The 72,089-nt window shown below is 38.6% G+C and overlaps 1 protein-coding gene and 1 long non-coding RNA gene across 2 annotated transcripts; one reads left to right on the forward strand and one right to left on the reverse strand.

The window, feature by feature from the left end:
• Positions 1–11,648: 11,648 nt before the first annotated feature.
• SYT10 (synaptotagmin 10) lies at positions 11,649–47,914 on the reverse strand. The gene is made up of 7 exons (XM_057428023.1): positions 47,627–47,914; positions 33,419–33,776; positions 27,248–27,809; positions 15,098–15,218; positions 14,629–14,800; positions 13,013–13,142; positions 11,649–11,940 (listed from the first exon to the last, which is right to left on the reverse strand). The coding sequence occupies exons 1-7, from the start codon at positions 47,775–47,777 to the stop codon at positions 11,869–11,871; spliced, it is 1,566 nt and encodes a 521-aa protein (XP_057284006.1). The 5' UTR covers positions 47,778–47,914; the 3' UTR covers positions 11,649–11,868.
• Positions 11,872–27,337, forward strand: LOC130609250 (uncharacterized). The gene is made up of 3 exons (XR_008974742.1): positions 11,872–11,951; positions 13,762–13,912; positions 27,161–27,337. It is a non-coding gene; the product is annotated as an uncharacterized LOC130609250 (long non-coding RNA).
• Positions 47,915–72,089: the final 24,175 nt, after the last annotated feature.

Consider the following 72,089-nt stretch of genomic DNA (forward strand, 5'->3'; position numbering starts at 1 on the left):
GAAATATGCTGTAGGTGCACAAGGAATTCTGGCATGGGAAAGGGAGAGAATAAATAGGAAAAGATGACCTCTTCAATTGCAATCCAGTGATCTCTATTTACTTTTGAACAGTTTGTTTTTGTAAGAAAGATAAAACCTGAATAATTTTAATCACTTTATTTCTTTTTCAAAATACATATGAAACAATTAGAATAAAATTATTTCAAATGAGTTTTTACTTGTATTTTTAAATATAAAATTATCACAAACTGTACACTTCATAACATCTTTTGAGGTTTCATTGTTACATAGTTTTTCAGAACTGACAAATAGATTCACACTTTCTCAAGAATACATTGTAAAAATACTGAAATGTATTACAGCTCTCAAAGGCTAGTGCAAAAGAAACATTTACGATCAGTAGTACAGTTTTATGCTGTCAAGTTTCACAAATGGCCATTTAGCGCATACAAAAAGCCAGTAACACAGGTTCAAAAAGTTTTTGTTTTATTGTCTCTATAACGCAGAAGCCAAGGATATTGACTTGAACAATGGCTAGGTATCAATTCACAGACTTCATTTAAAAAGTCACATCATGAACACTGAATAAAGGGTACTAAAACAGTCAGGTATTTAATATTAGATCTTGGTCAGCCAACACCACATAGCAAGAAGAGACAAAATCTTAGAAGGACTCTGCAGTTCTTTGTAAGCTACATAGACTCGGCAACATTTCTGATCTAATCATAATCATTATTTTAAAGGTAGGGAGTTCTGTTAGAGTTTGGGCCAGTTAGGTCCTAATCTAGAACCCCACACTGTCATAGCAAAAATACTTCTGGCAGGCATTGTATTGGATGTTTTCTTTTAATATTTCAAAATATATTCTAAATTTTGAGTGGGCTTGTTTGCTTTTTTTTTGTCTGTCAATGTTTCCTATGGCCAGGAACTCCAATTTAACTTCCTACCTTTTGAAGCATACACTCTGGAGAATGCCTTCCCCACAGATAAGCATATATTAGGAAAACATAATATTCTGTGCTGAAGAAAAGATGTGGCTAATTTCTGTATTCTATTCCCCCTCAATTCAGTACTCATGAGTGTACTGAAGCCATCCAGTTTGAGCACAGCATGGACTACTAGCTCATGAGTAGAAAGGAGAAGCTTTCTGGGACAACACTTGCAGTGGCTAGAGGAGTCTCTGCTGGTGTGCAGAGAAGCCAGTGCTGCAGACCTGCTGCCTAAGGTGGTGAAGACCAGTCAGAGCAGGACAATGAAGAAATGCAACTTGGCTTTGCCCACTCTCATCCTGGCTAGCATAGCTATGCCATCAAGCAGGGTGCTGAGATGTGCTTTTAGTACAGGCTAGCCATGAGACTCCTCATATCACTCCATTCCTAGCCAGCGAAGTACCTGAGCAGCTGCCCTACTCAGGCTGCATGCCCAAGCCATCATGACTTTGGGGGGAACTTGATTAGCAGGTCATGTTTGAAAAATACTTCACATGGTTTGCTGAACCCCACCAGAAACAGGAGAAAGCACAAGTTAGCAGCGTGTCTCCAAATCAGGATGCCAACAGTGCCTACTTGAGAACTATCCATACCCCATCCTTAGATATGTGTGTTTAAATCCAATGTATCCTACTGAGACTATTCACCTAAATAGATAAAAATAGAAGGAATTTAGACTCACACTTGGAAGAAAAAGAAACAGGAAACAATATGAAATATATATCTATACTTCTTCCTTTTCTTCAGAAACAGTTTTTTATTTCTTTAACAAAAGTAACTTTTGTTCAATATTTTTCCATAGAAATATAGAGTGAAAAGAAGTGCTTTATATCTGATGTGCAACAGGACTCTCTAAATATTACATATTAAAGGTTTAGTCTATACAGACACCCTCTGAGCTTCAACAGCAAGATGGCATCATGTGGAAAAATGTAGACCATTATCAAAAAGAAAAAATCCAGTGAAAATACACCTGACCTCCATTCCTGACTACAGAGACCAGAGACTTTTATTTACCAAATCAGGCAGCTGAGGCCCATATTTCTTATCAGTATTAGTAAAATAATAATTTTCAATATTTCATCCCCTAGAGATGTGCTGAAGACTTTTTATATAGTCTGAGTTGTCAGCAAGCCACAAGCATCCATGGTGGATGTAAGAATATTCATTCTGCTTGCTTTGAGATTTCCTACTGGGTTCATTTCATAAAATGATACAATACATAGTCACATGTAACCTGATGCAAAGCCATCTAAAATCAATAGCAGTGCTCCTGCTCAGTTTCAGTGGTGGGTTGGTCAAATATGCAGTGCTGTGCTTTGAAATGGAGTGACATATTAAAAAGACCTACAGAGTAAGTTTGCTGGATATATTTAATGGTCTATTGCCATGATATTAAAAATAAATATTTTCTTTTTCATTAACATGAGAACAACTGTCATATAAACTAGAAAGTGACCTAAAAGAAAGCTCCTTTTGAAAACATAATTCTTCTATATCGGAAAAAGGTAATGAATAGATTTCAGTAAGCTTTTGTAGTAATGCAAAATATATGAATATGTATTGTTAAAATTACACCTGAAAAGGCTGAAATGAATCACTTTTTTGTGTTATACTGTTTCAATTAATATTAAAGTTACATTAGATATATTTACCACTTTGTGTTTCTCTTGAAATAGCGCATAAAAGGGAGATGAATTCTATTTTTAAAAAAAAGAAAAAACCTGCAGAAAAAGCAAAATTTCTTTTTATCAGCATCTTTATGTTTTGCTGCCTCAGATATTTTTGCTAAAAGTCTTTTTAATTTTTTTTGCATCAATATTATTTCCAGTGCATGAGTAGATTGGTACTTTAGTACCACTAGTAACACTTTTTGCCCTGCTAGAAATCAATTTATAAAGTTTTGTCTTAAGAAAACGTTCATTTTTAGCAACAGTATAGAAAACGAGGCAAAAAATTCTAGAGGATGCCTTGGAATAATATGAATGAAATCTCTCTTCTCAGTACAGATTGCTCATTATCAAGCCCTCTTTAGGTAGGACTGCTCTTTGACTTCATAGGCTGCCCTGTTTCTGGAGGGCATGCAGATCCAAGATTTTAGAGTTTAATCCTCAAAGCTTTTCTGAAACCTGGCTATGACCTACAATTGTCTGTCTGCTACTGGCAAGTAGCTAAAGTGCAACAGTGCCAGGCTTCCTTTCAGAATAATAAAGAAAAGGTCTAGCTGTGCAGATTCAGTTGCTGGCTAAGATAAAGCTATATTTTTTTGTTAGTGATTGTGATTCTCTGGCCCCGAGTTACCTTGGTGGACTAAGAACTGAAAGGTTGTAGGTTTAAATAAATGAATTGAATTATTGAACTATAAGGATAATTAAGATCATTAAACACACTGTATAAAGCTTGAAAGGAATAAATGTAAGAGTGTAAAGTGCTCTTTGGAGACTATGAAATCTCCTCTTTCATTTTCTGCGGTAGCCAAATCTCCATTTACATGAAGAAGAAAACCACACCCATCCACGCATACCCATTTGCAAAAAATAATTACAGATGGCAATTCTGTGTCTTGTTCAGCTATGCAGTCATTTCTCTCATAACTATTATTACACAGCTAAGGCTCAGAAAGCCGTGGTGAGGGAAGTAATGGTCCTCTATTGATCACTCTGATTTTCAGTAAAAGGCAGCCACTCCCAGGGTGAAACAATCACAGTACTCCTATTACTATGTGAGAGTTTAGGACAAAAGAATAAGAATTTATTATTCAGCTGAATCTCCATGAACAGGAACAGGAGGAGATGGGATTTGTCTGGAACATCAGTTCCAGGACTCTATTCATACACAAAGACCTGCGGGATATTAAGTGAGAAGTACCCCGTAATTATGACTTCAGTTTTCTGAGTCATTGGAGAATTAGCACCTGCAACAGCCCAATGACTCGTCCACCATTGTGTGACATTAGTTTAGGCTTCTCTTGAAAACAAAACCAGTACCTTGTGTATCACAGCAGCATTTTCAGAGGTGTTACCTACTGGTAATTCAAGTACTGATTATCAGAAGCTTTGAAAATGTGAGGAGGTGACATTATATAAAAATGATTCTTCACCTATTGGAGATTTTCCAACCTATGCCAGGTGCAAATAAACAGGAGGCTATTAGTGCATCCAGAGAGGAATACATCTGAACACATGCTGGTAATATGCCTTTTTTTTTGTCAATTATGCTGCAAGAGAAAGACCAGAGGGGGATGATGTGCCATGAGCAACTTCAGTGCTCTTTGCAGTATGAATCCTTTGGGATTAGGATCTGTGGGGTGGAGGGATGTTTTTATTTTAAGAGAAGACTCAGATTCTGCAAGGTGGCTCCCACTACCCTTGTAAGCTTGCAAATGGCTGTACAAGATATGAGGTAGGGGAATTACATTAAAAATTTCTCTTTTTTGGAAGTTTTTGCTATATATATATATTTGACTGCTGAAAATACTCTCCGTTCACCGCCTTTTTATATTTTCCACTTTTGTTTAAGCTTTTTCCTAGCAAGCTCTTTGCATACTCAGTAGGATTTTCCCCTCCTCTCTCATATGGTGGCTCAGATGTCACAAAGATTTTATACATTTTCTTGTTCTGTCCTCTTCACTTCTGATGCAATTATCAGTCCCATAGTATATTGAAAAAACACCCCCACCCTTTATCTCTTGCAGACATATTCATAGAAATTTATGTTCTTCACAAAAAAAAGCTAGCAGACCACAAGTTCTTCTCCCCTGAAATTAACCTAGAAACCATCCCAAACCCCAGATTTCTTTCTGGTGATGTTAATCTTTAGTGCTAAAATGCCTGTCTGTTATGTTGACAACACCTCTGATACTAGGAATCACATAGGGACTAGGCAAATAGGAATTCTGAACCTGCAGAAAAACATCCTTTTATCATAAGAAACATAGCCTTTCCTTTTACCCCTAAGAGGTCTTAAGATATCGTGTCTTAAATTTACACATTATTCTACACATGAAAGCAACTTTAGGTATGCTCTAGAGCTTTATTTTTACTGAAAGTTTGATTCCCTTCCCCCCCCCCCCCTTTTTTTTTTTTTCATGGGTAGATGCACCAATAGATTTACTTTACTTCAGGAGTTTATATTCCTAAGGTATGAAAAGTTCCGAAACTATTTTGAAAAGCAATCTCTCCAAACATTTTTATGCTTGTATTTTGAGGGAGAAAACTGTACACATGAAAATACGTTTCTGGCACTCTAGCTATACTTTGTGTAATACATGGGTGGCAAAGCTCTCTGTGAGCTTTGAAGTTGTCATGGAATAACTTGTACCCTCATCCTTTCCTTGGTCTGTCTTCAGCCCTCTTTTCATGTCAGGCTTCCTGACTTCACCTATCCTGCAGAGAGGCAGAATTCACAATTCTCCTGTAATTATGCTGGGTTCTGGGACACTGTTTGTGTCTGCAGTAGCTGCGTTAACCCAGACAGTCTGAATGGATTTGCAACTTCTCTTTCAGGAAGCATGTGAATATTCCACTTCCTTAACAATAGAATTCTAATTAACTGTCATATCTGTCCTGCCTCAAGCTTTCAAATGTATTAACAGTACTGTAACCCAACTTAATTTCTCTGTAAACAATAGCAACAGCTTGCATGCCAGCCTGCTCAGACATAAATCTTGTCCTGAAACATCTCTTGATCTTTCTTATACTTTTTTTTTTCCTATGCCTGCTTGGGTTTTCAACATTTGTTATGAGATGCATTTTCAGACTGGCTGTAGAATCATTAGAATCTCCTGGGCCACCAGGATGGACATTAATGTTTTGTAATCTTCCTTTCTTCTAAGAGGCACTCCCTTGTCAAACATTTTTTTCTGCCTGTTGTTTTTTCCCCTAAAGCCTACTTACTGAATTCACCTAATTCAAGACCAATAGCCAAGTCAACATATTGTATTCATAAATTATTACAGAGCAGCTCCACTTTCATCACAGCAGCTTCCTGCAGATCCAACTTTTGGAGCACGCTGTCTTGACTTATGTATCAGGGAGTTGATATGTCTTTCCCACTGGAGAGAACTCTGGTACTCTGATAATGTGTATAACCTGTATTTATATTTATCAGTTTTATTTTGACAATGTTTATTCTAAGGGTCTTCAACAGCACTAAAATGTTTCACCAACATGAGCTTAGCAATACAGAATACTGTATGAAATGTACTCCCTTGGATCAGTAGTGCACCAACACTTGCCCTTAGTATGAACAAAGTAAATAGCCCTCTTGATGGTACAGTGCAAAGCTTTAATTGATTTTTCCTGTTCTAAAAATTCAACTAGCTTTGTACCCTCCAGATGATTGAGTCTGATGTAACATAAGAGTCATGGTCTATACTTGGGTGGAAAAATTTTACATAGCAATATCAGAGCTCTTCTCTGAGCCAGTAAAGGAAAGGTTTCCCAGCAACAGCAACATTGTAGAGGTACTATCAGATAAAACATAAAATCACAGCCCTGAGCACTTCCTATTATCAAACATCCCCTAACACTCAGCACAAGATTGAAGGTTAGCTCTATTTTCCTGGCCAGATTCCCCTGCGATATTTAAATCCCACCTGCAGCTTCCCTTTCTCTTAGAGTTCCAGATCTTGGTCTCCTGTGTGCAGTTAAAAACTGCCGGTTTCCAGCTGGGGCTACAGAAAATGGGAATTGTGCAGAAGATATTTATACATTTGGGTGAGTAAAGAAAAAAACCCCCACACTTTTGAAATTAAGGCATTATTTGCCTTGGAAATGGCAAATGGCTGTGATCAGCACCTCAATTAGCTCCTCTGCCTAATGCTGACTCCTCTTCAGGAACTCCCCTTTTTCTTCCTGCTTTATAGTACAAAAAAAAAAAAAAAAAAAAGGAAAAGTGATATGAATATTTTAATGTTTATCAGTTTTGAAAGGAGGCTTTTCATTTCAGAGTGTTCGCAGTAGCATTGAATAGCTTTGTGTCTACTGCCACATTTTCCTTTGTCTTTCTTAGCTCTGCACTCTGCTCTGTGCCATGATTTAGGTGTTTTCTGACCAGAGAGCTCAGTTTAGAGCAGCAAGCCTCAGAAACTAAGTGAAAGTGAATCTTGAGCAAAGGGTTAAACTGAGTCTCAGCTGTTGTGTGAATAGGAAAGAAAATTTTCCATCCAAACGTGCATTAATAGTCATGTCATATACAATCTACTTTATTCATATTTTGGATGGTCTAACAGATACTATGTGAACTTCGTCCAAAAGTCACCTCACTGTCTAATTAACATATAAGTCATATTTTAAAAACTGCAAAATTTACAAGCATATACATTTGTAGAAATAATGGCATATGAACTTTTCAGGTCAATGAACTGTCCAGTATTTATTTATCCAGTATTTATCATAAACTGAAACATATTTCTCATTAGACATGGGTGATCTGTTGTGATAGAAGTGCTGAATAATAATAATCATACATTTTGCAAGTGCAAGTACTTGTATGTGCAAATCTAGGGTTTTGCATGCTCTAATAAGGTGATTTTCAAATTTTGAGGCACATTCATGGGTTTCTGAGAAATTTTACATTTTCAGCAGGAGAACTCTGTTATTGAGTTATAAAATAATTCCCCTTTCAAATGTTTACATACCTTAAAAATATAGTCAAAGGATTTCAGCGGTATAAAGCTTGTTAAATTAATGGAGTTGTAATAAAAAGCTAGTACCTATAAAAGTTTCTAAGATATAAGCAGTTAATTAAAAAAGTATAGCAAAATAAGTTTGGAAATAAACTATCATGTATTTGTTGTGTACCAACATCTTAAAAACTTTCAAAAAGATCACACTGAAGCCAATTAAAAAAACTAAGGAATAGGACAAATGGATGGATCAGAGAAGTCTTTTTTTTAAACTTGAAGTTTTCTTAATATTGCTCCAAAAATGCATATATAAAAGAAATTGAGAAATAATTGTTTTGCCTTTGCAAAAAGTCAACCTAATGAAAACATTTCATGTTTGTTCCAGATTTTCTTCAAAAATATTGAATGTAGTTGTGATTCTTTAAGAAAAATACATTGTTTTGTTACTTATATATAACAAATCAAAATAACTCCATAGATTGAAGAAGAAATTTGGTTGGGGACCTTTTTTCCTGATAGAATAAGTTTTGTTGTATTTTAATGGCTCTGGTCACTTTTTCTGTCCCTGACCAATATACACATCCCTGAAATATGTATATGGTTCTTTCAGTGCTTGCTAGAAGCATATAGCCAGACAGGATTACTGATTTGTGAATGTCGGATGATCATAAGATACTGAAGAGAAGGAAAGTTACTTCCTGGACATCTCTTCATAAAATGAAGATAAGCGAGGCAGCTATCCCTACACCTTTTGGCCAAGACTCCACAGTTTCATAGTTCTACTTTTTTAAGACCATGAGTCACATTTCAGCACTGTAGAAAAAGTAAGGGTCAGGTCTCTACTGATTAACATAAACCCAATATAGACAAAAGACGGTGGGAAAAAGATGGTTACTTGCTAGGAGTGAGAGGAAGAGCTATATTGGCAGGAGTATGCAATACGGTGATCTAAAGTTGAGTTCATGGAGTACAATTATGTGACTTACATCTTACTGAGCATTTGCTCACCAATGCTACTCTGCAGCGTGAAAGTATAAAAAACCTCTGCAGTGCTAAGTACGATTATTATTAAATACTGCTATTATTTCCAGCAAATAATAAAAAAGACTTAGGCTTTTAGGAGTGCAAGTTTTTCACACTGCTGTAGAAGTACTGCAATAGATTTTACACCAACCGCTTGCAGTTTTGATTTTGCTCAAATTAGGCTAATGCTTGTGATATGGCAGAAATGTGGATAAGCAACAAAAAAACCCCAACAACATTCAGGATGGGAGCAGGGAGTTTACAACTTCTCCAAATTAAAATATTTTAAATGTCTTAATAAAGAGAAACATAAAGCAACATATTCATTAACTAAAACTGTGCTAAGCTTTTACTTTGTGCTTCTGTGATTACACTCAGAGAGTAACCTTTGGACCAGGCTCTGATGACAATGGGTTAGTTATGCTAAATACACACCCTATTTTGTAAGGTAGCTAAGGAAGCAGTGGGAGAAAAAATATAATCTTTTGCATTAATTATATTAATCACTGGTAAGGGACTAAAAATAGTTAATTAGGGGATCATTTAAGTTAGATGTTCTGATAATTTTGCAGCCTGATTTTTCCTAGATGCAGAGCACCCATAAATCAAGTTTAGGTAAAGAAGTCAGTCACTACTGTTAATAACAATACCAAAAGTAACACAACAAGAGGGCACAAACTGAGCTATTATTCCTTTGGTGTTTGATAGCAATTTAAATTTAAGAAAACAAGTACTGAAATACCTTAATACTCATTATGAAACATACAGGATAGTCATAGAGAACAATGAAATAGTTAAAAAGATGTTGCTCATTGCTGAACACTTATGCTACATTTGATCATGAAGTTGTTAGCTTTTTGGATATTAGGTGCAAAAAAGTGCAAAGAATATTTTAGTTAACTGTTACAGTACCACATTACAAAAAGTATTTTCTAGGCCACAAAGGTCACTGCTGATACCATTTATATTAAGATAAATATATACACAAAATAGTTTTTCAGTCTCCACATATATAGATATATATATATCTCTTTCATGTCAATCTTGCAAAATCATGATGAAAATTATCTAGGCCACAGAATCTCAGGATGATAACAACAATGGAAGGGAAGAAGCCCACAGAGGAGAACTTGCTCTCCTATTTAAAAATTACCCAGAGCAAATGGAGGAATGAAATTCTGCAAGGCTGCTCTGTATTTATGGTGATGAAGATACAGCCTTGAGCAGGGAGGACCAGTGTTCAGAGTTACCAACCCTCTCTGGGAAAAACTGTTTCTGCCTATAGACCATGAATAGAAACCTGGAACACAATTTATTTATTTGCTTGCTGGAATTTTAAGACCAGCCTTCCTAACTTTTGTGGAGCAGTTAAGACACTTCAAGGCATATTTGACTACCTTAGAGATTAATTAATGGACTGGAGGCACTGGATCTGCATAAAAGCATTGTGTGTCAACCAGGGCAAACTAACCAAGCCAAAATGGTTCTTCCGAAGTCTGTCTAAACTGCTTTTTCCCTTTATAACTAGATTAATTTTCACAAACTCTTCTATTATCATAAACCAATCTTCCACTGGCATTTTTCTCATGTACACTTCTGTAAAAACACTGTTTTGGAAAATATTATCTATCTTCTCAGTTTTCTTTATACTTTACAAAAAAGCCACCACCTCAACTCTTTTCCAGTTGCAGTTCAGCTCTCAAAATCTGAGTCGCAGTCATGAAGTCTTTGCTATACTCTTCACAGACAAAACACCCCAACCAACCGACCACCACCAACAGAAATCCAACAACCAGAAAAAAGAAAGAAAATAACTATCCAATTGAAGTAAGCTTCAGTGTTAAAATGAGCTAAATCCACAAAATATGTAGTTCTCTTCTAGTTTTTAAAGCAGCTCACTTCAGCCAATACTTTTTTGTATTTGCTGTCACTGTGTAGTCTAGTAAATGAGTTTACTAGTTTATAAAATTGTTACAGTTCAATTATATTGACAGAAAACATATCTCAAATTCATATTTAGCATAGAATACTAGAGGCATCGAGCCGGGGACCAGAAACTATTGCATGTGAACTGTGCACTTAGTCAAAATAACTTCAAAGAAATCTAATACTGTCACACTAAATCCAGAATCAGAAAAATGTTATGAAAAATTGCAGTTTTTCATAAAAAAATGCAGTTTTATGAAAAATTGCAGTTTTTCATGATTTTTTTTAACAGCTAAAAGTCATTATATCAATTCCTTTAAAGTGTTTTCACATCTACAGTTTGACCTCCGTGAAGACCAAGTAAGGACTGCATGATGCTAGTGGCAAATGAGCTGCTTCAAAGGGGCTGGATGCACCTTCTCAGGAGACACCTATGTCTGTGGAGCTGCATCAACTTCCAGACAACTCACTGCAGACACATTAGCTTTCCAGATCAATACCTGTACATGTGCTGTTCAGTGTCATGCAGAGACATCTGAGCTAGCTCTTCATCAGCCAGTGGGTAGCTGAAGTAAAACAGCCTGGCTGTTTTGGTGAACAGGCTAACAGGTTCTTCTAGGGCAGCCGGCATCTTGATTGCTGGAAGATTGTAACTGCACAGATCCAGTTGTAAGACCTGTTCCAAAGGCTGAACTAAAACCCAGGTGAAGCCAATAGGGTCCTTCTCATTGGCTTCAGTGGGCTTTTGAGCAGCCCTTCCTCCATGCCCAAGGGATGAATTGATCTTCAAACACCCAAAATGTGACAACAGTTGTTTTTTTCATGCAATATTCAGTTTGAATTATTATTTTGAGAAATTACACAGGATGTAGTGCAATTTAGAAGAAATTTACTACATTAGCTATACATGACTATTTGCTCTCTCTCAAAAGAATTAGGCATTACAAGCTGCAATGAGTGGTTTTGAATTGCTTGAGAGATTAATTTTTTTTCTGATTTCTTTGTCTATGCAAAGATATAGGTCATATCAAAGCACTGCTTGGATATGACGCTGGACACATGTCAGCAAGAAAACAGGTGAATGAATTTGTATGAGGAAAGGTTATATTTGGCTCAATTCAACTTCATTCATACATTAAGAAATTATTATAAACTGTAATAGAATACTTAGAATAGGAAAAATGTATTTTAATAAAAAAATATGGATACAGTTCATCTGCAGAAGCCAAACCTTCTGTTTATGTAAGATGTGAGCTACAAGGGAGCTTTGGACACTAAACATGATGAATCCACTCTTGGTCCCTAGGGCGTAAGCGGTGGTTTTGGTGATGAACAAGATCCCTGGCTATCAAAACTGGTTGCTCTGCCAGGTAACTGCAAGAAAAGTGTTAAATGTTAGCATATCATGATCATTTCAGAGGATGAGAGACTCCCTCAAAGAACCCAAATCAAATCTAAACCCTTTCTTGATCAAAGTCTCCAGCAGAACTACTAATGGGAAGAAAAATCCTAAAGTGAACTAAAAATGACTCAGTCATTTCAGAGGAGTGGGTTTATTTCACTAATTGGGGGTGGTACCTCTGTTTCCCAATTTACATAATCCAGACAGAGCCACGCACCTGTAAAAATAGGTTTCTTTGCTGCATTGATTCGATTTAGTTGCACTTATACCATTCTTTAGGTGTTTTCTGCTGGGCTTTTTCTACCTGTCACTGGACATACTGTGCAGTCATGTGCAATGCAGTGGGGAAAACAAAATCGCCCATAATGCCTCAGACAGGAACTCATTTTTCTGCAGAGGTTGCTTTTGGTAAGAGCTAAGCAGTGTGTTGTCTGTGTCCCAAAACACTGCCGTCTGCTTCTTGAGTCTTCAAATGAATCTTTCCGAATCCAAAGCTGTGAGCATTTTGCATACAGAAAACCAGTAAGATATGGCTGCAGCAGGTTGAAGAGGGAGTCCAAGCCCACAGATTTGTAGGTATAATTACTCATTTATTTGAATAAGCTTCCAGCAAGTGCCTGGTCGAGTAACTCTGGAGGTATCTGCTGGTATGTTGCCTTAATTTAGCCTAATTAGCAGGCCAGCTTCAGATTAATATTTTAGCAACATATCTGATCATGTTAAAGATTTTTGAAGAGGAAATGATTACTTCTGAAATATTTGCAAATGATCTCTTCTAAGTGGATATACGTTCCTTATCATAATTTCTGGAAATTTATTATATCTTTATTTATTCTTATAATGCCATCAGTGCAGCATGGAAACTTTTGAAATGGCACACTTAAGTAACCAATAAACCCATGTAACTAAATTTAGGCTGTGCTAAGGATCATAGAGCTTCTCCGTAGAGACTTCACTGATTTTCATGATTTTTAGAAGCACAGAAGCATGAGAGAGACAGAACATTCAGTATACTGAGAAGCAGAAAATTTGACTACTTCTTACCTCTAGTAGTGGATGCCAGTGTGTTATTGGTTTACGTGGGTAAGCCAACATTTCATTCCAGTGATCTCTTCCAAGCCCTTCAGCATCAATTCCTGTCCGACATACCCCAATGACCTCATTGTGCCCTACTCTGAGAATTGAAGGAAGGCAATTTTTTAAAAAATAAAACCAGTTTTAGTAATATCTGATGTAATTCAGTGTACTGGTTTAGTGCAGCACAGAATACATGCACAAAGTTTCCACATTATCTATCACAGATATTAGTTTTAGCAGTAGCATAGTAATATTATGGTCTAAAATGGTAGTGTCAAAAAACCTCCAGCCACTACATGCTTCTAGTAGCTATAAAAATTGCAATGAAGACTTAACCCTTGCCATTAAAACGTTACAACCCAAAGAATACAAGGAGAGAAACGGAGCATAATGCACCAAATGATCTAGAAGGAATGCATGCTGAAATTTTGTCAAGAGGAAGGTGAAAGAAAATAGTGCGGAATACATTTCCTGCTTCAAATCCTTCAGGTGTTATTTCACACTCTATTTTCCAGCTGTTACTGTCGTCATCATTAGAACTTCAGTCAGAATTGTGGAAGGCAAGAGGTATTGCCATGACAGGCTATGCCTTAATACTTCATACTGCTGGCAGTGCCATACAGACTTGTTGAGGAATTCCAGAAAATAATTTCTGTACCTTTCCCATATGTACGTTAGAATGTTTCCTAACTTTCTCTTACCAAATACTTTGAAAGGAGCAGCTGAAGAGACTGAAAGTGTGCAGGCTGCTGTTCTTTTCTCTTCCCAACGGCACCATAGTGCCCTTTCACATCTGACTGAGAAAGTCTTCCTGACAGAAGTTGGAGGACAATCAGAAATCTAATGGCAAGGAAAAGCAATCTGAAGGTTTGTGTTACTAAATTTGACTTTCCTTGTTTATTTGCCCTGCAATCTCAAGAGCTCACTACTAATAGCACTTGAATGAAGCAGACTTGGCTTGGGCTTGATTCTGTCAGTCACTGTCTAGTTTAACCTAAAGTCCTTGAACATCTCTAAGTAGGAATCTCTTCCTGAAGAGTTCTCGGTGAGGACATAGAAAATTGAGGCTCAGATGTTTTATCAACCAGGGCTGAACCCAAAGGTTACAAAGATTCTCTATTGACTCAAATGAAGAATTTATTATTACTTAATTCAATGAGGCAATTAGCATCTAATTCTATTATAGTAATCCTTTTTTTTTTTTTTTTTTTTTAGTTCAAATATGTGCCATTTAAATAGAAATTAGAAGTGTGAGAGACTTTTTTAAACTGGGAGACATATGTGATTTATAAAGATTTTACATAGTCCAGCCACCAGATGGGGAAAGAAATGTATGCCAAGGCTAGTGGCCCGTAAGAAGATTAAGACATGTTTCTTCTGCATCACATTTATTTATGACACAGACAAAATGGCCTGAGCTCTAAAAGGTGTGGGAGCTTTAAACCTCTACTTCCTTTTAAAGCAAAAGACCCAAAGGCTTTATCTTTTGTGACACTAAGTTCAAGGAGATGGAATGCAGTTGCTTGCAATGATCAGGTAACTTCTCACTGAAGATTAATGGTAAGAAAGCAAACTGTGCTTACCGATCGTAATCCATCACTGCAATGGAGAGGCTGACCTGGTCCACATTCTCTGGAGGGATATCAAAGATGATGGCCTCATTATAAACGGGATTGAGCGTGTTTTTCTTTGTGGTAGTCTTCCGCTTTTTCAGTCTTCGCCCCTCACACATCAGTGACACTTTGACATATGGATCTGAGTAACAGACAATCAGTTGCGTGCATTTGGACTCAAAGTCATTTAAATGTGTAGTATAAGAGCAATATATTTTTTGTAGGAATGTCATATGAATAAAACAATGCAAAAGAAAAACACGGGCATTCTGAATAAGACATGGTGACTGCCAGACCAAAGACAGCCAGTAGATCTGAATAGTGTCTATACCCATTCTGCTGCTTCTTCCATTTCACAACAATGTTAAGCACACAAAACCCAAGGAGTTCTTATTTGTCCCCTTCTTGCCTGCCTTCTTATTAAAAAAAGTAGATTCACCTGATGCGCCAGTTATGTCCATTGCTTTGAGATTCCTACATTTGATGACAGTTAATGTCATTCTCCCGGCAGTAGGCAAATAACAAAGGGAAAACATGATCTCACCCAAATCTATGCTCTCCTGAAAAAGAAAATAAATGATTAGCAATCTGACCATACTGCCAATAATTCAGTTCAGATCTCGCAGAAACTTAGAATTTCTTTTTTAACATGAAGAGACTTGTTTTGCAGCCTCACGTGCTTCTGAGGATGTCACAACCAGTGTCCAGAAATTATTTCTATAAAATACTGAAAGGGTGCCAACAGGATAATATTTTAGTGACAGGATTTAGAATTAACAAATAGAGAAATTATTAAAAAGCAGAACCAAAACTTTCTGGATTCCTGATATGTTTGTGTTGCATTCACATAAATGAAAAGGTACGGAATGTGGAAAGTCAATTTCTGCTCTTGAAAAGACTCAAACTCCATTATTTCCAATAGAAAGAAATTTGGTGGGATATTTAGATCACATACATTTACATGACTTTTAGCCACTGGAATTTATGTAGGAGATATATTCCTGCACATATGTATGCATATCAAAAGTTTATCCTGTCTAAGTGCTTTGAAAAGATGAATGTGCTGGTAAAAGCTGCTAGTTTTATTGCTCTTACTGTGCTTTGAGGGGTGCTGCTCTGGAAGAAAAGCAAAATAACGAGTAGCACCTACAACTTCCCTGGCCCAACAGCAATTTTTTTGAAGATAACATATTTGGAAAGGTGGATAAGGTCCATGTGGATCTTGATAATCCTCAAGTTTCTATGTTGAGACAATGTGCTGTGAATTCATATAATATCATGTTGCTGTACAATACAGATGCTGCAAAGTTTGAGAAATGTAATCTAAGGAAGAGAGGTTCCATCAATTCTTATTTTTTCTTTTCTCACAGTTATATATACAAAAGTTTACTTGTTGAGTTGCTAGTTATGTCCTAAATTGTTCCTTTTAAATATAACCCCAAAGAAAAGAAAGTTGCATATTAAAAACAACTTAGGATTTTTAAATACAAGCTTACAAGGAGCGTGTAAGGAAGTCACTTCTGTATGGCAGCCACTCTCAAGCATGCTTATGTGATTGCAAAGGACTTTCTCTGACCTACTACTAAAAGGTTTATTTTTAATATCTCAGGTCCAATATTTTATCTGTTAAAACTATAGCTACCCTGAGAGTACAAATTTGTTTGAAAACTGCTCTATTTATAGTACAGCTGCTCTAACATCAGAAGGCAAGCGTGATAAATCTTTAAATGATACATAATGATTGCTGCGTAGATGATAAATGCATTACTTACAGTTATAAGACAGACTGGGACTTACTCCTCACATTTAGCTGCTTATTTGAACATTTTTATTGACTTTATTTGGCTTAATATTCTGCCTAAATTAAAATAAGCACTTCAGATCTTTCTTGATTAAAGATGGACTTCATCACATGCTTCAGGGAGGTATTGTTGTTTGTTTATTTAGGGTTTATTTTTGTCATTTGTTCTGTTTTTTTTTTCTTTTTTTTACCTGCTTTTCAGTCTTTAGATTGAAGAATGCAGTCTTAGAATAGCTTTAAATTCTTCGTTGCACTGTTAATGAAATATTGACTTTTGTGTAGCTTGGTCAACTCACATGTTCAGTCATTTTTCTAGGATTCTGTTCTGAGAATTAGTAGATTGATAAGCATGTGAACATGTACTGTGGGCAAATTTCATGCTTGTCAGGATTTCAGGATTTCAGATTGCTCAGGATTTCAAAATGATTTAGCTCATTCAGTCCACATAGGATAAATACAGCTATTTGACATCTCCTTAGCTCAAGTCCCGTACATTGCCACACACAACACAGAGTTTTGTGCCACAGAGTACATTAATAAATTCACTTTTCTATTCCAGAAAATATAAATAAAACTTGAAAAAATGAAGTGTAGTTCTTTTCACTCATTTGTTAAAGTTGCAAGTGCTCTCTATTTTGTCATATCTGAAATCTCTTTAAAGCACAGCTTCTGTTATGAGCATTACTTTCTGAATTCAGAGTCTGATTGTTGTTCCTCATATCCATATGCCAAAGAGATCTCACTTTATTGTTTGAAAAGGAAATAATGTTACCCCACATCCAGTGTTTCAAAGCTTAAGGTCTATGTTGAGAAAGGTGATGAAGATGGGCTGGATCATAAAACACAATGGCCAGCTCATGAAAGGGACTAATTCTTTGTTTTTCAGAGAAATTACTTATATAAGTGAATAGAGAAAAAATATTTTTTGCAAGATGTGAGTATGAACTTGAGTATTCTATTATTTCTTTCTCAAGAGAAATTGGGTAAACACTCAAAGGTTTGGGTTAGCTCAAATGATAAACGAGAATACAGGCAGAGCTATTTATCATCACTTTTATACTTTAAAAGAAGCATTATGCAAAAGACTTGAAAACTCCATATGGTGGTTACTTTACAGTAGTTTTTTGAAAAGCAGAGAAAAGCATCAATGCTTAACAAAATGGCAAGCATTTGATGCTTATGCTCAGTCCTTTCTTTCCTTTCTGAACACTATGTACTGAAGACATATTGGAAAAAAGCTTGGAAAATCCCCTGCAATCAAATCTAGTGTTTCTGACTGTGCAATGAATAAACAATATGCCTTAATGCAAAAAGAAATTCTTGAACAACGAATGTGTCCAAGCACAGCAGACTGTTCAAAGGGCAGATATACTGAAGTTTACCAAAGTTCTGTAACCTGTGTATTGACTACTCAGTCTGACATGGTAAGGTATGATTTTAGGATTAGGAAAAGGCTCTCTATCACACCACTGTTTATGCAGGCATTTTCTGATACTTAACACCTGGAAAAAATGTGGCTTGTGCTGCCCTGAAAGGCCTGATTTTCTTATTATAGAACGACAGTCATTTAGCTCTGTCCACCAATTCAATAGACAAATTCTGCAATACACCAGAATAGACATTATTTTAAATAAACAGTCCTACCTATATCAGAGATATTTGAGTCATTCATTGTGATTTCAATGGGCTGGAAATAAAAGTAGTAGTTACCCTGCAGTAATCTGTATATACCATTTAACTCTACTCCTGGTGGAGAGAACTGCCCATCATAGAATGCCATCAGAGACTTGGATTTCCCATGGTCCCCAGATTGAGTTAAAATAAATGTTTGTTCAGAATCCTTCAGAGAACTCTGATATTTTTATCTTTTAATTTAATTTGGTACTAGTTGTGGCATCTGATGTTTGCTGACAGTTTTGTAGACAGTATCTTTTTGCTTAGTAAGGAGTAGAAATTCCAAGTACTTAGTTTCTACTTTTAGTATCTGCTGAAGTTGGTTATGTTTGAGTGAACTGATTATATTTTATTAGGACCTCTACAAGTCATAGGGCAACTGGGGATTAAGGCATTAAAATGCATCATTAAAATAAATATTCTTTGGAAAACAATCACACAGGCTAACGCCCGAGACTTACAATCTTTCAAATGTTGTTTTGAAGGATTAAGATTAATATTCTGCATAATATGATAGCATCAGAAACTTGAACAGGGATATCACCATTTCCCCCCATGCACTTTTTTGTTAACTTGAGAACTACAGGTTCATTAATTTGGAGCCGAAAATATAGGTTCAGACCTAAATAATGAACAAAGTAAAGTTCAGCATTTAAACTTCTCATGGCAGTCTTTCTCTGTCTACCACATTGTTTATAATGAGTAGCATTTTTAAATGCCCTGGATCCTTCAGTATTATTGATTTTAATTGAGATTTAAAAATAGAATTTAATTACTTCAGAATCCCAGTGCTCCAGCAAATTCATATTTTTCTCACTTTATAATACACTAGATAACTAAGTTCACACAAATCATCTGAGAGGAACCATTGAATTCAAGCAAATCTGAAGACACCTAGGCACAAGCCACCCTCAACAATCATGTCTGCATTACAGCAATCATGTCTGCATTACAGTCCACCTAAAACAAAACACAACTCAGAAGACACAAGCCTAGACTGGGTGGTTGCCATCCATACAGATTTTTAACTATGCTTCACAGTGTCTTACATGTATCATATATTCACCTAGAACCGTGCCTTACTTAGGTAACTCACATGAAAATTTCCCTCTTTTTTAGGCCTATTATGAGTCTTTCTTTTTCTTCTTAAATTAAACTTAGATTTCAATTAACAGCTAGCTTTAAAGATGCTTGTAATGATTCCCCCCACTGACTTCCAATAACAGGTAAACCAGCATCAAGCGTAGAGGCACTAATGCAAAAGGAAGCATTTGTTGGTACTGTATGTTTCTTTCATTTATTTCCCTTTTGTGTACACAAGCTGTCATACAGTACTAAGGAACTGGAAAGGTGGCAAGTGCTATACCAGCTGCAGTTACTTTTAAGGCTCTCAGTTTACCTTACTATCCAATCCATTTTCTGGTACAGCAACGCTAGAACAAAATAAAACAAAGAAAACACTGATCTTAAATGCGTATGTCAGCTATTGAGATGACCTTGGGTTTTCTTAGCTATAGAATACAGATTCTTCAGATAGATAGCGTTAATTCTCATCCCACACAAGCAATCACACCCGGATGAATGTGCTAATAATATTTTCCATTAGGTTACCATGGATCTGTCCACATTGCCTGCTTTATGGACTCTTGGAGAATCAGGTGTTGGCAAAGTTAGATGAAAAAAAGGTCCTTATTCTATTATTTTTATTATCAGACCAAATGGACAGCAGTGCTCTCATTTTCACATTTATGCCTCTAGAAGTAGCAGCATTTCTACAGAGGCTGTGATCCCTCTTCACAATATGTATACACAGGGTAGTGATGTGAGGATTAGTATGAAGCCCTTGTAGGAAAGCACCAATTAGGCTGACTGAGTTTTAGAACTGTTGCTGCTGGAGAAAGCTTTGCTGTTTTGTTATTCTAATTAACTTTCCCATTTGTTTCCATTAAATTCAATAGAAGAGACAACTTCTAGCTAGGAACCTCTGCAAATTCAGTGAGGAAGTTAGACAGAGATCCTTCCATGTTCAGGATAGTCTCTTCACCCTTAATCCTGAACTGAACAGGAAAAATTATTTATTGTCTATACTGACAGTGTAAGAACTTTCGTAGTCTCCCTCCTATACTCCAAGATCTTAACTAGTTTCCTATGCTAGCAGGAATAAAAAGCTCATAGGGAGCTCATATTTGAAATAATATGTCATTTTTGCACCATGTTTTGATCACAAATGAGCTCTAGGCAATTTTTTTCACTGATGTTTGTGTCTGTTTCTTTTCCCATGGATTTTTAAATTTTGCAATTAAAAAAGTCTTAAAAGAGCAACTCTTTATGGATTCTTGCAATGAGCTATATAAATGTTACTGGAACTAAAGAATTTATACACTTTTATTATTACCAGTGTGTCATTAATATCCATAGTTAAAATAAATATTTGTGTAATTAATACTGCATTAGAAATTAAATTCCCTCAGAAACTTCCTTGTTGCTATTTTATGACTCAAGTTATCATAATTCACAGTAAGCATTTTAATTCCTAATCTCAATTTTAATATCCAAAACTACTTTCCTATTAATTATAATTTAAATGGTGTTTCAAAAATTGATTGCATATGACAGTAGTGTAGCAAAACTATCGAGGGTGGCATGAATTTATCTTTTACTTGATTTCTAAACAAATGATTTGCAAATTTTTTCTTTTAATTTTCCTGCTGTATTTTGAGTAAGCATCTTTACTAACTAATAATATTTTCTAGATATCAAAGAAGTTATTCAGGCATTTACATTCCTAGACTTTTAGCTGCTTCCTTTGGTCACAGAAAATTGCTTTTCTGTATAGTATGCAAATGTAAAGAAAAATGCAGTGGCAGAATCGGACCTTTGGATTACTTGGGTACTGCAGAAATATAATTTTCCTAAAGGAAAGATTTTTCTCTCTTTTTTTTCTCTTGTTCTGTTTAGAAACATACTGTACATATTCCTGCTTTCCAATAAAAACTACTGACCTCAAGTTTCAAAAATCAGGGATAAAATAAAACATCATGATAAATGTTGGGCATTGGATGGAAAGAAGAGGGAAACCTGTTCCCTCGCACAGTTAGTTAAGAATGCATTAAGATGTTCGTGTTTTGAGATATAGCTTAAGAGTTGAAAGAATAATAGTAAAAAGCCATATATAAACCTACCAATCTGCCTGTTTTCTCATCTATGCATTTAGAATTTGATGGTATTTAAGCTATCACAGGAGCTATCAAGAGTTACATGAAGAGAACTGGAGAGCTAATTTAACCACCTTTCAAAGGGATTTTACTTTGGAAACCTTGCCCCCACAGCTAATATTTATCTTCCTCTCCTGTTATTCTTTGCATATCAAATGCAGATCTTTTTGTTCCTCCCAGCACCACTTACTGATTGAGCTGCTGTCCTGGGAAATGAATCAATGAAGTTTGTGTTTGTTCTTGCCTCTGCGGAAGACAGTGGAAGCAGTGGGGCCTGTTGCTCTATAATGACTGCATCTTCTGCTTGTGGAGGCCTAATGCCTGTTTTTGCCAATCAGACATTCTGATTGCTCTGGTTCACAGTTGCTGATTGCAGTCCTGATTGCATAGAGAGGGCTCCCTGAGAAAGCATGCTGAGTCCAGCAAGCTGAATGCTCTCAGTAGCGCCTTGGGAAGCCTCCTGGATGCTTCTTTTGTTACTCCCTCTGTACATAACCATCTGTCTTGTGCACCAGGGAGGTAGTTTCATCTTGCCAGGCAGAAAGGAAGCCCATTCCTGCTTCAGAAGAGCTGAGAACAGAGGTACTTCTGTGAACTAACTGTAGCATCTACCAGCACATAAATGAACCAAAACATATTCGGCTTCCTGCATAAAGAAGCTGTTCTGAAGCAGCAATGCATTGACTGCAAAGAGACAATTTGCAGTGAGAAACTCAGAGAGCACTTAGGACATAGCACGTCAGTCAAGGGTTGCACCTTAGTATAGCTGCCATGGTACTGCCTGAATGCAGAGATATTAACTTCCCTCGAGGAAACCATTTTCCCATTTTCAAGGTAGACTGAAAGTAGCAGTTTGCCTCTAGCAAAGCAGAATATTAAAATAATTTGTCCTTTCAAACTAAAAGAAATGGTCAATAATAATACAAATCTTTCCTGCTTTCAGTAACGGGTCAGAAACCTATTCTTTCTCCATTGTCTTTTCTAGTTATCACTCTGACACAAAGTAGTCCCAAAACTAATGATAAGCCTCAATACGTTTCTGGAAAGACTGACCTAGAGTATTCGCTCATCTACTCAGGAGCAGGTAATCACGTGAAACCTTTATATTGCTGGCCTTGAGTGGAAATTACAAATGCCAGTGACTCAGCTTTAAAAATGCTATTCCCTCTATAGAGATGGTAAATGTTTGTATACTGACGAGTTTTTACTCTTCCACGCCTCTTTAACATTGGGTTAAAACTTTTATGTACACTTCCAGAAGCATCCATTCTGAAGGACTAGGCTAGCAAGTTAGGATGACTAACTGTAGGGCATAGTCCACTACATTTCTGGTGATAAAACATTTCCTGATAGTGTTGCTCTTTGAACACTAAGAAATAGGACAATCCTTACAATGCGGCCTCAACATTTGACTACCATAAGACATACCTTTTTCAGCCCTACTATTGCCTTACTCAGTGTACAGTTTAGTGTGCCAGTTTTTGTCCACTTATGAAATAGTGAACTATGGAGAAAACTAAGCAAAAGATAATGCCTGTAATTGCTCTGGGTGCACTGCAGAGGTGGGCTTCATTCTTGTTTGGTCAGGAAGTCAGAAGAATCTCCATCTATAACAGGCAGGATTACCTGTGTGACATTCTACTCTGGCAAGTTTTGAGACAAATTAACTGAGACAAATGTTACTGTCCCGCTTATTAAAAAAAGAGGTATTTAAGCACTTCTGTCCTTTCCAGCAACCCTATTCACTTGTATGCCAAGCACTTTAGAAACTGCAATCACACATCATGGGCATCACATGCAGTGTGTGTCCTTACAAAACCTCCTTTTATATCCCACTTCACAAATGAGAAAGCTGTATCAGTGAAATGTCTGGTGTCAGAAAACTAAATAATAATCAAGTTCCATCTGTCTACATGAGATAATTCAAGAGGCTACAAATACATGACAGCTCCATGACTAACACCCTCAAAAGACTACTGCGGTGGAAATGGCTTTCATTTAAATTCTGGGCCCTATTTTTTTTTTTTTTTCCAGTTGCATAGTTTCCTATAACTGGTTCCACTAACAGAGCTCACAGATTTTTTAGGCAATGATTTTCAAAGCAATCAATCATTTTTAAAAGTATAATGGGAAGTTAATAAACTTTTATACCCAGGTGTTAAGATCACTAGAGTTGTTTTTTTTTTGTCTAAACATATTTACAACACTGAATATTTGCACTAGTGCTTGTTAACTATTCCAATGCATGAGTTTTCTTTTTAAAATATTTTTAAAGTATGTGGTATATTTTGACAGTAGCAAAACATCAGAAATGTATGCAAAACTCACAAGCCCTTTACAAAAGCATAAGCTAGGTATGTTGACTAAACAATCCATTTGATGCTATTTGTCTCTGATGTTATGAATTAACTATTATTAGTGTATTAAGACTTACAGTATTCCAATGTACTGAACAACCTTCACAGGTGGTGCAAAGCTCCATCTTAAGGTTTGTTTTTTTTTTTTTCAATTAATCAAACGAACAGAAGTAAATGATGGATTATTTATTGAAAACTCACCCACATATAAGCAAAATTTGGGAGTATTAATATAATATGATAGCTAGGATACTCCTTTTCCACAACTGATTTTATACCAAATTTACCTTGATAGTTTCACATTAAGAAATTGAGATCCTTTAGCACTTACAATAGGCACATGCTACATGGTATACAATAGCTGTAGGTTTTCGAGATGTCATATAACAGAGAAACGATGATATGAATGAAAAGTTAAAAGGAAAAAAAACTCCAAACTAACAAAGATGAATCGATTCCAACAACTGAAAACCATATGGATAAAAATGAGGGTGTGTGAGGGCCAATCCTGCACTTCTACAAAATAGTTTCAAACTACTATTATGAGAAAAAACAAAACAAGTATTCAAACTGTAGATTTCAACAATCATTGATTTTATGGCCAACAGGACTCAGTGCAATCACCCAGTCTGATTTTTTCCTCAGACCAAGTATTTCCTGTAACAAATAAAAACTCCTTAAAGATGTACAAGCAAACCTTGTTAAATTATGTTAACTACTGATGAAGAATCTTTGCATAGTAGAGAATCTCCTGATCTCCTGAGGTAACTGCCTTCACTAGTAAAATGTTGTCGCTCCTTTCCTTGGTAAATCTGTCTAGTAGGTGTTCAACTCCAGGACTGCAGAAAGTTGTGTCATAAAAATGGGTTCTTTCCAACCAGGTAAAAGGAATGATTTTTTACCCTCACTCTACTTTCTGTATAGAAGATTATTGACTACGAAAGAGATGTAAAAGACTCAAAGCTGAGGAGAGGCTACTTCTGCTGTTTTATGAGTTTTGGACTAATCCTTTGATCTATTGCTACCATCTATCACAAGGAAACCACTGGGTGTAGAAATCATGACTGAACAAAGGGCTTGAGAGAACATACAACAAAACAGAGCAGAGGCAAAGAGCAAAAAAGCATAAGAGAAATAAATCTGCAGAATGGCAGCTTGGTTCCTGCACTCTACAGTGCAAGTAAGGACCTTCCCACTGAGACAGCCAGTTTGGCTTTTAAAGATTCTTAACACCAAAGTATGCCTGCCTGGAGTACAATTACTTTTCACTAACTGTAGGACCAGCTGGATCTTTTCTTTTCCAGGCTTAATCCAAGTCTGTTGACTCTGCCAAGCATTAGTTATATATTTAATTGCTAGTTAGCAACTTTGGCAAACTTTAGATCTGGTGCTTAAGACTGTAATTCCCCGTTGATTAACATTTTATGTACTGTTTATTCCTGCGCAGGATTGACTCCCTCATCTTACGACTTCTGAAATGGCAGAACTAGAAACTTTTATTACTAACCAATTTTAATCTACATGAAACAGCTAAGTAAGACACAAAGCAGCACGTTGCACATATAGTAAAAAGACATAGGACGGTTTCATTTTGTCAAGAAAAAAATATCAATTCAATCAGTTTCTCACACAGTTTTCTGGGAACAGTGTAAGGGCTGTGAAAGCTGGTGTGGTCACCCCATACTTACTAGAAGATACCTCAATGTTACGTGTTTATTGTTAATAGCTTAAGTGGAGACAACTTACTCATACACACTCAAACCTGTAAACTATACTGGCTGAAAGGCTGAAATGTAAAACCTTCATGCTTTCTCTTAAATTTCAAAACCAGCAGAGTGAGTTAAGCACTATAACTGCATATAGTAATTAAAGTACTTAAGCATTTTTAGCCTCTCTCTCTTCCTTCACAAGATTCCCAACCTACTATATTCTTCCTCAGTGAGGAAGAAACTTCAATTAGAATTCAGCACCAAGATTAGCAACCATTCCCATTCAGATGTATATTAGTATCTCTCCAGACTGTATAATTTGGTAGGGCATTTTGATCTGCTCAAAACTGGTGATGAACAGTCCAGGGATTCTAATTTGCTGAAACCATTCTATCAGTGAAAAATGTCATACACACATGTCGCACAGGACCAGTGAGCATTTAAATCATTATTAAAGTGTTAAAGATAATATAAAATCTAGAAGAATTCTAAAAAAAATGTTACCGGGCTATTATTCCAAGGCCTTAAACACAGACACAATTCTCCGCATGAGAACACAGTTCTTCAATTTACCCAAAATCAGAGCTCAATTAAACTAAGCATACACAGAAACAATTTTCTGAAGGTGTGCCAAAGGCTGTTCATACCAATTTGGTAGACCCAGAAAGTAAAATAAATAGCCATTTTTAGAAATTCACATTCAAAAACTGTCTCCACTATGCTCCGCTCCCTAATATATCTCATTTCTTCTTTCTCATGCTCAAACTGGAAAGGAAATACCAGTCTGTATCATTATAGTTATGCAGACCTAAACTTCCATGTCTAGCAGTAATGAACAGCATGAAAACTTTCAGGGAAAAAAGGCTCTGCTGAAGGGGTCGTATGAACCTTCTGTGGCTGAAGCAGTGTCTACTACTGCTCTGTCCTTTGTGTAAGTCCAGCCCATGCTCAAACCCAGAGATGACTCGGACATTTCCACAGAACATGGGATGGGAAAACTTGTATATAAATCGCATAGTAGTTAAAAAAAACCCCAATAAAATCAAAACAAAAAACAAACCAAACCAACCAAAAACCCCAAAACAAACCAAAGCAACAGCCCACACCATACCATAACTAACCCCCCCCCCCCCCCCAAATTGTAGACAAAGATGAGTTTGGATTTCAAGGTTAATAAATATAATGTTTGGAGACTGGAGGTTTTCCCGCAGGTAGCCTGTCATCCATCCTGTCATCAGTGCACTTGCCTCCTTTTCTTGCTTGCAACAATAAACAAATGATTTCTGTTTCCTAACTCTATTTACTTGTGCCTCTTGAGTTTTGCTAGTAACCGGCAGCAATGCAGATACATTTACTGAGGACCCTAACCACAGGGCAGGCAGACAGCAAAGAACATTTTAGACTTTAGACAAGCATTTTTAGCCTTTCTCTCTTCCTTCACAAGATTCCCAACTTATGAAAATTTGCTATGAAGAGCAGAATGGGCCCTGTTCCCAAATATGTAATCATTTTAAAGGACAGGGTATTTTGATAACAGGAAAACATTAATTGTTCTTGGTAAGTAGTGACTTTCATGATGTAGTATTTAATTAACAAACCTAATTTATATATGCATAGTGAGCCGTAACGGTGACGGTATGTTCCCAGAAGATTTTATTAGTAATTAAATTTTATAGCTTCCTAAGCATCTTTTTCCCTACGTTCACAGGAAATTATTGACAACTTTTTTTCTTTTTTTCGTTCCAGACTCTGTTGATAAACAGGATGCTCTGCCACAAACTACAAAAAAGACATAAAAATATTATGTTAATGCTTTTGGAACACATTACTTACGGTGGTGGCACAGTGGATGTCTTTCCATACATTGGCTTCCCTGGAGAGATCTGAGACTTCAAAAAGGTTATCAAGAATAACTTCCCCAATCATGTCATGTCTAGAAAATCTGTCAAAATCATAAACACTGAAATGCAATTTCCTGTTGCTGAGTTGATCATAGGCTACAGGAAACTGAAAGGTTTCATCAAAGACAGGATTTAATGTCTTTCTGTGAACTCGTGTCTGAAACTTCTTTTTCCTATCTGGGAGCAGATAAATCTTAACGTAGGGGTCAGATGTTCCTGTGAAGTCTTTAGCAGGCAGATCTAAGGCTTTGACAATTGTGACAGCCAGAAGTTCATTCTCATAATCATACCGGAGAGTGAAGTTAAGTTTTCCACATGTTTTCACATCTTGTTGCCCATCAGAATCCACAGACTTCTGTTTGTAGAGTTCCGGTTTTATTCTCCCAATGCTGGTTGTCGTCTCTCCCCTTTGCAAAATCGGGTCTGTCCCCATGTTAAAATCAACACTGGACACTTGCATCTGCCTTGGCAAGTGCCTCCTGAAAGAATTGTGCCTGCACACATACACACACACACAGAATGGGCCACGGTTATCTCTGGGAAAAGACTTGGCTATTACTAAGTAGAAAATACAAGAACAAAATAGTAAATGTTCCTCTCTTTAGAATAATTTAAAAATACTTTCCCTTCTCTCCCATTCCCCCCAGATACTTCTAGTGTTAAAATAGCCTTCAGAATAATCATTCAGAATAAACTTCTTAACTTCTTGGTCTGAGAGACACCCAGTGTCCTCACAATTCATATGCTTATAACCTTATTTTCAGGCTATGCAGCTGAAACTTAATTCAGGTTCTTTCACAGAACAAGCTGACAGTTCCAACATTGCTTGATCCCACTGTGCTAGGGCTTGAGTAAAGCACAGTCAGGCATAAAAAAATTACTTTCAGAATTGTATTTCCTGGTTTCTGGAGGCATTCCATGGTGGTTTTCTAATTAAATATTTACCAAGCTTCACACTGATCACTGTGAAAGGCACCTGAAAAGGCCATGCAGAACTATGTCTGGGGCTTTTCAGCACAGTTCTTTGCCATCCTACATTTTATATACACCTACACAGAGGTACAGGTTGCCTTCTCCAGTCCTACTTGGAATATTTTGTTCTGGCTGCAATACATTTCAAAGTTCTGGTCAACATTTTTCTGTGATAGCTTTTTTCCATCTGTTCTCACACTCTGCCGTGTGGTGCATTAGAAAGCTGATTCTTAGGCCCCTAGCAAGAATCAGTATGTTTAAATCCTTGTAATTCTGAATTCAGTGTTGCATATGTATTTATCGTGACTCATGAACCTCAACGGAAATGTGTGCCTTTCCTACCAAGAGTGAAATCAAACCCCTGGCATGCAATACAGCCTTACAGCAGGATGACAACACTGGTCAAAAAGCTTTGTAGAATTAATCATCAGCAGATGGATTATGACCACACTGTCCGGTTTATTTTTTGGACATTATCATACTTCTTTGGTACTTCACTACCCCAACAATCTGTACTGAAAAAGCTCACTACCTCCTCCAGTGAGCATGCTTAGTTGCCATTAAAAAACAATTTAATTGTCAGACTTTCCTGTGCTTTTTGAAATCAATTGCTTATTAATGCCAAATGCAGCCTTGCCTTATTGCTTGGTTTCCCTGTGGTGCTGTGTTCTGAAAACAAGAGGTGTCACAGCTGTGTGTTTCTTTCTTTAAATCAGAAATGCAAATTGTCCATTTGAAAACAACCAGGACTGATTTCATAGATATTATTTGTACTTTTGCTGTAAGTGAAGTGGTTGCAGAAGGCATGAAGCACAAAACTACCACAGTTCAGCTGAGCAGAGATACAAGAGGGTAATCTGCAGCCATTAAATAAGAGACAAGAATGTTTCCCCTTTCAGCTGTTAAAGTACTGCTTGGTGCAGGGAGCAGTCCTAGCATAATACAAGACTAGGGGAGGGAGAATATTATAGTATAGATTTAAAGAGGCTCAAAAAAATCCATCTGTCCTGATCTCAAACACTCCTCTTGTAACACCTAACCTTCTACCTTTCATTTACAGACAGACAAGTTGAAAGATTTTCAAATGTTAAAATTCCCTGAATTCATAGTATATGATGGAATGGAGTGAGGAGTGGAAAATTCCTTACTCAGAAAAGTACAATGCTGTCCTCAGGGAGTTACAGGTCTGTCCTAGTGCCCTTATTGTCTAAAAAGCCCAGCCTCATATGTGTGTGAAACACAGGGAAGGAACTGAACTCCACCCAGAATGTAGTAGCAATACGTATTTGGGCACGCAGCAACTTAGGCACTAGCTCTCTAGTATCTTTGACTCATAATGAATTTCAGGGGGACTGTGTTGTTGCTACTTCTATCTGTGCTAATGAAACCTGTGCAGGCAGGCCTTCCTGAGTACTCCTCACACCTGCAGCTTTCGTACTGAGATAACCAGATAACCATGTTCAAACTCTGCCATAGACAAGCAGTGGAGAAAACTGTGTATGCAGGGGAAACAGTGAAGCTGACTGTATGACATTTCCAGTTTCAGTGAAAACAGATAATTGACAAAATCTCTTTTCCTCAACGTCTCTTGAATTTATAAAGATCTGGGTTAATGCTTGTAAATGCAACCTATAAAACCCAAATCCGTGATTTGTAAGGTACAAACCTTCTTTCAAATTTTCAAACTTTATGCACGCAAGATCTTTCAGTGAATGTAGTCATTGTTTCAAGATGACACTGAGTAAAACAGTGCAGCTATATGACTGTTCCCTGTGGGAAACAGCAGCACTTTTGCTCTAGCAAGCCAAAGTCCTAATTACATAGCGCCTAGTATCTGTTCTGAGTCACAGCATTTCACCAAGATAGCTAATTGGTCTCTTAATTATTAAGATGTTTCATTGTTGTCATGGCAACATATTTATCTTCCTTTGTTCTGCAGTAACAAAAGAATTAATGACTGTGATAACAAAGTAAAAGGATGTCAGGCAACCAGGTTGTGAAAATGCTTTGAAGCTACTAACATGTGCAAAGCAGGTACTTTAAACTCTACTGGTTCTTACAGATAACACTCCTGTAATAAACATACCTTCCATAATTTAGAACAAATACATTTTGAGTGGCAGTAAATCTGTATTTACATCTCTAATATGTGGAATACTGGTAGTATGAAGCTGATTTCTAACTCAGTAAGACTGCCATATGTACAAAAAAAGAGAAGGATAAGATGATAATTTATGATATAATGTCCTGGGCTCAGCAGGAGCAGGAACCCAGCTGAACCTCAGCTGAACCCAGGACATATGACTTGAGATTTATGAGGTGTGGCTCTAATCTAGCTTTCCTAGATGACGTTAGACCAATCTTTTGGACTAAAACCAGGAATGGACAGAAGCACTTGCAGTATTTAAACAGAACAGAGGCTGCTTTCTCCTTCTTGCAGTCACTAAAGTCAACAGACGTGCTTGTTTTTCTTTAACCTTAGCATCCCCAAGAACCTCACTTTTGCTTTTGTGCCTTTGGGAACTGACTTACTTGACAAGCTCGTCTCCCACCTAATGCTAAAGAGCAAAAGGCAGGCCATTTGAAAATACATAATTTGAAGAAAGGAACATTATAGAAGCAATAAGCTATATCAGAGAATACTTTCACAAAGTACTGGGAAGAGTGCTTCTCAGTAACAGGGCAGAAATGTTTGTAAATGAATACCATTGGTGCAGGACTTCTTATATTGTAGTTTACTGGTTTATTGGTATCAAGGACTAAAGAGCTTGTTGTCTTTATTTTTAACAAGCAAGTCTTTTCATATTATCAGGAACTATGAAAATTATATAGTTATAACTAATCAGAAACACATAGTTTCCCTACATTAACATGCCTCCATGTTAAACGTGCAGTCTATAAAAAATCAACAGGCACCTTTTATTATTGCTCTGAATGGCTTCTTAAAATTGTTATGCTTCAATTACAATGAGTTAATATGATTCTATTTCTTTTACTAAAATCCAGAAAGCTGGATTAAAAGTCCATCCTTCATCTCACACATGATGTTCTTGGCATCAATAATTAATATGGGCTATCAGAAGGTTAAGACTCCCTTAAGTCAGGCAGAGGTATAAAAAAATACCTTTACAAATATAGAAAGGACCACTTCTGAGTAATTTTAAAAACGGATCTTATTCTAAATATGTTTTGGAGCAAGGGTGCAGAGTTTTTCAGTAAACTGTAAAAGAAGTTGGTGTCCAAATATACTGCTATTATTTGGGTAAGGTGGGACAATAAGTGTTATTCAAAGCAAAGGAACTGTCCCTCACAAGGACAGATTTAACCCTGATAATCTAGAGAAGGTAAAAAGAGAAAGCTCCCTTACAAAGTTACCAACATATGCAAAAAGAGTAGGATTGATGGGAGCTTTAATTTCATAAAACTGTCCTTTGCTTCACAGATATTTTATACACATTTAGGTCCCAGTCCAAATCACTCTAGAGGTCTTTGGGAATATTTTCATACCCTGAAGTAGCTCTGGATCGTGTCCCTGAAACTTCGTACTTTCCCTATAGTACCACAGGGACTATTCAAGTCCTCTTGCCAGCCAGCTATTTCTTCTGTCTGCTCAGAAAGTCAGACTGTCTGATTACCTACAGATTTACCTGTTGGTACATAATGGATAAAACTCTTCCAATTAATATCCTATTAGGTACCAGCGAGTTGTGTAATACCCTTGTCATGCCAAGCTCTATCAGTTTTGGTCTCTCTTTGTCTGGTGTAACAGTTACAATTTCAAAGTTGTCCTCCCAGTGTCTTGGAAACATTCCTCAGAATGCCTTGGATACTCTGCTCTCTCCCTTAGCAGATGGATACAGTAGCTGGAGCCAGGCATAGCCGGGCAATGTGGCTTAAAGCCACCTGTACGGTCTCATAATTCAGGAGATGGTTCAGCTGTGGAAGTCAGCTAGACCTCCCCTGACTGGAGTGCTTTTGTTTTTGGGAGCCTCCTGTGGTTGCCTGTTGGCTATTCCACATTGTTGGAATAGCTGGGAAAAGCACTTCAGCACTCACCACCACAATGAGCACAGTGAGCTGGCAAAATCATGTCTTAGGGACTCACAAAAGGCCAGCAAAATATGCGCCTGATAAATGTAAAGCACATCTTCTCTGGTCTTGCCTCCAACAATTATTGTGAATGTAAGCCTTTTGCTGTTTGTTTGCTTTCCTTTAGTAGCATATGTCCATTTATCAGATGGTTTATTGAGGGAAAGCTGCTTCCTATACAGTGCTTGTATTCTAACTTACGGCATTGTGCAATACTTCAGGTCTCTTTTAGCCTTTATCTTCCCCTTCTTTGTTTATAAAAAATCTGGGTTTCTTTTTATATGTAGAAAGTGATCTTTGCAGTTCACTGTTTGTTTTGAATGCATTAAATTTGCTGACAGTATTTGAAGAAAATACCATTTGAAGCTATAGGTCACTGCACGTCTTCAATACTTTTCAGTATAAAGCAGTACCTAAGACAAAATAAAACTTTCTGTACTCCATTTCAATACAAAAGAAATTACTTCAGGAACATTACATGCTTGTCACTTATTTAAATATCTATATAGAAACTGTACTGCTCTAAGATCAGTCCATAAGCATCTACATTCTTAGACTGGGATTTTAATTCCCTTAAAAGTGGCAAAATATGCATTAAAGAAATGTGTCATCAACAATAATCTCGTCATTTATTTAGTGGAGAAGGAAACTTTCATTTGCAAAAGCAACTGCTGCATCTATAAAAATATCTCTGAAAAGCTAGACTTGTGGTACTTTAAAAAAATCACATCAAAATAGATTTTCCTAAACACAAAACCTAAAATGGAAATGCTTAAAGCAGCAACATATGCATTTACAAAGTAGTAGAAGATGTAGATTTGATCTTCATATGTTAAAATAATGATCAACTGAAGATACACTGTATGTTTCACAATATTCTGTTCAAAGGACACTGTGGCTTTGCCTTCATGTGTCGGCTGTTTCACCCATCAGTGCTAAGAAGCCAGTAAATAATCCAGGATCCTGGAAATTTTCAGCAGAGCATTTTGGCTCTACCTGTTCCCCAGGAAATGTGCTACAAACACGAGTGCCCCTGACTCACCTTGATGATGATGTGGGCTCAGTGATCTGCCTCTGCATGCGTGCATGTCTGATCAGATGCTCTTTCAGTGCATTCTGGACCTCTGCTGGTATGTCAGGAGAAGTGTGGCTAATTTTCAATGCAGCTTCAAGTACCTTTGTTGTAGGCTTCCCATTTTCTTTAACTTCCTTTTTCTCAGTGGTCTCAAAAACCTCCGTAGGAGCACTGGAGTTGCTCTGGGGGGCATTACTGGCATTGGAAGTGAGAGGTTTGCTTCTCCAGCAGGGCCAACACAACTTCCAAAAGACAAAAAGCGAGACTACCAGCAAGGCGAGCCCACAGAAGCTGACGACTACTGCTAACAGACTGACTGAGATGTCTGCAAGGAATTAGAAACAAAGATCATCATGACAGACAAACATGGAGAGAAAAAAAAAATAATTAAAAATGACACAGGTAAGGAGATAGAGGTATTATCTTGCATAGACCTTTAAAGTCCCATTTAATATGTGGGTTTTTTTTTTCTTTTTGATATCTAAGCCTGTACCTTTAAAATGTTATCATTCTCTAATATTCTATTTCATAAATACCCCATTAATTTGTTTGTTCAGGCCAAGGGCCAGTATCTGTACCACTGGCTACACACTCAGACTTCTCAGGAAGTAAGCGACTATCCAAATGTTCTCAACAACTCCTAGCCACTTTTGTCAAAGGGTGTCTGCTCAGGAACACATCTTGTGTAAAAAAAAGTAAAACCTCAGTCGACATTTGCTATGAGTGCACATGAAGAAACAGCAGTTCTAAACTGCCAGACTGATACACAAATTTCTTCAGGACTTGACAGTTTTTTGCTCTGTGTGCTAACTGCTTCAGAGACATGTTAAAACCTAACGTTTAAGTGGCACAAATAGGGACAGGATATTGTCTGTCATAAATAATAGATTTCTAGGGTTAATTCTTAAACTCTGGACCAAGACTGTGTTAGACCGAGACAGCACATATACATGTGCATCTAAAATTCTGCTCTGAAAATGCAGCTGGCTTTAGTGTAGAGGATAAAATGCCCTGAGTTATACAGAGATCATACCGCATCCTTAGCTCGGCCCTGCTGCCCCGTATTTGACTTTTTCTGCCACAATTTGTTAGCATATCCAGTTGCATGGTCAAAGATAGGAGAACAGTTCTCATACCAATGAAATTCTGTGAACAGAATTGCATTTTAGGAGATTGTGGAACACCAGAAATGCCAGTAGAGCCCTAATTAGGAGTTTTATTCTATGTGACATGCTTCAGTTTGATTTCTCCAGTATCATTTAACATTATAAAATATAACTAAAAAAATAATCCCTTTCCTTTTGAAAGGAGCTTTTTACATGTTTTAAAAGTATTCAGTAAACCCTGTAGAAGTCCCTCAAGTAATGGCTGCGGCTTGTTACAAGTTTTGACAGTTTAACAGCTAATATTTTGTACCTATACCTCCAGGCTACTAAACTGAACCAGTGTAAAAGTGCAACAGGAGTTTGAGCATATTGAATAGTTGAGAGTCACAGGAAGAGAAACAGTCCTCTAGGTACGTATTAGCTCTACAGTATGTACTTCACAGGTCCCTTTGAGAGATGAAGATTCCAGTAGAAAATCTGGGAACATTTTCTTTATTAATGTATAACATCCAGATGCATCTCTCAGTAACCAACACTGAATTTACAGTCCATTCTACATGAAAATGAGTGAGAATAGCAAAAGCAAACAGAAAATGTTTGTAGTCTGGTGACTTGAAAGATACAGTTCTGCTCAACCTTACTTCATATATGTCCTGGATAGTGTCATGGGAGAAATGGCAGAGGATATGCTCCTTGATTTAAAGAGTCTGGCACAAGCTGCTGCCCTTCCTTGAGCATGAGTCTGCCTCTTTGACTGTTTCCAGCCAGTTTTGAGAAAGGTGTCCGCATTTTCTGTCTGTAGTTAAATGTCACAATGTAGCCTTTGGAATATGCATGTCATCTTAATGGGAAATTCATATGGCAAATTCTGATTTAAGATGTTTCCATAAAATGAATGGATGCATAATTATATCTAATAATGATGTAACACAAGAAGCAAATGATACTTTTGCATATGATCTTTCTAGATGATTTATCCCCACTAGGGATTATTAGGCTATTTGGTTTAATTTACTGTTTACCCTCATACCCTTCCTGAGCCCTGTAATTTCTGCTTGGCTTGCAGCAGACAGTCCTATCTTGACAAGAAAAGCATTAAGAGATGTTGAGTTTACAGCTTGTTTCAATGGTTAATCACTTTGTTGCAAATCTGTATTTCTGATTTGTGTTTTTGTGGTTCTAATTTACAGTCTTTGCTTCTTTTGTGTCTTTGAGAAATTAAGATATAATATGCTTCATAAGACATGCCCATACAAAATGCAAATAAAATACACTGTACCAAGAAACAAACCCAGGACCTGAAATTCAATTGCCTACACTAGTCCCTGAAAGAGTTTTAAACTGGGCCAGTTTATACAATCCCAGCCAGTTCCTGGGCATGGATCAGGAATCAGAGTAGGCCAATGATCATTCTTAAGAGGTGGTTTGGATGTGGCCCTTCTGTTTCAGCAGATGACAGACTTTAAAAGTATGGAGAGAGTTGGCCTTGCTGCCAGATAACGGCCTGTGGTGGGTTGACCCTGCTTGGACTACAGATGCCTACCAAAGCTTCCCTATCACTCCACATCCTCAGCTGGACAGGGGATAGAAAATATAACAAAAGGCTCATGCATCGAGATAAGGACAGGGAGAGATCATTCACTTACTGTCATGGGCAAAACAGACTTGACTTTGGGGAAAATTACCAAACAATCCAAGCTGGATAATGAGAAATAAAACCAAATCTTAAAAACACCTTCCCTCCACCCCTCCTTTCTTCCTGGGCTCAACTTCGTTCCCTATTTCTCTACTCCCCTCACCCTTGCAGCAGTGCAGGGGTCAGGGAATGGGGGTTGCAGTCAGCTCATCTCATGTTGTTTCAGCACTCCTTCCTCCTCAGGAGAAGACTCCTTACACTCTGCCCCTGCTCCAGCATGGGGTCACTCCTGTGTGAGACAGTTCTTCACTGACTTCTCCAATGTGAGTAATTTCCACAGGGTGCAGTTCTTCAAGACCTGCTCCAGTGTCGGTCCTTTCCACAGCATGCAGTCCTTCAGGAACAGGCTGCTCCAGCATGGGTCCCTTGAGGGGTTACAAGTCCTGCCAGCAAACCTGCTTCAGTGTGGGCTCCTCTCTCCATGGGGCCAGAAGCCTATTCCAATATGGAATCCCAAGAGGATCACAGTCTCCTTTGGGCATCCATCTGCTCCAGCATGGGGCCCTCCAAGGGCTGAAGGTGGGCATCTGCTCCACTACAGATCTCTATGGGCTCCATGTGCTGCAGGGGCACAGACTGTCTCACCACGGTCTGCACCAGGGGCTGCAGGGGAATCCCTGCTCAAGTACATGAAGCACCTCCTCCTTTCCTTCACTGACCCTGGTATCTGCAGAGCTGTGTCTCACATATTCTCACTCTTTAGTTTTTCTCCCCTTAAATACATTATCCCAGAGGCACTACTACCATCACTGACAGGCTCAGACTTGGCCAGCAGCGGGTCTGTCTTGAAGCTGACAGGCATTGCCTCTGTCTGACACAGGGGTAGCTTCTAGCATCTTCTCACAGAAACAACACTCGTAGACCACTGCTACCAAAATCTTGCCATACAAACCCAATATATGGTCATAAGTGAATTTAATATATTATACAGAGGCGTGGCCCACTGAAGGAACTTTTCTGATAAATTGAACCAGCTGAATTGTCAATCAAGCTAGACAAACTATTTTTCCATTTTCAAAGCCTGACAAGAAGCAGAACACTTAAAAACTAAGGTCTATCAGAAATAAAAAAAGGAAAACAAAACCCAAACCAACTTAATTTTGGGTCATTTGCAATATTTCCAGCTCAGTCTAGACATGGCTCCCATAATTAGTTTACGGTTTGAGAGGAGGCTTTTAGAACTGAAAATTGTATTTTTTTTTTTTTTTTATTTAGAAAATGTTGAAAGAGGATGTTTTAACAACTCTGAAATTGCTGGAAACATCTCAAAACCAGAAATACAAAAACTGATCCTTTCCAGCAGAGTTTCAATTTGACGAATAGATACTATCAGCTGAAAAACATTCCATCAAAGCATTTCTAGCCAATTCTATTTTAGGTTTTTCACTGCAAGACATTTTTCAAGCTTTCAAATAACTTGGTGTCTCCTTTCAACACCTACTCCAGTACTTCAACTTTCTCTAAGCTTTTTTCTGTATTTCCATTAAATTATTTCAAATTCTACGTCACTCCCAATGTTTACAGAAAATGTATGTTTTATAGCCCTAAAATAATCACATGAAACATATCGAATGTCAAAAGTAGAGCAAAGGAGCTAATTCTACAGTTGTACAAATTAGTCTTCCATTTTGCTATTTTCTTAATAAAGAAAATGTTGTACATCATAATACAACAAATAGGTGCCAGCAATTTGAAAAAAAAGAGTTAATTTCAAAAAAGTATTTAATTACTGCCATAATTGCTAAAAAAACAGTAAGTATGCCACATAAATAGACATAAAAAGCATATTGCTTTATTTCCTCACTTCTGACAGTCACTCAACTGAGCAATTGTGAGAGATTTGATGTTATGCAAAGACTGAAATCATCTGCAGAAGAGCAGTCAAATGGAGCTTTTCAGACCCTTTGTGTGTTAGATCAGATACGTCTCATATTATCTATCGGAAGCCTGGTTTAAGAATACAAAACACTAAGAAACAGTTCTGCAGACTAGGATTTTCTTCACATCCCTTTCAAGAAAACCTGGCTGGGAAGGAAAATGGGTACTGAAGGATGGGTGTATCATCAGACCAGGGCTGCATTTCACATACGTAAGGTTTTGTTTGTTTTGGTTGGTTGGTTGGTTTTTGAGGATGTAGAACTGGTGACAAATTCAAAGATTGCCTAAGTTTTTAAAGGCAGAAGGAGATATACTCTGAGAGGACCTTAACTAGCAACATTGTAAGCAATGTTCTCACTGGTCTCTGGTGCAAAGGAAGAGAAAAATCATCTTGAACTACCAGCAGTTGCTTGACAACTCTTTTTCCAAACTGCTAGTTGCAGCTTGTCTTCAGTGCTACACACTTGCACAGAACAGGACATGTGTCTGAATACTCATCTGGACATGCAGCATTATGCTTTTGCCATTCCTGTTCTCATGCTGGGTAAATTTAGCATGTGAAGAAAATGTGAAGAAAATCCTCCTTCTCACATACCCGCTTCTGATCAGTGGGAAATCTTCCAGCAACTTCAATGGATTTATCATTTCACACCAGGTGATCTTCCTTTACTGAATTCTGTCCTTAAGTCATCTTCATAGTCTTGGTAACATTTCCTAACTAAAAGAAAGTATCCTGTTCCTTCAAGGTTTTCTATCTAAAACTACCCTTTCAAGATATGAAATTTGGACAATCTTATATTTCTCATTTGAGAAAGGCATGTAAAAGGATGTTAGGGAATGTTTTGAGCAATGGTTTCTGTACTATGGCTTCCAACAGTTTGTTGTTTGAAACTTGCCTTATAAAAATTCTGCCCATGAATCTATTCACAAACATCCATGTTGGCAGATTTCCATTTCCAAACCAAATCAAGTTTATTTACAATTTGGTAACTGTCCTGACAGCATACACCCCTTGATGCTTAACTTTGGAAAAACACACTCCACCAACCCATAATCTTGAATGAAGAGAGAGAACAAACAGTGCTGTGATGTCTCTGCCCATGCATATAAGAGGCAGGCACGTGTCTGATGTGAACCATGTGAAAGAGAACATACTCTTGCCAGCAAAGGAAAGGAACTGGGAAAAAAGGAGGTTATATTGTCTTTCCACCCATCTCTTGGTCTGTATCTGATCTTGGTTCTCAAATATTTAAAGTACAATGTCTGTAACTTTTTTCAAACTTATTTTCCTTTAATTTTTAATTTGTTCTCTTGTTCATCAGCCATAAAGAACTTCAACTATTCCCTAGTGGCAACTCTAAATGCAACTCTTGTGTCTGGAATATCAGGAGTAAGCTCAATCAGATAAACTAATATGTCTCTGATTTTCTTTGGACGAAAGCAGGAGCTTTATCAATTATAAAAGGTCTGCATCCAATAAATCTCCCTTATCCCCATGCATGTAAACTAGTTAGTCCAACCGACCATTTCTGCTGTTCAGTTTTCCTAAGGGAAATTTGAAGAACATAAATAGTTGCTGGTGCTCATTTTTACTCAGCATTAGCAGATCTTCTGCAATTACCTGTCTCATCCAAATCCCTGCAGATGGTGATATAATACTTTAGCATGTCTCAAAGTGGCAGGTGTAGTCTTCTATTTTCTCTCATAACTTGAATGTGTCAAAACACCCAACTTAAATTTCAAATGGCAAAAATAGCCTTTCACTTGAGAGTCTATGTGTGATCTCCTTTCCCGTTCTCATGAAGAAATACACTTTGAAGATCTGACTTAAATCTTTTTACTCTAGCCCCACCATGAATGTGGTCCCTCCTAGGCTGTTAATTCAGTCTGATGTTCAAAAGTCATCACCATCTACTGGCTGATGTGTCATTTCTTAATGCTAACAGAGCACTATGGCAGTATGTTTCTTGACAGTAAGGGAATCAAATGACATCAGGTATCACTGTAATGATTACAGCACATGAAATTATTAATCTCTTGTCAAAATAATTTTATCTAAGTTATATTACTTGTTAAACCATCTCATAATCTATATCTGTGCAACTACAGATGGAACACCCTCTTCTGCCATTTCAAAGTCCATGTACAGAACTTTAGATTATGTGATATACAGCAGACACAGGGTATTTTCCAAAAGGTTATTACACACACAGAGTACACACAGTATGCTAGAGATTGGAAGGGACCTCGAAAGATCATCTAGTCCAATCCCCCTGCCGGAGCAGGAACACCTAGATAAGGTTACCCAAGAATGTGTCCAGGCAGGTTTTGAATGTCTCCAGGGAAGGAGACTCCACAACCTCCCTGGGCAGCCTGTTCCAGTGTTCCGTCACCCTCACTGAGAAGAAGTTTCTTCTCAAGTTTAAGTGGAAGCTCTTGTGTTCCAGTTTGTACCCATTACCCCTTGTCCTATCATTGCTTGCCACTGAGTAGAGCCTGGCTCCATCCTCGTGACACTCCCCCTTTATATATTTATATACACTAATAAGGTCACCCCTCAGTCTCCTCTTCTCTAAACTATAGAGACCCAGCTCCCTCAGTCTTTCCTCATAAGGGAGATGCTCCACTCCCTTCATCATCTTTGTTGCCCTGCGCTGGACTCTCTCCAGCAGCTCCCTGACCTTCAGCAGCTCCCTGTCCTTCTTGAACTGAGGGGCCCAGAACTGGACACAATATTCCAGATGGGGTCTCACCAGGGCAGAGTAGAGGGGAAGGAGAACCTCTCTCGACCTACTAACCACCCCCCCTTCTAATACACCCCAGGATGCCATTGGCCTTCTTGGCCACAAGGGCACAGTGTTGGCTCATGGTCATCCTGTCGTCCACCAGGACCCCCAGGTCCCTCTACCCTACACTGCTCTCTAACGGGTCGTTTCCCAACCTATACTGAGCCCTGGGGTTGTTCCTGCCCAGATGCAGGACTCTACACTTTCCCTTGTTACATTTCATCAAGTTATTCCCTGCCCAACTCTTCAGCCTGTCCAGGTCTCGTTGGATGGCAGCACAGCCTTCTGGCGTGTCAGCCACTCCTCCCAGCTTAGTGTCATCAGCAAACTTGCTGATAGCACATTCAATTCCCTCATCTTATTAGCCTTCTCCTGGACCACACTACCTTCTGCTTTCCAGCAATCAGAAGGAATTTCCCAGAACAGAGGTATATTCATGAGCCTCAGAACATGTTTTGTGTGCTGTATGTAGCTAGAGAAGATGGCACTCACTTTTGCCTGAGTCACCGTGTTTTGCCTGCAAATTTGCCTCTCCTAATACACCAAATGTAAATTATTTGTCTCCAATTCCAAGGCTTTTTCTGGCCTACCTACTTTTCTACATTTTAACTCTCACTTAACCTCAACAGGAGGTACTCCCAACTCTGCTCAACCCACATTTGCCCACCTTGCCTTCCCTTAAGCAAAAAAACAGCTTTGGGATTGGTCCCATGCTGCTCTCACACTTGCGAGGATGCCTTTGTAAGTATCTGCAAGAACCCCTCATTATCCTCTTTCAGACAAGCAAATGAAATGAAAATACATCCTAAGCCCCCAGGACTGCTATTATTCATAAGCATATCATAGCTGTAACAAGGTTCATGCAGCTCAAGTGTTATTTATGAATTGTCATGCTTATGTTTATTCTTACTCAGTATCATGTAAGAAACATCCCACACATATGGTAAGACCCAGAAAAACAGTGTCACTTTATCTTCATCACCACAGATTTGTCTTCTAGCTGTTATAAGTGTTTCTGTGTTTTTCATCTGTATTTCTCTGCAAAATGCACATGGGGGAAGATTCTTTCATCAGCTCTTGTTTTTACTGTGTCTTGTTTTTGCTGCTGCCTGCATGTTGAGCACTTCTGCATTGTTGTGACTGCCTTCACATTTTACTGTAAATAAATCTGGTCTCTGTGGTATGTTTATCCCTCTGTTCTGCCTTTATGCTGCTGAATTAGATGCATTTCTGGTTTTCACAGCTTGTTAACACTGATTTTGTAAAGCATACTTTTCAATAACCCTGCACTTTTTTCCTCTTAAACCGTATTTCTTTCTGGTAATAACTTTGTTCTGACCAGGTGATGAGCTGTACCAAAAATAATTTGATCAGTCTGTTAACTGCTCAAATGTTTATTATTTAATTTTACCACATTTCTCTGCAATGGAATGCTCAACTGTTTCACACAACAGTTACTTTCTCATGAAGAATAATCTTCCTTTCCTGTATGACAGTCCTAGTCTTCACATTCGTTCAAGCCATTTCTGGTCCCCTTTATGCTTGCTTTGGCACAGTGAGAAGAACTTATACCCTGTGTGTCTGTGTGCAATGCGTACTTTCACACACTCCTGTTTAAAGGAACCAGGACTAAACATAAACCACCAGCTGCCATCAGCAGGTTGAGAGCTATTACGGAAGCAGCTGACAGCCAACACGAGGCTCATGGCAGGTACAGCCAGAGGACCCAAGACACTGCTCTTCAGGGAAAAGCAAGACTTTATTACCAAATAGCCATGTGCAGGATGCTCCAGGGTTTTCTTATTCCCTCTGTACTTCTGTAGAAAACTGTTAATCATTAGTAGGGCTAGAAACTTGGTAGGTTAAACTTTCATGTTAATAAACTAATTGTGAGTGAAATATTTAGATGAATAACATATAACCCTGTAGAAGCTGATGATCTTGGCACTGTCAACTTAAAAAATTCATTGTCTGACAAGCAAAAGAGCAAGAGAGACTATCACCCTCTATAACTCTCTACCCACTCTACATGGCTAAATATGCCCTCCTGGCAGGAGCACAACTGGTTTCCCATCTCTGTTATAAGCATCACAGATATGCTTATAACACATAAATGAGATTGTGAAGTTCTGGAGGAGCAGCAGGCTAAACAAGGGCAAAGACAGCAAACGTGCCCACCATTTGAAGAGGGCACACAATGAATTTTAAACGTGTCCCTAGAGCAGGATGCCAAAGCTCCCCTCACTACACTCCCTGCAACTGGCTTAACCTTCAGAAATGCTCCCAGCTGGGGCTTTGATGTGCTTGGTTCCTTTGAAAATGAGAAGGGATGCTTAACTGGCAAAAATTAATTAGAATCTTTTATTAATCAGATAACCTGAGTCAAAATATAGATATAACCAAGCTGTATGCATGACTTTTGGACACTTCTGGAAAATAATTTACTTGGATTAAAGATAAATTTCACCAGGAGCAATCTCGCACATCCAGCTCCTATATATTTTCCACCTGAACTCTTCCTATTAGTTGACAAACCTCTTAATCATTTTCCCAAATCTACTGGAAATCAAGGAGGTGTAAAATAAAGACAAAACAGTTGCACATCTAATTCAGCATTTTGCTAAAAATTTTATATGTTCCAGAAGAAAGCTCGCATAGAAGTCTAACTATATAAAGGTACCATAAAAGTAAAGAGCTTCCTAATCTTTTCACTTGAGCATTCTCCTGAGATGAGCGAATTAATAGCCCTTGTAATTACCAGGGCAGAAAATATAACAGCAGATGTCTATCTTCACTAATTGTCTAAAACTGGTCGAAACCTACAAAATTATTTACCTCACTAAGATTCTTTGCTGTGACTTCCATAAATTAATTATCCATTACACTGAACATGATTACCCCTTCTTGACCCAAGCAGTGAGCAGTAATTGCGGGTCCTAAGGTGGTGATTTGATGTACTCTGCCTTCTCAAAGCCATAGTCTCCATTTTTTGTTCTGCGTCCCAGGCTCCCTATTATTTGTGTTTGATTCTGTTACCCTTTTTATGCTTGTTTCTCATACCTAGACAACTACACTGTCAAAAAAAACCCAGTACTCAGCCTCTCTGCCAGTGAAACTTCTTGGTTTGCAAGGTTAATGTTGTCTCATATTTTGCTTTGACCCTGTGATTGGGTGGTGCATTTTTTGTCTCAAGTAGCTGATTCCTCTGAGAAGCTTGGCTGCTTTTCATGGTCTAGCTGAACTGAAAGCAATCATCACACCCGCCAACATAACCATATCACAGCAGTTCTAGTTGCCTTTTTTGATGGTTTTGACTTCCAGAGCATGTTTATTCTCGTATTAAATAGAAATGGTCTGCTTTCCTTTTCACCATCTACTCTTTTCCTTTCTGAAATTTTTCTTGCACTCTCTTTTCCAAGTATGGAAAGGACCCTTTCCAAGGGTCTCTGTATCTTTTAGACTTCTTTCCCCCAGTGAAATCTCATTAGTGATTTTTACCTATGCTACCTTTGTGACACTTTTAGGTATCGTCTTTCTGAGTTGTGGAAAACTGAATGAACCTACCACTTAAAGAAAGAATATGCTATCCCTATTTAGTCAACTACTAGTGTTATTTCTTTTCTCTTCTCTTTATACTGTCTCCTGGACTATTTAGTTTTGGGGGTTTTACTGAAAGTTTAGCTATGACTCCATAATGTAACAGAATACAATAATAAACCATTATTTTGCAATAACCCTCTCACAATCCAATCTTTTATCTTCTCCACATCTTCCAGAACTACTTACTCACAGCTCAGGTGTTTACTTACTCTTACCGCAGCAGTTTCTTCTCCACACACTTCAGTGCTGGTTGCAAAAGCCAATTCCCAAAACACTGCTATAGCTGCAGCTTCAGGGAGCAAATAACTGAACTGGCTGCATGATGTGTTATCACCCAGTGTGAGCATATATTAGGAAAGTGCTTTTGGGACGTACGACAAACTGATAGGGCTGAATTAGCCATTCCTCCTCTCTGCCACACAGCTATAGCTGCATGACACCAGAACTGTGCAGAATTTATGCAGCCACAGGAGGATATGACTACATGATATGGACCCTCACGATAACCAAATGCTACTATTGTATGTGTGAAACGGGTATTTCAGAAAAACACATTTATGACTTCATTCTCAGAATAATGATGGAGAACACTTAGTGTTTTTACCTTCAGTGAACTATGGATGTTCAATACTGTGGACAAGGTTAACATTATCCATAGAGATAATAAGGAATTCCACATGCATTTGAAAAGAGATATGGCATGGTTCACCTTTCAGTGACCTCATTTTTCTCAGCCTAAGCTGAATTTACAATGTTTCAGTTCATAAAATTAATGCAAGTGATATTTATATCTTGTCTATCCAAGTGTTTCCATATTCAAATATTTGTCAATTATCAGCGATGGCAGTGTGTGTGTTCCTCCTCTGGAGATACAAAATATTAATGTATGCTCATTACCGGCGCTATTAATGAGACAATGTTTAATATAACGTGTGTGCCAATAAAGTTGACACCCATAATCTAACGATAGCTTCCTTTTATGGGGAAAAAGTGAGATTTAGGAACTCAGCTGAGATGTGGGACCCAGCGGTTCAAGCCCCTGGTCTTTTAATTATTGGGCTTTTTTTTTTTTTTTTTTCAATCCAGCAACTTCAAGGTAGTTAAGGTTTATAAATGAAAAAGGAAGATGGTTGATTTTGAAGACATGTCTAAAAAGAAGCTCCTGTTACTCTAAACAATGCACTATCAAGGCAAGTATTGAAGCTCACATTTTCTAAACAGCAAACCTTGTTTTACCTCATGGGGAGATATTTGTAGCCTCCATATCTTACGAGTTTGTACATCAGCTTTGTTTCTATATGACACCTAATACTGACTGTTTGTGCAGTACTCTGTAAAATCACATCAACTAATCTTTTCAGAGCACAGTTTTCCAGGCTCTGTAGGGTAATTTTATTTTCATGCAACCTTCTATGATTCAGACCAAGAAACTAGCACATGGTGCAATTGAAATATACTTAATAATTGGCTTTACAAAGCACAAACCCACAATCCATGTGGGTGGAAGCTTGCTACAACCCCCACAACCCCCCCAGGTGTGGGGTCAGGACATGCCTACCTTCATTAGTCACAAAATCAGAGCTCGCCTCCAGCACAAAGACCTGGGAGAACCACCTGGGTACCAGGATGGGAAAGAAGAACCCCTCCTCTTTCAAACAGGTTTTTTGTTCTGAGATACTACAAGTAACCTGGAATTTGCAGTCATTGCTGTGGGCATTATAAGAGAAGAAAAAGTAACAGGTGTGGCAGCAGCTACAGCACAGCTGGGGCACATGCTGAGGACCTGCTGCTTTTCATGACCTGGTGTTAATTTATTTAACTTGCACTGTACACTTGGTATTTGTTGGCCATAATGCAAGCTGTCCATTTTCATTTATGGTCAGACAGAACAGGTTACCAATCCCGTCTGGCAGAAATAAAGCACAGAACTTGGACTAATGTTCAAGTCCTGTCCTAAAAATAGGACACAAAAGCCCTCCTTTGAAAGGCAAAGGTCACATAAGAGTACTCTACAGAGTAACGCAAACACAGCATAGAGTCGGTTTCAAAAGAACCAGACAATCCAGAAACCAATGACCAAAGATACCACCCGCAGGAGCCAAAATTCTGGTTCCGACCCCGAGAATTTTTTTAATTACCCCGAGTTTCCTCCTCTTCCCAATTTTCCAGGAGGAGTCCTGGACCTGACCGGAGGGGTGCCCCGACTCTACCGGCTCCCACGGGTTGTCCTAAAGCCCTCCTGCCTCCCTCAGCCACAAACGGGGTGGATCTGACTCAACCCAAACCCGGCTCGGAAAGCACCAGGGGCTCCGCCAAGTTTCACCGCCAGGGCTACTCTGAGCCGCGGCTTGGCGACCTGCGCTCCTGGACCAGACTGCGTCCTAAGCTGCGGGGTCTACCAGCCGTCGGCTCCGCCGCACCTCCGCGCAAGTTCCGCGTGCTCGGGAGAGAGCCAGCGCGAGACGACGAACACAAGAGGACGGCCGGGGAAAAGAGTGAGATGGGAGCGGGCGCAAACCATGTCGCAGGGAAAGGCGACCGATAAGAACACCTTATTACCGGTACTAAGAACACCGACCGCAGCGCTCTGCCCCGGTTTCCGCACGTACGGCCCCGCGCACACAGGCAACAGCCCGAGTCCGAGCTTTGCTGAAAGAGAAACTCCCACGGCGAGGAAAACCTTGCTGGAGCGGAGCTGCGGGGCGCAAACGCGCGGGCTGCGGGGGGAAGGAGACGTCTCCGCGGCGGCACGGCTCCGGCAGACGGACGGGCTGGCACGTCGGCGGCGATTTCTCTCCCTTCGGCACGTCTCGGTGCTGCCCGTCCCCATGCTGCCCGTCCCCATGGTTGATCCCCCGCCCGCTGCCCCGCGTCTCCCCTGGGGCACTGGCCGCCACCCCGGCGGCAGTGCCGACGCTCCCCGCGCTTCTTAACGGGAAGCTCCGCGAGCTGCGAGAGAGATGATTTTAGAGCGGGCTGTGTGCCTACCCCCCTCCGCACGCAGAGAAGGCGAAGGGAAAAGTTGCTCTCTCCGGCCGCCCACGCCGGCGCTGCCCGCCCTGTGGCGGCGGCAGAACGAGCCCGGTGGCGGCGGGGCCGGTAGCTGTACCTGTGCCGCCGATGCCCTGTCGGGCGGTCTCCAGGGGGAAGATGCCGGCGCACTTCTCCCGCTCCACTTGCCCGCCCAGGCACAGCTCCGAGATGATTTGCAGCGCTTTGTGGCAGAGGCTGCCCACGCCGTCCTCCGCGGGGAAACTCATCTTCTGCCCCGGCAGCCCGCTTTAGGCCATGGCCGGAGCGGGACGGCTCCGCGCCCGACCCGCGCAGCCTTCCGCGGGGAGCGGAGCGGGGCGGAGCGGCGGCCGCGACGGCGCGAGTGAGCCCAAGAAGTAGTGAAGGGGGGAGAGGGGGGAGGCAAAAAGGGGGGAGGGAGAGGGGAAAAAATAAAATGAGGGGGGAAATGAGCATCCACTTAGCAACGCCTTTTGTGCCTGGCGGGCTGCGGTAGGCGGTTCGGCCAATGGCAGCCGGGGAGGGGGGGCTCGGCTCGGGAGGGGGGGGGGCTCTTTATGCCCCCAGGGAAACTTTTCCTTCTTCGCCTCTCTTCCCGGAGGGACGGCTCCGGTGGAGGTGGCTTCGGGCTGAGCGGGGACGAGTGGCGCGGTGGGGAGTGGACGGGAGGGGAGCGGTGCGCGGGGTTGTGGCCGTGCCGGCGTGCGGAGTCCTGCCCCCTCTCCACGGGAGGGCAGGACCCCCGAGCCCCGCGGCGCGGAGGCGGCAGCGGTGCGCTTCCGGACGGGCTTCGCGGCCGCTCACCGCGCCGGAGGACGAAGCAGAGTGCGGTCCCCGCCGCTCCAGATCGCTCTTCTCGGAACGTTATTTCTTAGGTGACCTGGGCAGTGTAATTTTCAGTACGGGCTACCGTCAGATAACTTCATGAACCTAGTCACCATCTCCACTACACTTTCCAGTAGCAGAGTTACGGGATAGTCGACTTCGGCTGTTTCTTTAACTTATGAGAGAGTTAAGAGTAATCTGACGATTGTTTGGTCTATTTCCCCAACAAGTTCTGTAAAGTTGTGTGGGGTTTTTATTAATAGATTAAAGAGTTTCAGGTACTGCATGTGCTTGAACATCTAAAAATCAGTACAGCATATACTGCTAGTGGTTGTTTCAGTTACTGGCTGTATAGCCGAACAAACCTTCAGCTGTTGATTTATTCATATACTACTGAAATTCGGATACGTTTTTATATTTGTGAAGAAAAATGCTTCTACTTCGATGGCATATGTGTTATCTTGCAATACTTAATTACACATAATTGAAACAAGTCTGCCAGCAGTTTGCTTAACAGCACTGCTTGTAGTCTGCTGCAAGGGTGTCTGGGTTTCATAAGCATGAGAAGTTAACTTGTGTATTGCTGGCTTTTTTTTTTTTTAACCCAGATTTTGACTTTTTTTTATCTGCTACCTGAAAATTAACAGCTATCTCTAATAAACTGCAAAGTTTAACATTTGAAACCGTTATAACCATCAATCAGTAACTGTAAATGATGAAATAATATAAAATGTTTATTCTAGATTATTCTGAGTTAAATTCTGAGATTCTGTACTTCATACAGATTGCTGTAAGAAACACAGGATGGTACTTCTAAAAATCAGCTTCTTGGCATTTTGAAGTCTCATGCATTTATGCATATGAATTCATACACATGTATTTTTGAAAATCTTATGAAAGTGATAGACTCTGTTGTATACAGTCTTTAACACCAACAGAAATTCTATTCTGTAAAGCTTTTTCACAGATATAGCAGGTATTTCAGAAATATCAACTGCTACTAAAGAAATCATTCCCTGTTCAATGCATTTTCTGAGACTGGCATTGTCAAAATTCTGTGTTATTTCTGCAAAATGTTCTGACAAATCCTAGAATGTTTAGACTATAACTAGTCAGGGCACAGAACTGTGTGGTACTATTTGAAAACTCATTTAACCCCCATAGGGACCTAAATCTGAATAATCATCTCATGAAAATAGGCTTGCAACCAGTAGAAATGTATGTACCTATTTTCCTTACAGCGAAGGCAACTAATGATGCCTACTTCCAAATTTCAAAATATGAACACATTTACTGTTTGTGTCACATTTACACTCTTGTTCCCAAAATTCTGTCATGCATCACCAACTAATAATTAAGCTGTCTGTTTATCTTTGAGACATGTTCAGAACCCTAGCAGAAGCTAACAGGAGGTACATACACAGACTGACAAAGGAAGGGTCTTAAACACAAATTGGTTTTAATGAGAGTGAGGACTGCATTAAAAGGCTAAAACCTAAGTTCTTCTATTTCTGAACCTTTCTACAGACCGTCTTTGTGCCCATGAATGTATCATGCAGTCCATGAGTCAAATTTTTTGTCTCTGAACTTACTAAAAGCTTTGCCGTGAATTATAATAGGGTCAAAGTTTGCTACATTGATCAGTTTATCACCCTGGTTGTTTACTTATATAGTGGGACTTAGGTACATTGTTAAATTGTTCACTTTTGCACACAAGAACTTCATTTCAGTGAAGATCATGCACCTTAACAGGATTACTGTTGATAGCATTTCTAAATGCATAGACACAGAAAAGCACAAGCAACTATATTCTACATTAGTTGTTTTTTGTTTTGTTTTGTTTTGTTTTTTTAAAAAGGACAACTGAGATCCCATGGGATATGGCTCTAGAAGGTAGGGGAGTCCAAGAGCACTGGTTATTATTCAAGCATCACTTCCTCCAAGCTTAAGATTGGTGCATCCCTATGAGTAAGAAATCAAGCTAACAGGGTGGGAGACCTGCATGGATGAGTTTTGCTTCTGGCAAAGCTCAAAGAGAAGAAGGAAGTGTACAGAATGTGAAAAGAGGGATAGACCACTTGGGAGGAATATAGGAACATTGTCAGCATATGCGGGGATGAGATGAGGAAGGCTAAGGTCCATCTGGAATTAAATCTATCAAGGGATGCCAAGAATAACAAAAAGGTCTTCTTCACGTACGTCAGTAGCAAAAGAAAGACTAGGGAAAACATGGGCCTGCTGCTGAATGAGGTGGGTGCCCTGGTAAGGAAAGATAGAGAAGGTAGAGTTACCTACTGCCTTCTTTGCTTCAGTCTTTACTGCTAAGTAAAGACTGTAGTAATACTGCTTTACTACCTCAGGATCTCAGACCCTAGAGGCAAGAGAGAAAGTCTGGAGAAAGGAAGACATTCCTTTGGTTGAGGAGGATTGGGTTAGAGATCATTTAGGCAAACTTGACACCCACAAATACATGGGCCCCAATGCAATGCACACATGAGTGCTGAGGAACCTAACATGTTTTTGCTATGCCATTCTCCATCATCTTTGAGAGCTCACTGTGAACAGGGGAGGTGCCTGAGGACTGGAGGAAAGTCAGTGTCACTTCAGTCTTCAAAAAGGGTGAGGGAGGACCCAGGAAACTACAGACCAGTTAGCCTTACCTCCATCCCTGAAAAGGTGATGGAACAGCTCATCCTGGATGTCATCCCTAAGCGCGTGGAAAAAAAAGAAGGTTTTTAGGAGTAGTCAACGTAGATTCACCAAGGGGGAATCATACTTTAGCAGTCTGATAGCCTTCTGTGATGGAATGACAGGCTGGGTAGATGAGGGGAGAGCAGTGGATGTTGTCTACCTTGACTTAAGCAAGGCTTTTGACACTGTCTCCCATAAACATCCTCATAGGCAAGTTCAGGAAGTGTGGGTTAGATAAGTGGACAATGAGGTGGATTGAGAATTGAATGAATGGCAGAGCTCAGAGGGTTGTGGCCAGCAAGGTTACTGATGATGCAAAACTAGGAGGAGTGGCTGATACACCAGAAGGCTGTGCTGCCATTTAGTGAGACATGGACAGGCTAGAAAGTTGAATGGAGAGGAACCTAATAAAGTTCAGCAAAGGCAAGTGTAGGGTCCTGCACCTGGGGAGGAATAACCCCACACACCAGTAGAGATTATGGGCTGACCTGATGGAAAGCAACTCTGTGGAGAGGGACCTGGGAGTCCTGATAGACAATTTAACTATTAGCCAGCAACGTGCCCATGTGGCCAACAAGGCTGATGGTATCCTGGGGTACATTAGGGTGAGTGTGACCAGCAGGTCAAGGGAGATGATCCTCCCCTTCTATTCTACCCTGGTGAGGCTGCATCTGGAGTACCTTGTCCAGTTCTGGACTTCCCAGTTCAAGAAAGACAAGGAACTACCAGAGAGGGTCCAGCAGAGGGCTATGAAGATGCTTACAGGACTGGAGCATACCTCCTATGACAAAAGACTGATCGAGCTGGGCTTGTTTAGCCTGGAGAAGAGATGACTGAGAGAGGATCTTATCAGTGCATACAAATATCTTAAGGGCATGTGTCAAGAGAATGGGATCAGATTCTTTTCAGTGGTGCCCTGCAACAGGATAAGGGGCAATGGGCACAAACTGAAACACAGGAAGTTCCATCTTAACATGAAGAAAAACTTTCACTGTGAGGGTGACAGAGCACTGGAACAGGCTGCCCAGAGAGTTTGTGGAGTCTCCTCTGGAGATCTTAAAAACCTGCCTGGATCCAATCCTGGGCAACCTGCTGTAAGTGAACCTGCTTTGGCAGGGGATTGGGCTAGACAATCTCCAGAAGTCCCTTCCAACCCCAACTATTCTGTGATTTTCAGGTAGATCTCTGGAGACAAGTACCACGTCGTTATGTCTCTAAAGTACTTTAAAAATATGCTTTTAGGTATACAGAAAATGCCAGCCAAAGTAAATAGCATCACTGTATCTTTATTGAATGCACCATCATCAAAATCCTGTTCTTCAGAAAGTAGCATGGATATAAACCTTAATTCATCAGCAAAATAGTTTTTCTCAGCCCAAGTACTACAAGATGAGTTTCACTAAGAGATTCTGTTGGTGAGATATGCTGAAAAACTTGTCCCAGTCCAGATCCAGACATATCCTTTGTTGCTGGGGTCAAGTTACTGGTGAAGGAAGTTCTTCTCTTTTTTTTATTGAGGAGGTTAGCCTGAAATGGGAATTCAGATTAGGAATCATGGCATTCTTCTCCAATGCATTCTTTCAGTGGAAAACTACCCTTTCTGCGTATGAAAAAATAAAAAGGCAGCTTGTTTTCTAACAACTCAACCTCCCACTGATTGGATTTTCATCAGCCTGCCAGTTTTTAAATGGAAATGAAGTTGCATTGTGTGCCCTTGTATCCACAAAGACCAGTTCCCCTTTGGAAGTGCTCTCAGGTTGTCACAGCACATGTGATTAGGACACCATTGACTCCTGCCTCATGGGTTCCAGCTGCTGGGATCACACTAGACCTTACCCACTCTTGCTGTGCTGACTGTCGGTCATTACCAAGTTCATACTGTCTGCTTTCTGTTGATTGATGTTGACTAAGGGAGAACATTTCATATCTTTTTTTCTTTCTTTTTTTTTTCCCCTACATTAATTGCGCACATTCACATCCTCATATTGTCTAGGCAATATCCAACCAGTGGTTACAGCACTATGCTTTGGTCTGGAAAAACGTGCGATAAATACCCAGTTTTGTAAGATGCATTCTTTAATAAACACTATGTTGGGGTTTTTGAAGTTTAGTCAATATGTGTAGCCTGAAGGAAGATAAGGTTCATATGCTTTTCAGACTTAAGCTGCACTACTAAGTGTAAGGCCACAAATTATCTCGTGTAAATGAGTGAAGGCCTAGTAATTTGCAAAGGAAGAATGGTCTGGACAAGTGAGTATTGAGTCAAAAGTACTCTCTCTGCTGCAGGTGATGATAAGCAGGTGTAAGAATAATTATAGTAATGGTATACTCCACAGTTCATAGCCTTTTACTACTTTTGACCACTTTCTGAAGTGAATTTCTGAAGTGAAATTCAGCTAGAGTGGCAGTATCTGTATGCCAAAGACATCTGCAACAGAAAGTAGGTTCTGACTGCGTTTGTATCTATGCTTGCCATGTAGCCGTTGCATCCATGCATGCTGGCTCTGAGGGTACTGCTGGGCATGGCCAGATGGAGGCTTGTTAGACATACTGAGGGAGAACCATGATTTGCTCTTGACTTACTCAGTCTTCAACAGCTTCCCTCTGTGCTTCTTGTACATCATGCCTGTTCACTTTTTTGAGTAAAGACTCACTCTCTATTTTTAACAAGATGGCACCTGTGACTTAGCTGGAGCCTTCAAGTATTTTTCTTTTACCTCAGCTGGAAGTTTGGCCCTGGTCTTTGTTCAATAAGGATACTAAAAAGCAACAGTGCTGGGGAAAAAAACATTTCGGTATTCAGCTTTTAAGAAGCTGTGATAGAAGAAGAAAGGGAAAACAGGTTACAAATACAGCTTTTGTTTGTAACTGTTACACTTTTTTTCTCCCTGATAACATCTTAACTTTTAAATACATTTTAGGCAGCAAAATAAATCCTGAAACATTAAAGGTTGCTCCTCTATCTGCATATTTTTAACCTTCTAATTTTGAATAAGAAGTGCCTTTCCCTCATAATGGAAAAAAAAAAAACCAAACCAAAAACCTAAAAAAAAAAAAGAGAAAGACAGAGAGCTGTCTGACAGCCATTATTACAGTTATACATTAATTCAGGAGACAGTCAAAGCAGAACATTCTTAACCTGCAAATTAGAGAGGAAGGGTACCATGAGCTGTGTAAAAGTGTCTGTAATAACAGACTGAAACATTATGTCAGCTGGATGTGGGAATGCTGCTGTTCTTTGCATCCTAACTGGATGAAGATGAGGTCATTTTAGGCCAGAATTTGGCCTCTGCTTGTGAGGTGAAAGGCTAGCACAGGAATCCAACACATGAAATCACATCCTTCCTTCTTGTGACATGGAAAGTCAACTACTTGGCCTCATTTTGTCATCAGAGCAAATCCTGAATAGGTTGGCAGAGAACTCCCAGCTTTCTGAATATTCAGAACTGCCTTCTTGGATGAGGACTGAGACCTTGTAGCTACAAGCAGTGAAGGGCCATGGTGTGAATTCTCATTTTCCAACGTCTTCAAGGTGTTCCTGTGGCTTTGGGGGAGACCCTTAATTTCTCTGAGTTACAAACTACAGCAAGAGGACATAGCTCACTCTGGTGTCCTTTATTTTTCTTGCCTATGCAAGGTTTGAAATCTTATGAAAAGGAGCCTTTCTTAGTTTCAGAAGAAATAAGGAAAAGTTTAAATTTCCTTTTTTTTTATCGTTCTTCTTAACTTGCTCTTCCCATTTCCATACTTGCGTAGTACCTGGTACAATGGAGCCCTCATCTCAGTTGTTTTTTCCAACTTCTAATTGACTATAAATAAAAACCGTAAAGAGAGCTCCCCTCCACCCCCTTATTTGGTCCAGAGAAATGCTTCCTCAACTTTCAAAAATGCTGAGCAACCTTTACATAATTTTCCACTCAATTTGGTGTAGTTGATACTTTACACATCTGAGCAAAGAGAGTCTTACAGGACCTGCACAGACAGCTGAAGCAACTTCTGAGAATCAGCAGCAAATAACATTTGCAATTTTGTGGCAATGGTTTTTAAAAGATGTATGGCATGGAATAAATATGGAGATTTAAGATGTTATAATTGCTCAAGAATAATTGGTTAAGGACAGAGAATAAAGTGATTACTATTCCAAATCATGACTTATCAGTGATACATGGGATTGGGAATTTTTTGGTGCCTCAGATTTCTGAATCCAGCAACTAGCTGGTAATTAAATACTTCCCCCCTGCCTCCCCCCCCCATCCTAAGCATGTTGTATGTTTTTTTCTGTGGCTGTTTGAGCAGAAGGAATAGGGAAGCAATCAATCAAGAAAACGCCAGATCCCCGGAGCTCATACTGGCTGTCTGGGGGAATGGCTGTGTGGCCTGGCATGTCATTTACGCCCTACAAAGATTTTAAGGTCTACCTAACCAGTTATGTGCAGAGGAGATGTGAATGTTCTTTGATTAATAACCACAAACAAGTATGCTGCTGCCAGGGTGTGGGAAGGGCCAGAGCTTGATGAGTGCTGTGGAGCTGGGAGCCATGGTGAAATGGAAGTCCTGGGCTGTGGGCAGGGTGCATGGAGATCCACAGAATGGTCAGGGATGGTCTGGCCTTGCAGTGCCTTTGAGGCCCTGATATGTTTATACCTAAATGGTCACAGTTATAATTAGAAGGAAGTGAAGGGTACTTAGAAAACCTAATCTGGCTAATCTTCAGTCGTAAATGGGGTGAGACAGTGTTTGAAGACCCGGTGGTCTGTGAGGAGATGGCTATAGGCTGGTGATAGACAGTAGAAGAAGACTTCTGTTGTGTGATGGCTAATTACAGGTTGGAAGAGGGAAGAAGAGCTGTCTGGAGACAGTTTCCTCCCCTGATACATTTTTTTTTTTTACCAGATAAAGTATTTCTGAGCCTTTTGTAACTGCCATTTCCCAGTTGAAGGGCTTCCTTGTCTCCACACTGTGATAACTGGCTGTATCACCTGCATCACACAGCCTCTCATTTTTATAATTTTTGACCTACTTTTTGAAACAGAAGAAAGTCAGGGTCACAGAGAAGCAACCTGTTCAAGCATGTGTGTGTGACATGGCACCTAAAAGATCATATTCTACCAAATGGCAGTGTGTTAACAGTCTCTGTTGCTTTTTTTCCTCCTATTACCTTCCCTTCTTTCTCTTAGTTTCACTTACTGAGGAATGAGGTTGTGACTAGCATTAGAGAGTTTTTTTTCAGTTGTGGGTAAGAAGTTGTGCTTAAATAATCTTGTGATTTGTGAAGTAGGCAGGTTTGAAGAGCTCAGAATAATAGAATCATGATTTCTTTCTTTCTCAGCAGACTTTTCAAAGTTTTTCCTTAATGCCACCAGCTTTCTCAAAATACCCTATCTCTGGTGATAAAAGCCAACCATAAGTATTGGTGAAATAAGATATATTTTGCAACTACAACAGTTTGATGCAGCCAGATTTGGGCTATTCATCCGCATCTAATGAATTTGTGTCTCTGTGTGCAATCTAGTGAGCTAGAGGCACACAGAGAGACAGAGACACATGGCTATGAGCATGCTCCTTATTGATTTCCAAAAGCTATTATCAACCTGAATCCAGACACAAGTTGTTTGCTTGTTGTTCAAATTTGTAGTTCTGGTTTTGTTCCCCTGTACTTGATCATTTCATGGTAGAGTGCCTCCTATAACAACTCAATATTTTGCTTCCAAAATATTTCACTAAAAAGCCTAATAAATTAAGGATTTTTGTGGCCCATTACATTGTATCCCGCTCTCACAGCCATACTGTTTGATGAATGTATGATTAGGACCTAGTAGAGCAGCACAAAGCTCACTAAAATTCTTTGTGGTACTGCAAATACAGCAAAAACATTCATTTTGAAGCAGAAGCACTCTTTTGCTACAATACATTAAGACATCTCCTGTCGAAGCTAATTAGAATAAAATAGATCAACTATTTATGAAATGAACACTTGTTCATCTATACTGTCAATAGCCACTGAACAAAATTATTACATCTATATCAATCATTCAGTTGTACATAATAGAAACAAAAAATGACTACTCAACATTGTCAGAAGAGTAGAGCTTTTAAAAGACACCAGCTCTGCCTCGACATTCATTCATGATAAATGAGCCTCATTTCAGCATTTGTTGAGTGCAGGAGACCTTTATCCTGTGACATTGTTTTATTCCACTGTCATTATTTCTTAATTATCTCTGTCATCACTAGTCTGGAGCTTGGTATATGTTACTGGCCAAATTCAGCTTTGACTTAAGTGGGTACAATGCCATTTACTCACAACAAAAATTATGCCCATTTGTGTCAGGACTGAACTTAATTCTCAACCATTGGCTCATGATTCACTTTCCTTGTTCACAACAGATGCTAGAAAATTAACTCAGAAAACTAATTTTTGTAATGAGAAGATGCCATTCAATATACATCTGTGGATCAGTCTCACTCTACTATCTTCCTCCTTTCCTTGCCTCCTGTCCTTATTCTGCGGGGGGGAAAAAGGGGAGCTGCCCTAACAAGGTGTCTGACACGTCCTACAAGCCAGGTTTGCTATTTTCACAGTGCAATATGTTCTTTGAAGGTCTGATGGTTGCAGCAAGAATGTGATCTTCCTTGGCCATCCTCAACCAAAGCAGTCCCCTCAGGTAATTGAAACTTAATCAGATTCTTCCTGCTGTGCTCAAGTCTTTTGTACTTTAACAACTGCTGCATATCACTTTGGCTAAACCATGGGACCATAGTAATGTGACCAACCAAAGTGCTAAATCATGTGCCCATTCTGAGAGAGCCTGTTTCCCACCTAGGTAAATAAATTCTGTTAGGCTTAGAAGGATGTTTTCTATTCTCTAATAATTTGTAATTTAATTTTTTCAGTGAGAGAAAGGAACTAATCTCTGGTAATTCTAATTGACACAACTTCAATTTTGCGTAATCAGGTATTTCAAGGATTTATTCCTAGCTCTTAATCACTGCTCTCCCTTTAGTTTGCAGTCAGGGGAATAAGCCAGAAACAATGCTCAAAGACAATGTGTTAGTGCCATGCAGAGACTTTTTTACGGGTCTTACATTAGCAGGCAAAGTGCAGTTGCTACTGACTGAAGCCTTTAGTAGGGATGGGGGCTAGCAGTGTGCATGGCTTTCTAGAAAGGATGAAAAGGGAGCACTTAGGACCATGGCCTCAGTCTTCCAGCACTTACTGACAAAATGGGCACGTCTGGTGCACTGGAAGGAGTGTGCTGCATCTCTTTGAAGGGTTGTCTTTTCTCATTCACTTGGCCTGATAGGAGTCAGATTTCCTTGTGGATCTTCCTTATAGAATAGTTGTGGTTTTGCAAATGCCAGGAATGTTGATTCCCTCCATCCCATCCCAAACTCTGGTTACCCATCTTGAATTAATTGTCACATCACAAAGTACAACATTTACAAATTTCTTTATCTAATGTGTGCGCAGTGAGGAAACTGACAGCAGCAGAACCTGTATAGAGGTCACAGCTATTAATAATTGTGAAGGCTGTATCAGAACTATTCTTGTTTTCCTAAGCTTGTGGAAAAAAAAAAAGATTTTTTAAGCTTGTTTGAATATGCTGTCACTACTGCCCACCACACTGATAGGAGTCCTGTGATGTATACACAGATGCCAGGATGGATTAGGATGTAAAAAAAGAATATCCATAGTAATAACTCAAGCATGTAAATGAACATGTTTCAAATATATCTGAATCATGAATATTCTTAACAAGGTTTCATACCAGGATTTGTAGCTTGTCATTCAAGCATTGTGTATATATATATATATGAATAAATAAATTGTGATGAGGTACAAAATTAAAGGGATGTGATCAGAGCCAAATATTCTTGTTGGTACATCTGAGTCTCTAAAATATGTGGTTCACTAACTTTCACAGGCAGCTCCTCTTGATATCTGGTCTCTGTATCCCTACAGGAAGGTGTCATAATATGTATTTCATTCACAAAATACCTGAAAAGGAACATGACAGAGTTGTAAAGTATTCTTTCCCGTTTCAAAGTCCCTTAAGAAAATCTGTACCTGCAAAATGCCACTCCTACATTTTTTATGTCTTAAAAATGTGAGCTTTTCCCAGACGGCTTGCAACACACAGAGCCAACAAATGTAATGATAATCTAATATAATGATGATTTGCATCTGTCATATATTAACTGACTGAGAGTAAACTTCTGGAGTGCTGAAATTACAGCATCCTCCCATTCACTGTAAAATTCAGAAATTAAGTCACAGTTTTAGGGTCTAATCTCTGCCAAACAACTGTGAACACTGGCTGTTTAGTGTTCCTTTCTTAACGGTGAATGATGCCCTTAGGGAGAAAACTCTGAGGTGGTGAACTTTAAAAATGAGTTTTTTAAAGCAAAAGGAGAAAAAAATCAAGCACAAGCTTTTCTGTAAACTTAAAAGCTTTTATACAAATACTGAGTCTGGCACTGTAGACATCAATTTCTTCTGTCAATAAAAATAAAAATATGGCCAAATGCTTCTCCATATCTAGTCATCATTTGATTTAGTGGAAAGTAGCCCACAAAGATTCCGCTTGTAGGCCTAGTTGTGGGATAAGTGTTTTGTAGCAACTAAATTATTAACTGCTGATATTGTACTTGCACACTGCCCATCTTCACCAGAAAACAGGGTGCTCTCCTTTCTAAGTTGCTAGAGCGATCTAATGTAAGAGAAAGCATGCTTTCATAGATCTATAATACAGGAGCAGGGTTTAGTCTCTTACAAAACACAATTGAGATCACATACTTTCTAAAGCTGCCTTGCATGACTAGCTAACCATGTGATGAACAGTTGATTCATGCAGGTCTCACGAGACAACAGTATTAGATTCCTGCATATGCATAGGCCCATGTAGACAGCACACATTAAATTTGGCAGCTCTGAAACGTGTAAAGAGCCCACTATTTATACAATGGCTTTGCAATTATAGCCTTTGCTCACTAAGGGGAACTACCTTCTTTAGGAGTCTGTTCTTTCCCCTGAAATCACATATTCTAGGTGTTGCATGGCAGTATGTTTGAACAATTAGGAAGAACCAGAAATTTCTCAGTCTGCTAAGAGTGACAGGAGTGTCTGGACTGAAGATGCGAATCTGACTCATCCCCATGGATCCAGCTGGTATTGGTGTGCAATTATGTGAATTTACTTCTAATGCCCTCTAAGAAGGAAATCTGTTCGAAGGAACGAACTGGAATAAGCTGGGCTGGAACAGCCTTAATAAAAAATGAAATAAATATTTGTGTCTGTACACTCGCAAATGCACTTGTATATATGTTATACACATTGTGTATAAGGAACAAACCTAAGCAGTCATTATCTTTGTAGCAATTTTTCCACATGGTAGAATTTCTAAAGAGTAAGGTAATTTGAGCTCATTAGAGAGAACAGTTAAGACTGGGACCTACTGAACTGATCATTTTGTATGGGTATGTTTTGTGGAAGTGATGGTGAAACTCATGAACTGAAAATTATTTTCATGGAGAAATCAGCATGCAGACATAATGGAGACTGACATTTAAGGGATCTATTATAAAGCAGAAAAAAATACACTATATTTATGTCATATTTGGTGCACAAATCTAATGAAAATAAAGTATAAAATCGAAGAAAGACTAGCATGAATGGGTTGTAGTCAGCCACCTACTAAAGCAGTGAGAGTTATCAACCAGAAGAGGTTCTTCAGGAGATCTAAATAAAAAAATCTTTGAAAAGATTAAATCAAAGAAAAAGTAGGTAAACTGGGGAAATAAAAGATAAATGAATGCATAAAGTTATGCATGCTCTGATTAGTTAAAAACAAACAAACAAAAAACAAAAGAAGCAGCAAACTTTTCTTAAAAGGTAATTATAAGACATAAGTTAAAACAGGAAAGCAGGCTAGAACAGTAGAACAGGAGCCTGAGACTGATGCCAACATATTAGTGAACAGTGTATTGAGTAGAGAGAGAATTAGTGAAGCTGGCCAACAAAGTTCAGAGACACTTGGTTTGGATTCAAGAGCTGGTGATACAACATATATATTTATTACAGTTTGATGGAAAGAGTTTGGGGTTACATTCTTTTGGCAGTGGATCTCTAGCTCATTCGTTTTGGTTGGCAGTACCAAATAGCCTTCACTTTTACTCACACTTGGTAAACAGCATGGTGAGGAAGCATCATAATCTGCTTGTTTTATCGGTCATGTCAACCAAAAATCTGTATGTCCTTTGGCTGGGAGCAATGTTAAACCATATCAGAGATGAGTTGGTTCCTTTGAAACAGAGACAGGGAATGAAGAGACACGTCATTTCTGCTGTTATATAATCCTTGATAATTATTATTAATAACAATTAATTATATTATTAATAATATAATATATTATTATAATTATTATTATAATTATATTATTATTATAATTATATATTATAATTATAATTATAATATATAATAAATTAAATATATATAAATATATATATAAATATATAAATAATAAATAATAAATAAATAAATAAATATATAAATATATAAATATAAATATATAATAAATTATATACTATAATTATAATTATTATAATAATTATAATTATTATAATTATAATATTATTATAATAATAATATAATTAATTATATTATTAATAATATAATTATGTTATTAACCATAAAACCAAAACAGCAACAAAAAACCCCAGACAAACAACATGTGTCGTGGCTTAAGCCCAGCCGGCAACCCAGAACCACGCAGCTGCTCGCTCACTCCCCCCTCTTCCTCCTTCTGCTCCCTGAGGGATGGGCAGGAGAATCAAAAGAATCCATCTCCCATGGGCCGAGATAAGAACAGTCCAGTAACTAAGGTATAACACAAACCTCTGCTGCTACCACCAATAATAATAATGATAAGGGAAATAACAAGGGGAGAGAATACAACCGCTCACCACCCGTCAACTGATACCCAGCCTGACCTGAGCAGTGATCTAGCCCTTCCGGGTAACAGCCCCCATGCCCATACTGGACATGACTGTGGTATGGAATACCTCTTTGGCTAGTTTGGGTCAGGTGTCCTGTCTCTGCTTCCTCCTGGCTTCACCTCCTCCTTGACAGAGCATGAGACTCAGAAAGTCCTTGGTCAGAGTGAACATTACTGAGCAAGAACTAAAAACATCGGTGTTATCAGCGTTCTTGGGCTGAGAGTAAAAAACAGCACTGCACCAGTTACTAAGAAGGAGAAAAATAACTGTTACTTCTGAACCCAGGAAAGTATCTGATCAGGAGTCATCATCACATGAATCAGAGGAATAACAGGTGATTTCTCGACCCTGGACCTCAACCGAGCTACGGAATATGCAAAAAGATTTTACCTGTCAACCAGGGGAGCACACCATCACGTGGTTGCTCCGATGCTGGGACAATGGAGCCGACTGTCATGAACTAGAAGGTAGGGAAGCTAAGCAGCTGGGATCACTTGCTAGGGAAGGAGGAACTGACAACGCAATTGCAAGAGACAAACAGTCCCTCAGCCTTTGTAAGCGGCTCTTGGCAGCTGTGAAAGAAAGGTTTCCATACAAGGACAGTTTTATGAGTTGTTCAGCCAAATGGACTACTCTAGAGAAAGGTATCCGGTCTCTGAGAGAATCAGCCATTGTACAGATGATCTATCACAAGCGGGATGCACCCATAGATCCAGATGAAGTCGAATGTACACGACCCATGTGGTGGAAATTTACACGGAATGCACCGTCATCGTATGCCCATTCATTGGCAACAGTAACCTGGAATGACATAGTACCATCCCAATAAAACAGTGTGTATGCCTACAGGTTTTGAGCAATTTTCTTAAAAAATATTGATGAAAATGCTATATACACTGATGCATGCAGCACTTGAAAAATAGATTAATGCAGCAATTTGAGGTATGAATTCTGTTTAATCTCAACTCAGTAGAACCATGATAGTTCATGGTTCCTGGGAAGCTTGTTGAACAGTAAGAATTCAATAAGCATTCAAGATGAACATCTCATTTTAACTGATGTAGACAGAGATATATGCACATTTATACAAATGTACATGTAACATTCAGATATGGATCTGTAACTGGTTTCCCAGTGTCAAAATTTCAACACCCTGCTGCTTTTGCTTTCTCTAATTTTTTATTGCCCTATAGTAGCAGAACAGTCCTAAATTTGTCTGTATGACTGATTAATATTATGCAATACCTACATAGGACCAATCCAAAGCCACTTGAGCTAATGTGAAGATTCTTATTACTTCCAGGGGCTTTGGATCAAGCTATCAGGATATGTCTGTTATTAAAAAAAATGCACGGCATTTCTGGTGTTATATAATCCTTGATAATTATTATTAATAACAATTAATTATATTATTAATAATATAATTATGTTATTAACCATAAAACCAAAACAGCAACAAAAAACCCAGACAAACAAAAAAAAACAACCCAGAAATTCAGAAGCAGAATTAACAAAACCACCATTTTTTAATACATGCATGTACATGCACACGTCATGCACTTATCTTTGAAATAGTAAATTTGCTTCAAAGCTTTTCATATACAAATACATGTATCTTTTCACAATGTACAGCTGTCTAATGAGTTTTGTAAGCATTATATATTTGAGTGCTAGACAGTTAATCACTTCATCTTACTTTTCAGTAGAGGGCACTCAGAACAAATCATAGATGAAAATAATGTATAAAAGAGGCTAAACATAATGCAAGATATTAATTAAAATCACTCCAGTGTCTTGCACAAGGCCACTGTTTATTTACATGTTTCATATGATAAGCCACTGTATAAAAAGATAAAACTTTTCAAAACTTGAGCTTCCTCAATTCTTGCGTATTTCACAGCATGATGCAAGCAAGCTATTAAACTTTGAGGAAAAGCATTTTGCTCATTTTTATGGATTAACTAGCCAGGGTCTAATGAAAAATTTAACAACTTTTTAATGAACTAAGCCTGTCCTCTCTTTCCAGACATAATGAATTGTGTGTATAGGTCTCGGCAATAGATATTTCTTTTTTTTGGTACAGATAATTTAAAATATGCAAAGTAGAAAACATTCAGGCTTTGTTTTCAGAAAAAACCTGATCTGTATATAAAAAGAATAGGGTCCCAATTCCTCACTGTTTTTATCTGGCTTTTATAGCAGTATAACTCTAATGAATGCAGCTATCACACTATTATAAAAAGAGTAATGCAGTGTGGATCTGGATAAGCAATTTGATTCTATTGCATTTCATAGAGAAATACTGCAGATTCAAATGAGCTTTTATAAAAATGCTAATATTTTAAATAACATTCAAGACTCAACCTTTGTCACTTAGGAGACATTTCCAAGGGGATGTGAAAAAACAAGCTTAAGGAATGGAAACTTTTGATGCCTTTCATACAGTTGTTATACAAGAGCTCTACTTGTTCTATAAATAGAAAAGAAGCTATGCTCCTTTATTCATTGTTTGGTTTTTTAATTTAATTTTATCATGCAAATATCTGATCTTAGAATATGTATCTGTAGTTGATAAAATAAAAGCTTTGTGAATTAATATTTACTAACTCAATCCCACAACCTTTATACATACAAAAGTGTTCCATGGACATATAATTTAGTTAGGTTTTGTTCAGGAAGGGCTTTCATTCTCACATGGAGATTAAAATATATCATCTATTATGTCTGCATTAAATCAAGACAAGGCGGTATGTGTGTGTCTATATTATACAGAGAAAGAAACGTCACTCACAGGATTTTAATTATTTCTTCAAATGATATTTTTATACCTTTTCATACATTTTTTTATCCTTGTGGAATGCTAAAACTGCTACTATTTATCTACAGAAGAGGTACATCAAGACAATAAATATTTTAATCACAGACTCATATCAGAATCATAGACTCATAGAATAATTTAGGGTTGGAAAGGACCTTAAAATCATCTAGTTCCAACTGTCCTCCATGGACAGGGACACCTCCTGGTAGACCAGGTTGCCCAAGGCTCTGACCAGCCTGGCCTTGAACACTGTCGGGGATGGAGAAGCTGCAGGTTCTCTGGCCAATCTGTGCCAGTGTCTCACCATCCTCATAGTAAATAATTTATTCCTTAGAGCTAGCTTGAACTTCCCCTGCTTAAGTTTAAACCCATTACCCTTTGTCCTTTCACTATAGTCCCTGATGAAAGGCCCCTCTCTGTCATCCTTGTAGGCCTCCTACAGATGCTGGAAGGCTGCTATGAGGTCTCCATGCAGCCTTCTCTAGGCTGAACAGCCCCAACTTTCTTAGCCTGTTAGATGTTCCAGTCCCCTGATCATATTAGTGGCCCTCCTCTGGACTTGTTCCAACAGCTCCATGTCCTTTTTATGTTGAGGACACTAGAACTGCACACAATACTCCAAGTGGGGTCTCATGAGAGCAGAACAGGGGGTCAGTATCACCTCCTTTGACCTGTTGGTCACTCTTTTGGTGGAGCCCAGGATACGGTTGGCTTTCTGGGCTGCAAGCGCACACTGAAGCCAGCTCATGTTCAGTTTCTTGTCAATCAATACCCTCAAGTCCTTCTCTGCAGGGCTGCTCTGAATCACTTCTCTGCTCAACTTTTAGCTGTGTTTCTTCTACTTTTCCTAAAGCATGATTCAGATCTGATGTATTGGAGGAGAAGGAAATTCCATTCGAATGCTAATTCTTTACTGGGCATAACTCTTGACAAATGGCCATGCTAAAGTGTATTGTTTGCACACTATTTTCAAGAGTCTAACTAAATAATTTCTTTTGCAGTGTAATGCACCTCACTAATACTGTACTAACCTGCTATGCTAGTGATAAATTTCTATTAAACTAGCACTGGTAATCATCTGGAACCAGACACCAGTTTCTTGAGACTAACCACTAGGTATTAGCAGGAAAATTGCAAACTCATTTTATTTCTGAGCTAAACTGGCACCAGAATCTGAAGCTGCTTTTAAACGTGAAAAACTAGAAAGCTAATCTGCCATACTGCTAACTCTAAAGGTTTAGCCAGTCCTGTATTGCTGTGTGACATAAATCAAAGCTTTTATTTGTTGAAATGTATAACCCTGGTGATTTAGATATTGACTTTAGAGATCTTCCTAGAAGACCATTTATTATATTATCTCTTCTCTATGTCAGAAAAGTACACACTGTGAAATTAAAGTAACACACCATTTCTCAGAAAAGGAAGCTAGTCTGTGCTCTAGCTTTACTGGGGGGAAAAAAAAATTTATCACAAAGTCATTTGAATCAGTTTCGTAGATGTATGTGTTAAGTTTGAAAAGACTATGACCTGAAAAAAGATACATGTACATGCTTATGCTCTTTGAAATATATATGTGTGTAGTATTTATGTATATGTGTTCTTATTTTAGATTCCCACAATGATACTTAGGACTACTTCAGAAATTTAAATACAAAATAGAAACATTAAGTATTTGTGGTTCTATTTTGCACAGAAATACCTTACATCATAAATTCTAACAAGCAATGCTCACATAAGGTACACCTGCAGCACTACAGATTTTGTTTCAGATCAAGAGTACAGCCCCAGTCATCCCTTTTCTCTGTGCTTTGCTTTGCATCTTGGGATGGTCTTGGAGCTATGAACTGGATTCCTTTCCAAAGAAATAAACCTGGAGGAAGAGATCCAGGAGTGTGCTTAACATGCTCAGCCACTAACGAGTACTCATTCACTCATCGGGGGCCAGCTTAAACTTCCTGAAAAATGCAACGTTGGCATTGGGTTCTCTGAACCAATGTTTTCACTCTGTGGGGCTCTCCTATTGTGCTGTACTATTTGTTATCCAGGCAGCGGCCAAACAACCCAAAATCTATACACTTCAAATTTCTTAAAAATTCTCATTAGTGTTTCTTGGTCTATAAACTATACAGAGGCAGTTCATCATAAGCACTGAAAGCTGAAATTTGAGCTGTGTTCTTTGATTTAAAATGTCTATTTGGATCAGATGATAAGCTTTCATATCCTGATGAACTGAGGATGGGAATAGAATATTTATAAATTCACAGTTTGTTTTCCAGAATTATTCTCCAATGGTCACTTAAAGTTCAATATTTTATAAATTTCTGCCAAGAAGCAAGTTTGCTGTAAAAGTCAAACACAACAAAGTTCATGATTATAAGCACTTTGAGAACAAATTAATCTTCTTAGAAACGGTTTTACACTGTTTGCCCAGGACTACTTTCGTATGCATGCTTTTTCAGCAACAGAAAACATAGGTTTTGACTGTTTTAATAAACATTTATAGTGTTAAAATATTAATAACCACAGGAAAAGTGATTAGTTTTACTTGAAAAATAAAACATTAATGATAGTTGGAGGAATCATTGTCTTTTCGCATAATGACATACACTGTAGCCACAAAATAAAATACCAAAATATTACTTTAATCTATTTTGTTCTAACACATCATATTTTACATTGTTGAAAATATTATTTTTTCAGAATGTCTGCTCCCATTTAAGTTTGCATGTCATTGCACCCATCCAAATATAGCTGTAAACTCTCTTTTTTTCTATTAAGATGCCATAATGTAATGGATAAGAACCTAGCAGAGAGTTGATTCCCTCTCACGACTGAGAGGCATAACAAATAATACTTTCAAAGTCTGTTCGGTAGAGTATATGTGTTTATGTTCATCATGACTGTTTGTCAGAAAGAATCAGGAAAACACAGGTGTGCAGCTGTTCTGTGACCTTCATACTTGGCCACACCATGCTCTCAGCGTGGACAGCAGTGAGATCATGAGAAAATGCACAGCCCCATGAGTAAAAAATTAGAGATCTAGCATAAAGCTGGTTGATTTTCTAAAGGTATAAGAGCAAGACCCTCTTGTAGCCGAATCGGAAGCCTCACCTATAGGTGGAAGCACCATGTAGGAATTTTCCCAGTTACCTGAGACTCCTGGCATTGGCTGCAATAAGGCTTTCCATCTTGAATTGTGGGCCTGGATGATGATTTGATGGTAATTGGTGATGTCTTTCTTCTTAATCTCTGTTTGCTTTTATGCAATAATGATTTGATGCATTGCTAATTTTCCTCTATACTTCATATGTATATATATATATATATATGTATATGATTTAGACATAAGGAAGAAGTTCTTTACTGTATGAGTGGTAAGGCACTGGAACAGGTTGCCAAAAGAAGTGGTAAATGCTTCATCCCTGGCAGTGTTCAAAGCCAGGTGAGACAGAGCCTTGGGTGACATGGTCTAGGGTGCAGCATCCCTCCCCATGGCATGGGGATTGGAAATAGATGATCTTAAGGTCCTTTCCAACCCTGACCATTCTATGATTCTGTGATTTGCTTTATTGTATTTATTTATTATATATAAAGAAATATATACCCAGTTCACAATAATGTGCTAGTTTGCTTTAGTGTGCTTGACTGTGCATGTTATACATGCAGGTGCCACTCTAAAGCTCATAGTGATTGCTTCAACGGTTGGGGCATCTTTACCTCTATAAGCTGGTGGAGTCAACAGCCAGGTTTGTGCTTTAACAATATATTCTGCCACCATGTTTTCACCCCAAGTTAAGGCATTAGCATGCCACCAAAGAAGTCTGTTGGCTTTTTGAATATTGTCTTCCTGAATTTTATATAATTCAGAGGAGAGAGCAGCAATTCTCCCCGGAATAGAAAAATTCGGATCAACGTTAGAAATAGCTTCCTGAATCTTTGCAAACAAGGATTTCCAATCTTCCTGAGGATCGTAATAATCGCTAAGGTTGGCAGGAGGAATTGTTTGAGAAGCATCCAATTGCTTTGCAGCAATGGACGTCTGATTCAAGTCAATCGTAGTTCCCAAAAACCCCTTTATGAAATCTAAACACAACACGTGAATGTTTTATGAGTCATCATAAACTGTGCATGCTATATACAGGTAGTGTATGGTAATTTTGTTGTCAGCAAAATACATACTTGCTTATATAAATTAATAGAAGTGGGAATGTGGAAGAAACTAGCTGTCTACTCCCATAAAAAATTTTACAAATATGCACAAGCATTGATGGAGATTACAACAGAATGGGATCTTAGGCCTCATAAATAATTATAATAGTTGCAAGAAACATCCAATATACAGATAAATTTTAATTTAATCTCAGTGCTTAAATAAAATCTATTGGCAAAAGAGGAAAAACTTTATCCTGCAATTTTTTTTCTACGCAACGCTTTGTTGCTGGGTCTCTGCTTAGGTACAGTAGCTCACCAGTGCAAAGCCATTTTCAGAACTGACCTTTGCACTACTTTTTTTTTAAAAGTGATCTTTTTACCCAATCCATATTTAAGTGATTTAGAGATCGAATGGCTTGGTTTATCCATGTTAAGCATAAAGCAGAACATCATCAAGCTATATCAAATCATAATAAGTTTCTTTTTCCCTGTATTCAGACAAAATTTTTGTAACACCGACTTTTTTGCTGATGTGTACTTCAAGAAAATACACGCCTGATGTTCTTGTGTAATGAATGAATATATCCATTACTCATATACTTTTTTTTTTTTAATTTTGTCTTTTCTAATTTTATTTAGAGCTTGCCTTGAGATAATACTTCCTGGAAGAAAGCTTTTTTAGGACATTTCCACAGGTCATAAACATTAGATTTCAAATGAGAAATATCCCAATAAATACTTTAAGTTTCAATTTTATCTGACAATTTCATAGGAAACTAGCTGTCCTCTTTACTAATCTCTAGAACAAAATTGACATTGGTCCTAGAATGGGTTATGTTTTTTCCACGCTCTGGAGAAGAGAGACTAAGATTGAGCTGATTTTTACACCTTCAGAGTAGATATTGGGCATTTATAATCTTTCCTACACTTGAATTATATTTGACTACACTGTAATATTGTACATGCCTTATTGCTACAAATCACTGCAAACATTTCAGCAGAAAAAAAATCAACCCACATTTTTTGTGCATATTCATATTAACCTAATGATGCCAGTACAGGCATGATAAGGGTAACAAAAGAATGCAGTCACAGCACTGTCAAACTGCTTAATACCAGTGTCCATCTAGCTCCATATCTACTTTCTGACTGTAGCTGGTATCTGATGCTTTGGAAAAGAGTACAAGAAACACAGCAAGAACAGTGACCATTCTCTACCTACCAGCTCCTACCTACCTTCCTAATTTAAAATTTGCATCCATCTTACTTTGTTAATAGCCTGCAAAGGACCTCTCCCTCCTGGATTTTTCTAATCCAGATGTAGTGTTAAGACTTTCCAGGCCACTAGCTCCATGCCTCTAATTTGAAAAAAGAAAAAAAAAAAGAAAATAAAAAAAAAAAATTTTTTCCTCAGAAGATCATATTTTAGGCTCATAATCAGAACCTATAGTATATTCATGTTTTTATATATTTCATAAATACTTTATATCACAGTCCCAAAGCAAACTGATCCAAACTTTAGCTGGTGTAGATCACCTGTGCAGAGCAAGGTCACACCAGTCTTGTGCGTTCATAGTTCATCCATTTTGAATTGCAATCTGGTGTCACAGTAGAAGCTTATCTTCAGTGCTGATGCTAAACAATGACTGGAAGAATAGGAATCATGACCACCAACATGTCATCATTGCTGGAGAGCTGCAGGAAAGAAAGCAATAACTTAAAGGGAAGAGACTGAATTAAATAGCTAGGCAGTGTCATGCCTGAAACTACTGCAGCAAGATCCGCCAAAGCTCACCTGTCTTTTCCACTGCTGAAAAATGTAGTCAAAGTGGCTGCTATCAGCTCTGGCTTGATAAGATAATAAGATTATTATGCACAGAGATGAGATAGCATGAGTTTGGTTTTAGGTTTTTTTTTTTTCTTTTTATAGAAAATAGAAGGATTTTTTCGCATGAGTTCCAGGTTCATTATTCTTTGTGATACGAGAACAAACTGCTATGCTTAAATGAATAAAAAGTGAGGTATGTATTTCCATGTCACATACTTGTTATTCATGATGTCAGGTGGATGCCATCCTGATCAGGATGCAGAAAAGAAGGGAGAATGGTGTGCAGCTGCATGGTTAAAACAATGCTACAGGAGTACATTTTGAACTGGGCAGGGCTGGTAATGAGGTTAAATTTTTCAAAGTCAGGACAAGATAATTTGCAGAGGTTCTGTTTTTTGGAACTTGTTTCTAACTTTATATGGAGACTTCCAGCTGTACTTATAGTGCCTTCCTCCAATACTTCTTGAGATGTGGACTGTCCTAGAAATGTGGCACCTTAAAATTAAAATTTCTTTTAGCTCCTGCTCTTTCACAGAAGATATCATTCCTGTCAAACTGGTCCATAATGTAAATAAATCACAAAAAGGGAAAATGAAGATTGTCATAATCATTGTACATATATGGCGTCATTTAAATTAGAGATGTTGCAGATGATCCCCTTTTTCTGTTAAAAAATGAAACTCAGGGGCCTAAGTCAGGACTGTTGATCTTTCACTATTGACCAAGTCCCAAAATGATGACAGAATTGACATACTGACTCTTTGTAGATCCGGCTCCATACAAAAGTTTTATTAAGAAGGAGTAGACAGTGAGTGCAGGCAGATGAGTGGCTTTTGAGGATTTCTTCATTTTGGGGATGTAGCAATTTATTTCCTTGACCATTTTTTTCGGAATAAAGAACAAATCATGTAAGGGACTTTGCAGCTGAAATAAACACTGTAGGGGACTGGCAACAAAGCTATTACATGAGTTTTCTGGCTATCTAGCTTAATACTAGTTTAGCAAAACAATTAAACTACTAATTGCCAGTGGCTAGAAAATACAAAATCGTTATAATATTCCAGAGAGTATACTGCAGTGAATAATACATTCATAAATACACAATACCAATCAAGTAAAGGAGTAAAGCTGTCTTCTCATTTCTGAAAGGTGGTAGGGCATTCTAATACCAGGAACAGTGATTGAAATGAGCTCGGAAACTATATCTCTAGGGCACCCAGCAGAGACCTTCATGTCCTGTTACACCTCTGA

The sequence above is a fragment of the Pezoporus wallicus genome, unplaced genomic scaffold (assembly GCF_028554395.1).
Source record: "Pezoporus wallicus isolate ANWC-B61680 ecotype Strahan unplaced genomic scaffold, APGP_CSIRO_Pwel_v1 contig_2908, whole genome shotgun sequence".
Lineage (NCBI taxonomy): Eukaryota > Metazoa > Chordata > Aves > Psittaciformes > Psittacidae > Pezoporus > Pezoporus wallicus.

Bases quoted from the DNA above. Each gene is read 5' to 3' on its own strand.
- SYT10 (XM_057428023.1), bottom strand. From the start codon at position 47,777: ATGAGTTTCCCCGCGGAGGACGGCGTGGGCAGCCTCTGCCACAAAGCG. The intron at 33,777-47,626 runs GTACAGCTACCG...AATTCCTTGCAG, and splicing joins ACAGGGCATCGGCGGCACAG to ACATCTCAGTCAGTCTGTTA. The intron at 15,219-27,247 runs GTAAGTAATGTG...TTTCTTTTTCAG, and splicing joins ACATCCACTGTGCCACCACC to GAGAGCATAGATTTGGGTGA.